The sequence below is a fragment of the Neoarius graeffei genome, chromosome 3 (genome assembly GCF_027579695.1).
Source record: "Neoarius graeffei isolate fNeoGra1 chromosome 3, fNeoGra1.pri, whole genome shotgun sequence".
In the NCBI taxonomy this organism is placed as follows: domain Eukaryota; kingdom Metazoa; phylum Chordata; class Actinopteri; order Siluriformes; family Ariidae; genus Neoarius; species Neoarius graeffei.
The window spans coordinates 115648496-115720584 of NC_083571.1; the positions used below are offsets into that span (position 1 = coordinate 115648496).

The 72089-nt window shown below is 42.5% G+C and overlaps 2 protein-coding genes and 4 non-coding genes across 6 annotated transcripts; all 6 read right to left on the minus strand.

Moving 5' to 3' along the window:
- Positions 1–16580: 16580 nt before the first annotated feature.
- On the minus strand, positions 16581–28497 carry allc (allantoicase). Its single transcript, XM_060916151.1, has 11 exons — positions 28393–28497; positions 28217–28267; positions 27998–28085; positions 27544–27663; positions 24349–24434; positions 24138–24270; positions 23796–23951; positions 19099–19172; positions 17241–17349; positions 17004–17131; positions 16581–16846 (listed from the first exon to the last, which is right to left on the minus strand). The coding sequence occupies exons 1-11, from the start codon at positions 28480–28482 to the stop codon at positions 16676–16678; spliced, it is 1206 nt and encodes a 401-aa protein (XP_060772134.1). The 5' UTR covers positions 28483–28497; the 3' UTR covers positions 16581–16675.
- A 10768-nt stretch (positions 28498–39265) lies between these two features.
- rps7 (ribosomal protein S7) lies at positions 39266–59903 on the minus strand. The gene is made up of 7 exons (XM_060917944.1): positions 59877–59903; positions 59212–59289; positions 58401–58472; positions 49108–49251; positions 44471–44535; positions 40011–40161; positions 39266–39381 (listed from the first exon to the last, which is right to left on the minus strand). Exons 2-7 carry the CDS (start codon positions 59284–59286, stop codon positions 39304–39306), a joined length of 585 nt encoding a protein of 194 aa, XP_060773927.1. The 5' UTR covers positions 59287–59289; positions 59877–59903; the 3' UTR covers positions 39266–39303.
- On the minus strand, positions 39631–39851 carry LOC132883915 (small nucleolar RNA SNORA73 family). The gene has a single exon (XR_009654415.1). It is a non-coding gene; the product is annotated as a small nucleolar RNA SNORA73 family (small nucleolar RNA).
- LOC132883916 (small nucleolar RNA SNORA73 family) lies at positions 44143–44363 on the minus strand. The gene has a single exon (XR_009654416.1). It is a non-coding gene; the product is annotated as a small nucleolar RNA SNORA73 family (small nucleolar RNA).
- Positions 44605–44825, minus strand: LOC132883914 (small nucleolar RNA SNORA73 family). Its single transcript, XR_009654414.1, has one exon. It is a non-coding gene; the product is annotated as a small nucleolar RNA SNORA73 family (small nucleolar RNA).
- LOC132883913 (small nucleolar RNA SNORA73 family) lies at positions 49367–49587 on the minus strand. Its single transcript, XR_009654413.1, has one exon. It is a non-coding gene; the product is annotated as a small nucleolar RNA SNORA73 family (small nucleolar RNA).
- Positions 59904–72089: the final 12186 nt, after the last annotated feature.

Below are 72089 nucleotides of genomic sequence, written 5' to 3' on the forward strand. Positions count from 1 at the left end.
CAAAACCCTGAGATGCTTTGAGCTTTGACTTTGATTCCTGCTGCAACAGGAAGCCAGTGGAGTGACCTCACTAAGGGGGGTTAATTTGTAAGGTTACAACCCACACTGGCAGCAGAATTCAGAAAACTCTTTCAAGGTGATACCTCATAGGAAGGGGGAGCAGCAAGAATTGAGTTGCAGTCAAAAAACAAACCGAGCTTGTCTAGGAAGTTGATCAGATACTCTGGTCAGAAAAGGTCAAACTCTTTTGATGTTGGAAAGAAGAAATCAGCAGGATTTGGCAGTGTGTTCAGAGAGGTTAAGCCCAACATCTTAAATCACACCAAGATTCTTGGCTGGATGTGCTGGAGTGGACTGCAATGGTGTCTATGGTCATCGCCAAGTCCAGCAAAGGGCAGTTGTTCATCAATATCAGTTCGTTTTTTTTTTTCAAGGTTGATAGGTTTTTATCCAGGAATAGATGTCAGAAGGCAGTCCAATACATTCTGGGCAACTTGGGTGGAAGGAGGAAATAAGTTGTAGCATAAGAGAAGCTATGAGACCTGATATCAAAGCCCTGTAATTTAGTATAAAGGGAAAACAAGAGTGGAGCAAGTACTGACCCCTGAGAGACTCCAGTAGTAAGACTATGAAATGATAAACCTGAAGCTCTCTGAGCTACATGGTAGGGTTGATCCTGAAGGTATGATGAGCACCAAGGGTATAAGAGTAGAAGTGAGGATCTAGACAGTTCAAGAAGGATGACACAGGAGGCAGAATTTTTTCTGGCTTTGTGTGAAACTTCAGTGACTGCCAGGAGGGCAGTCTGCATAGAATACACAGACTTGTGTGCATACTCTTTCGCATCCAAGGCATCATTTAGTTATACAGATATAAAGACAGTTGTGCTAGAACTGCATGCTGCAATAAAAACTGAATAGGAATGGAGGGAGAAAAATGGGTCAGCAGTTTCAGCAACATTAGTGGGGTCAAGCATGGGCTTCTTAAGCGGAGGTGTAAATCAAGCAGATTTGAAGATGGGGATTAAATAAAGACAGGAGAGAATAATTTATGAGATCCATGTACTGATTTACAACATTTAAAATCTTGATATGCCTTCCTTCCTCCACTCTGCTGAAACTGTCGCTGTCGTTTAACCCTTTAAAATATCACTTTATTATTCAGTTCATTATCTTAAAACATATTACTTGGTAACTATTGTGAATTATATCATCAAAACTAATAGGAAACAGTTCCAAGTGTGACGAATGTAATTCTAAACCCACTAATGAGTTCTGAGAGGTTAAGGGCATCTTTCATACAAAATTTTAAAGCTGTACTGCCTTTCAGATTTTTCAAGTGTAGATCATAAAAAGAATTTTCCCAACACCCAGTTATTTTTGTTTAGTGACAAAAAGCTACTGAATTCAAATCAGAGACTTCCAATTTTATTAGTTTTTTTTTTTTAATAGAACAGGTAATGAATTTATCTCTATGTGGCCCTAAATTCTCCGCTATTTTTTCCTGCTTCACCATGACGCAATTCAAGATACTACGTCATGCATCATGTGGTGGGCTTTCCCCGTTCATGCAAGGCATTGTGGGATACAAATTTGAAACGGGAGAGAAAAATGGAGGACGTGAGTGTGCAAATGAAACATGAAAGACCGACTACAGTAACAGAAAGTGAGAAGAAAAGACGTTATGTTATATATGAAGGAAAGGAAACGCAGGACCAAACTAATAAATATTGGCGCTCAGCGAGCACCTCGGTGTGATCAGCTGTTCGTTTAGCGACAGAATGATGGAACTGTCAGTGCACGCTCAAAGGGAAACCTGTAGATGGCAGTAATGCAACACTGTGGATGCCAGCTGCCGTAAAACCCAAAAGAAGAAGAAAAAGGTAAACCTGCGCATATGCACATGGACTTCTATGGAATCAATTTTGTGCCAAAATGTTCATACAATACTTTTGAAATATCAAACAAAAACGACAAATCAAAATACAAAAAAACAAAAAAAAAGTCAATTTTTTTAGCCTAGCAAACAAATTATTCATGTAATCGTGCAAAATATCAGTCTATTACTCTTCAGAAACCTTTTATTTTTGTTCCGCATCTTTCTCAGTTTTGTTTGCCGTAATTTATTTTGGTTGCGATTCCAGCTTTCTCGTTTGCGCTCCCTGACTTTTTGCTTGCAGTTTTGGCACAAACTTCACGTGTGGGTGGGCTGTCCAGGAATGCATTCCCATTGGCTAACTTGTGTTTGACTGACAGCTGCACTCAGCCATTCCCTACTCGGATTTTGGCGGACTGTTTGACGAGTGACCGATCCATTGACGATAAACAAGGATCGAGTGGATTTCAGTGGCGACTATGATACTGAATTTACACTTTGTTGAATTAATTCAATATCATAGTCGCCACTGAAGTCCACTCGATCCTTGTTTACCGTCAATGGATCGGTCACTCGGCAAACAGTCCGCCAGAATCCGAGTAGGGAATGGCTCTGTCTGCTTGACTGTGCGAAGTGAGCGATTTCATGCACATTATTTGCTTTAATCCCCTCAAATTAAATAACTTCCCAGCCACAGAATGGCTTGATATTTTGAGATATTACAGAAATAAACATATATCACAATGACCAAATTTCAGATGGAACTAAATTTCACCGATTTTATGAAATCAAAAGGCCGTCCAGCTTTAAACCAATCTAAATTTGAGAAACTAGCATGATCCTCTTTATGGCAGTATTGTAAATTGCAGTTTTTCAAAGTTATCTTTGAAATGGTAGGATTATAGTAGGTCTAGAAACACATAATATGATAATTAAATAACTAAAACATATTTTAAAAAATAAGTGTGCTATGGAAGAACTAGACCTTTGCACTTATGCGTAATGAGACTGTAAATTAGCACTTTACTAAAGGCAGGTGCAACTAGCGGGTAAACCAGTTAAGACTTTACTGCCTTTAGCTGGTACCAACTATAAGTTGTGAACTAAAAAGTCTTAATTAATGTGATCAAGATCTCGGGATTTTCCAATTACATCTCATCTCGTCTCATTATCTCTAGCCGCTTTATCCTGTTCTACAGGGTTGCAGGCGAGCTGGAGCCTATCCCAGCTGACTACGGGCGAAAGGCGGGGTACACCCTGGACAAGTCGCCAGGTCATCACAGGGCTGACACATAGACACAGACAACCATTCACACTCACATTCACACCTACGCTCAATTTAGAGTCACCAGTTAACCTAACCTGCATGTCTTTGGACTGTGGGGGAAACCGGAGCACCCGGAGGAAACCCACGCGGACACGGGGAGAACATGCAAACTCCGCACAGAAAGGCCCTCGCCGGCCACGGGGCTCGAACCCGGACCTTCTTGCTGTGAGGCGACAGCGCTAACCACTACACCAACGTGCCGCCCCAATTAGATCTACATGTGTATAATATGTCTGAACATTTCTCAATTCAAGTATACCTACATTATTCCTCAGAATTCCTGGGATTTTCTGCTCTTCGTTTATTTAAAATGAATCCATTTCTTAACCAGAAATGTTAAAATGCAGCATGCGGCACGTTCAAAAAAAAAGTGTGACTGGCATTGTGCATAAGAATGATGATGGGAATTGGGTCGAAGCAATGTATACACCTTGCTAGCTTGACGATCTGACAACAAATAATTATGAATGGCTTTCACGACAAGATGATAAGTGTGTATGGTGCTGCATGAATGCACATATATGTATATGTACATGTGTATATGAAATGTTTAATGAGCAGGGTGTTCAGTTTTCCATGACCTTCAACCCACATAGATTGTGTTCTCATTTTGTCTGCCACTGTCAGATATGGAGGATCAGTATCTTGTGAAAACGTTGATACACTTGCTGTATCACCACATGTGCGAGTCACTCAGTAGAGCAGTAGAGGAGTGAACATTAGTGCCTGAAGAACTCTTGCCCTGTTACAGCATACAGAGGCATTGGCATGATTTACACTATACATCAAAATTAGACAGACAGACAGAGAGAGAGAGATAAAGAGGTCATGCAGAGGGAACACACACATACAAGCCAGTCTCAAATATGATCACAGTTAACCTGAAGGAATGTAGCAGAGTTTGTTAGTTCTCTGTTGCCCCCTGCTGGACATCACAGGAGAGACAACTCACACATTTAGCACAATGCCAAGTGGAAGGGAAGGTACATATTCAAAGCATGCATAAGTGCTTACTGGGAAACTAATAGCTCACACACACACACACACACACACACACACCTCACTCAACTAATAAAGTTATACTGTGTAGCTCAGAAAACTAACCGAAACCAGTAATAATACTCAGTTTATTAAATCATGAACCTTAAAGGTAGACTGCCTTTCAGATTTTTCAAGTTTAGGTCAGAAAAAGAATTTTCCCAACACCCAGTTATTTTTGTTTAGTGGACCGAAAGCGACTGAACTTGAATCACAGACTTCCAATTTTATTATTTTTTTTATCAGAACAATTTATGAATTTAGGGCCATGTGGCCCTAAATTCTCCGCTGTTTTTTCCTGCTTCACCATGACCCAATTCAAAATACTACATCATGCATTACATGGTGGGCTTTCCCTGTTCACGCAAGGCATTGTGGGATACAAATTTGAAACCGGAGAGAAAAATGGAGAACATGAGTGTGCGAATGAAACGTGAAAATACGAAGGAAAGGAAACGCAGGACCAAACTAATAAATATCGGCGGTCAGCGAGCACCTCGGTGTGATCAGCTGTTCGTTTAGCGACAGAATGATGGAATTGTCAGTGCACGCTCAAAGGGAAGCCTGCGCATGCGCATACACACAGACTTCCTCGGTCTGCTTGACTGCACAAAGCGAGCGATTTCATCTACATTATTTGCTCAGGAATCCCTTCAAATTAAATATCTTCCCAGCCACAGAATGGCCTGTTTAGTCCTGACGGAACTAAATTTCACCGATTTTATGAAATCAAAAGGTCGTCTCGTTTTAAATCAAATACATAAGTATAATGAAACAGCAACAAACCTCACCTTCAATATATTCTTGACGTAACTCATCATTCTAGAGTGAAACATACAGAGCACCATGTGATCCTGAATTAACCAGCCCAATTACGATCTGACAAACAGCGCCTATATCGGCTCTCCATCACAAATAACACCCTGGAACGCGTGAACAAAGCATGATAATCAAAGCATTTAGATTATAGCAAACAGTAGTGGGGGAGGAGGAGTCTGTTTTCTAGTCTGAGTAATGTTCTTGATACCCAAGCTGTAATATTTCATGCTAATAATATATCAGATATTTTCCATTGACCTTTTCTCAAGCTAAACAAGCTGACTCTGCGATTCACTCCTCCTCAGTCATTTTAGCTCACCCCGAGGAACACTTATCATCCACTTTATGAAGCTCTGCACTTGTGAGAACACATGTGTGTGGTGCACGAGAGAGTATCATTCACTGTAATTAATCACAATACAGCTTATTTCACTCCAGAGAAATGCAGGATGTATGGCGCTGTCTCGAGCTCCACATGGTTGATCTGTTCAAGGTCATCTGAAGACACGCACGTGATTAAAAGAACGTAAATAAGATGTTCTCCTGCTGATATTTCTGTTATTTTTGTTTTAGCGTTAAGCACCCGAACAAATGACTAGAACAAATGTTCTCTGACTATCCAGAAAAAAAAAAAAGTCTATTTTATTGCACGTCAAGAATCATTTAAGGAGCACATTGGCATATTGTCCCTTGTTACTTCAATTGAACTACATTGTGACAGTTTCATAAAAATTTTACACTGTAGGGCTTCTCTGGCTTAATGAAGACGACTGTAAAGAGCCAGAACCTTAATCAGATTCACAGCTTATCCTCCCACCAGGCACTGAGTAAGAAATATGAATAAACCATAAAGCACACAATGAGAGTGTATGCAGCACCCTGCCAAGCTTGTCTGCCAGCTTGAGATCATTCTGATCCAGCGGCTGCCCATAAAAGCAACTATTATTACATCGGGAGGCATTCAACAACCCAGCTCATCACCTAGGAGGTTTTAAATTAATAAGCTAAATGGGTTGTGTTATAATAGGTGACATACTGTTCTCACTAACCACTAATAATCCTCCAAATTATACATCTATATATAATTATTACATCCTAAACCTAACATTTTTCCTCATTAACATGAATTGCACAGATCATGATGCGTTCAAGCCTTTTTCTATGCATATCTAACGTGCCCTTTCACCTGCTGTTTACAGAGCTATGACTCCACATACCGGGAATAATACGACCCAAAGTCATTCCTATTTGGGATGCAAATACTATTTTACAAATACACAGAGTATTTGTCAGGAAAGAGAGCTTGTCAGGGTGGTACGGTGGTGTAGTGGTTAGCACTGTCGCCTCACAGCAAGAAGGTTCTGGGTTTGAGCCCAGTGGCTGACTGGGGCCATTCTGTATGGAGTTTGCATGTTCTCCAGGTGCTCTGGTTTCCCCCAAAGACATGCAGGTTAGGCTAATTGATGGCTCTAAATTGTCTGTCGGTGTGAACGGTTGTTTGTTTTGCGATGATCTGGCGACTTGTCCAGGGTGTACCCCGCCTCTCGCCCATAGTCAGCCGGGATCGGCTCTAGCTTGCCCACGACCCTGCACAGGACAAGCAGTTATGGATAATGGATGGATGGATGGATGGATTGATCCCGGTCATGGTGGTTCCACAGGAACAAAATATGGAATAAAAGTATTTGATGTTAAGAATGTATCTCATCTCATCTCATTATCTCTAACCGCTTTATCCTGTTCTACAGGGTCGCAGGCAAGCTGGAGCCTATCCCAGCTGACTACAGGTGAAAGGTGGGGTACACCCTGGACAAGTCGCCAGGTCATCACAGGGCTGACACATAGACACAGACAACCATTCACACTCGCATTCACACCTACGGTCAATTTAGAGTCACCAGTTAACCTAACCTGCATGTCTTTGGACTGTGGGGGAAACCGGAGCACCCGGAGGAAACCCACGCGGACACGGGGAGAACATGCAAACTCCGCACAGAAAGGCCCTCGCCGGCCACGGGGCTCGAACCCGGACCTTCTTGCTGTGAGGCGACAGCACTAACCACTACACCACCGTGCCGCCCTGTTAAGAATGTATCTTTTTATTTTCTATTATTATTATTATCGCATTTTTCACAAATTGCTCCTGTCGTTTCGCCGGTTTGTTTACATTCTTCATCTTTAAGCATTAAAATTTGTTGAATTTTTTTAGACTGGTTCAAAAGCTCAATGAAGTTTGAAAATTACAGAACTGAAATGTCCAAGGAAGAATGAAATAAATGTCTAAAGCTATTCTATACCTCGGCACGACAGCAAGATGGCACTTTGTACAAAAAAACAACAACACTAAAGTCAATTCGTGCAGCCGTCAATAGGTTTTTAAGAAATCCGCCTAAGTGGAAATGATTTTGTTGGACCTTTTGTATAAAGATTTTATTGATCGAATTTGCAGAATATAAAATAAAAATGCTTTGTTTCTCAAAATCCAGTGAATGTGGATAGAATAAAACAGTTATTCCACTCAATCTCGTCATAAATGGATTATAGCCACTATCAGCTCATATACGACTCAATTTGGTGGAATACTTGTTTTATTTATTTATTTTCATGTGGGATTCTATCCTCTCACTGGACACACATTCACACACTCACTGAGCAGTAGGAGGAAATTTAAGAACCCAGAATAAGCCCAAATGGACACAGGGAGAACATGTGAAACTCTGCACAGTAACCCAAGCGTGGGTTCGTCCCTGGAGTTATGAGTCAGTGGTGCTTCCTGCTGTGCTGCCCAGTCCAAGTATAAAGCTAATAAACATAAAAAATAAAAATAAAAAAAACTAAGTTTCCACATGTTAACCAGAAACCATTGCTTGATAGTTGTAGGAAGAAAAACAGGCAGAGCAACAATTAAACACTCCACCACACTTTTGCCCCAACACACACAGCTCTATACCAGAAGCATAAATAAAATAGAAATACAAAACAAGTCAAGACGAATGACTTACAGTCAGGAGTTAACGGGGGAGTGCGATACTGTAATTGTATGGAAATGTAAATCATAACATGCCATAATGGCGAGAAAATCATGATGTAGTACACTGCTTTGTTGAGAAATTATGTAGTTTAGCCCCAGAGGAGGAAAAGACGTTTAAAAGGCACAAGTGGAGCAGTGAGGAAGAGAAATGATGTCGTTTCAAAATCGTCAAAGCAGCTGTTCAATAAATAAAGCAAAATATGGCAGGAAATAATCAGATGAGATGAATTAAAAACTGACAAACAAGGAATAATGACGACGTACTCATTTTGGACACCAAACACTTATTTGTGCTTTTTGAAAATCTCATCATTCCTGATTTAGTCCCTCTCTGCTGTTATAATAACCCCCCACTCGTCTGGGAATGCTTTCTACTAGATTCAGGAATGTGGTGGTCGGGATTTGCTCATTCAGCCGCAAGAACATTAATGAGGTCAGGCACTGATGTTGAACGAGGAGGCCTGTGTTCTAGTTCATCCCAAAAGATGGGGTTGAGGTCAGGGCTCTGTGCAGGACACTCACATTCTTCCAGTCCAGCTTTGGCAAAGCATGTCTTCATGGAGCTTGCTTTGTGCACGGGGACATTGTCATGCTGGAACGGGTTTGGAACAGGTGACTCCGTTTCCTGTCCACACGGCAACGGATTCAGGTGAATCTGATAAAATTGTTTATCGTTTCGGCCTGGCGTCCAGACGGCACTGGCGTTTCGGGTGCCCCAAAACGAAATCTTTTGAGAACGGGTTCCAGAGTGAAAAAATCTGGCAACGGCGCCGTTGCGAAGTCGTCTGGATGAGTAGAACGGATTTGTTTACGATGATGTCACAACCACATGACTGTCAGTGCTTCACGCCAGGTAGAAGTGTAATGAACTCGACGCGAGTTGTCAACAAATCCTATAACTAGTCCAAACACTGCGGAAGCAGTAACCAAACCGCTCACCACCCGTGCTCTTTCCAAAAACAAAACCAATCCTGCCAGCAAAAATAGGGAAAAAAAGGAGCGATCTCACCTCTTCAGATGTTGGTTTAAGTCCGACAATACATTCCTCAAAAAGGGCGTAGAAGAAAGTAATCCATCAACGTGTAGCATTCAATTTATTCCGGACCATTAAAGAATTCAGGAGGATATCAGAATGTTGGCGTACCGGCTTCCATCTACCCCCATTCATTCCTCTTTCCGCATCTTTTGTTTTACGCTACTGATTAATAATCAAAACTTTATGTGGCTAAAGCTACAGAAGAAGGGGTTTATGCGCATGCGTCTACTTGAAATGACCTGAAATGTAACTGATCCGTTGCCCATGTGGATGCGATATTTAAAAAAAAAATCTCGTTGCCGTTGTCGTGTGGATGTAGCCTTAGTTCCAGTGAAGGGACATTATAATGCTACAGCATACAAAGACATTCCCTGTGTCCAAAATCACTCACTACTCACTATATAGTGGACTATTATCAGAATCAGCTTTATTTTTTAAGAAGAAACCTTTATTTGTCACATGCACACTTCAAGCACAGTGAAATTCATCCTCTGCATTTAACCCATCTGAAGCAGTGAACACACGCACACACTCAGAGTGGGCAGCCACACTACAGCGCCCGGGGAGCAGTCAGGGGTTCGGTACCTCACTCAAGGGCACCTCAGTCCAAGGCCGCCCCACGTCAACCTAACTGCATGTCTTTGGACTGTGGGAGAAACCGGAGCACCCGGAGGAAACCCACGCAGACACGGGGAGAACATGCAAACTCCGCACAGAAAGGCCCTCGCCGGCTGCTGGGCTCGAACCCAGAACCTTCTTGCTGTGAGGCGACAGTGATAACCACTACACCACCGTGCCGCCATACTTTATTGCCAAGTAATTGTTGCAACTACAAGGAATTTGTCTTGGAGTTCAGGTGCTCAATAAATAAATGCTAAATAAAGACAGTCTATTCTAAGATGTTAAGAAATAAGAACTAAATAAACAAGATAAAAATGTGATGAAATAAATAAACAACTGTGCAGGTAAACAAATGTGCAAATTAGGTAAACATAATAAACAAAAATTATAGTGAGGTCGCCATTTTGTCGTGCTGTCCAAATGTATAGTGAGAATTATTACACCCTATATAGTGCACTCAAAGTATCCCACAGTGCATCATGAAAAGTAGTGTACAACCGATGGGCACTAACCAAGCAATATATAAAATATATATATATCATGATTTATCACAAAAACACATCTCATCTCATTATCTGTAGCCGCTTTATCCTTCTACAGGGTCGCAGGCAAGCTGGAGTCTATCCCAGCTGACTACGGGTGAAAGGCGGGGTACACCCTGGACAAGTCGCCAGGTCATCACAGGGCTGACACATAGACACAGACAACCATTCACACTCACATTCACACCTACGCTCAATTTAGAGTCACCAGTTAACCTAACCTGCATGTCTTTGGACTGTGGGGGAAACCGGAGCACCCGGAGGAAACCCACGCGGACACGGGGAGAACATGCAAACTCCGCACAGAAGGGCCCTCGCCGGCCACGGGGCTCGAACCCAGGACCTTCTTGCTGTGAGGCGATAGCGCTAACCACTACACCACCGTGCCGCCCACAAAAACACATGCATGTATTTATTATTTTTGAAAACCCACCAGCCGACTGATCTGGCACGTTTTAATTGTGCGACAGTAATGATGTAAATGGTGCAGCTGAGTAGAGTCCAAAAGTGTTTTTTTTTTTCATTTTACCAATGAGCTCACTATATCATCCTCTATATAGAATTCCCTAGATAGTGAGTAGGAAGTAGTGAACGAGTGAGTGATTTCAGACACAGGAATTGTATACAATTCAGAACCACGTGTGTGTGTGTGATGGTCAGGTGTGAGCAAACCTTTGACTATAATAGTGCAGTGGTTAGTGCAGCTGTCACCTCACGGCAAGAAGGTTCTGGGTTCGAGCCAAGCAGCTGACGGGGACTTTTCTATGTAGAGTTTGTATGTTCTTTCCATGTCTGTGTGGGTTTCCTGTGGGTTCTCCGGTTTCCCCCACAGTCCAAAGACATGCTGTTTGGTTAACTTTGGAATGCCATGGTCAAATGGTGAGGGAAGCTGCTTTGGGATCTGAAGTGCCCTTGAACAAGGCACCTAACTGCTCCCCAGGCTGCTCTGGGCATGCTGCACGTCACTCTGGATAAGAGCGTCTGCGTAATGCCAAGAATGTAATGTAATGTAATGTAATGTAATGTAACTGGCTATTTGAAATTGCCCATAGGTGGGAACAATTGAGAGGAGAAAACCTCTACAGTATAATCCAGTAAATCAAAGCAACAGGAAACCACCACTGTAATTCTTCTCAAAGAAACCCTGATGGCCAGAAGAAGCTGTCCGAATGGCCACGTCACTGTAGCAATATGCCAAACAGAGAGAGAGGTGGAGCCACTTTGACAATGACTTCACTGTTAAAAGTTCTATGCGTCACCACATGAAAGTTATACACTGCACCACATCTGCACTGTTAATGCTACTGTATAAAAGATTGATAAGAAGACAAAAGAGAAACATTTTACCTTGTAGGTAGCCGCTTTATCCTGTTCTACAGGGTCGCAGGCAAGCTGGAGCCTATCCCAGCTGACTACGGGCGAAAGGCAGGGTACACCCTGGACAAGTCGCCAGGTCATCACAGGGCTGACACATAGACACAGACAACCATTCACACTCACATTCACACCTACGCTCAATTTAGAGTCACCAGTTAACCTAACCTGCATGTCTTTGGACTGTGGGGGAAACCGGAGCACCCAGAGGAAACCCACGCAGACACGGGGAGAACATGCAAACTCCACACAGAAAGGCCCTCGCCGGCCACGGGGCTCGAACCCGGACCTTCTTGCTGTGAGGTGACAGTGCTAACCACTACACCACCGTGCCGCCATATATATGTGTGTGTGGTAAACAAGAAAGTGTTAATTTTTTTTTAGATTTTTGAAAGTATCCACCGTCTCCCTTGATGACGCTTTGCACACTATTGGCATTATCTTAACCAGCTTCATGAGGTCGTCACCTGGACTGCTTTTCAATTAACAGGCATGCCTTGTCAAAAATTAATTGGTGCAATTTCTTGCCTTTGTAATGCATTTGAGATCAAACAGTAAATCGTAAATAATAATAATAATAATAATAATAATAATAATACAGTAAAATAGCCCTATTCTACACCACAACTGTAGTAATCCGTACTGTATTATGTCATGAACCGAACACCTAAGTAAAGAGAAATGACATCCATCATTACTTTAAGACACGAAGTGACTTTTAATTAATAAAAATAAAGAAAAAAACAGAAGGTGTGTCCAAACTTTTGCTTGGTTTATATATATATTGTGTGTGTAGAGAGAGAGAGAGAGAGAGAGAACACCAAGCTTCTCCGTTCCTTTTACAACATAGTAATAGTCATTCTGTAGCTACATAATGAGTTACATAATGGAGTCCGACCTGTGAAGTCTACCTCTGCAGTAGTTCTTACACACAGCAAATTGTTTCAAATGCTATAAACCTAAACAAGTAGTCAAATCTGACCACTTTAGTCTTCTTAACATGTTATATCAAAGACGCACTTTGCATAGTGCATGATGAGAAATTATTATACATACAGGACACTTTCTCCATGGAATAAAAACATGTATTCTATTCCCTTCTAGCAGGTTTATTGATGGCATGCAATATTGTTATCATATCGTTTATCCTCCATGTATTACACCACTCTCCCCAATGGAGAATGGGGACAATAATATTGCACGTTGCCAAGACAACATGACGTCACACATCGGCGCTCATGCAAAGATCCAATGAAAAAACTTTTCTGCTAGGCATGCGCACGATCATTTCTTTGTCCGCTGGGAAAGAGAGAAGACGAGGTTAATCCAGTGCTAGGTTTAAGCACTAAATAAATAAACTGAAATGAAGATGCGCTGAACACCCGAAAGGCTACCAAAACTTCATTATATATGCTTTTACAAGAGAAAAACATACCAACGGACATCAAAAAACTGGAAAAGAGACACACTGGAGATGTAAAACTTCCAGGCTAGTGAGTGACTGTGACAATTTGTAAACAAACATGGCTGCCAGGTTTGTGTCATTAAAAGCGGAAGATTTTGAGAGAATTTTGGCTTCCAGGTCGCTCCATTGTGTGTAGCTGTCGATGTTGATTTTAAAAGTAACTAAGTAAATTCTCATCTCATCTCATTATCTCTAGCCGCTTTATCCTGTTCTACAGGGTCGCAGGCAAGCTGGAGCCTATCCCAGCTGACTACGGGCGAAAGGCGGGGTGCACCCTGGACAAGTCGCCAGGTCATCACAGGGCTGACACATAGACACAGACAACCATTCACACTCACATTCACACCTACGGTCAATTTAGAGTCACCAGTTAACCTAACCTGCATGTCTTTGGACTGTGGGGGAAACCGGAGCACCCGGAGGAAACCCACGCGGACACGGGGAGAACATGCAAACTCTGCACAGAAAGGCCCTCGCCGGCCACGGGGCTCGAACCCAGACGTTCTTGCTGTGAGGCGACAGTGCTAACCACTACACCACCGTGCCGCCCACACTAAGTAAATTACACAGGGAAAATAATAATAGTCTAATAATAATATTCGTCTTGACTGTACGAGCATTGGCCTGCACTAACACTACACCAGCTAGAAGGTAACTGAACTGCTGCACTAACAGCACTAAGTCGTAGGTAAGCTAGTGTTGGCCTTTGAGAATGCTGATATGAAGAGAGTGTGTATGTATGTATAATAATAATAATAATAATAATAATAATATGGGCTGGCTTTTTTTCATGGTCTATCAGATATATTCCATTCAGCTACTCGTCTTCGACTCATTCAATATCGTGCTAGCTGAATGGAATATATCTGATAGACCACTCAATGCCAGCTGATATTATTTAAATATAATGCCTTGTGAATACATTCTAGCATGGTTATGAATGTAATCATAGGCCATTATACATATCGCCTTCAGAGAAAGTGTTACTACAATCTCATATAAGCACCAGTGGAAAACTTTCTGTAAGTTTCAGAAATAGGGGTTACATGACCCTAACTTGTTCAAATATCAGTGTGCATTTCCCACAGTGAAATGAAACAGCTATATCTCATCTCATCTTTCTCTCTCTCTCTCTCTCTCTCTCTCTCTCAGCCAGCCCATATGGAAAGAATCAAATCTGAATTGTAAACTCCAGCAAAAGCAGGAAATCTGTATTGACTTGATAGTGCATGACTTGGGTAAAATCCTTCTCCATCGTGCTGATGCTATTATCCTGTTATGGGCCACTGGCTTAATCTGCACAAAGACAGGACCGAAATGAAAAAGAAACTCAAGGAAAAACTCCCAAAGTAAACTGTCAGTATATCAAGGGTCTGGAATCAAGAAGCATACTTTAAATTCTATTCACACTGCAGTGTTGGAATAAGGAGGAAGGGATAAGCTTTAAACAGACTTTAAAGTCTTAAACTGATGTCCGAGTTAGAAACTATCAAGAAACTGTATAAATGGGATTTATATTAATTTGATTTATTAATACGTGACAAGATTGATTTTTTTTCCTGAGAATGTATAAGCAACAGTGCTAACAAATCAGTCTTCACAACATAAAGCATGCTTTGTAAATGGCATATTGTAATTATCGTGCACTCAATCTGTGAAAAAAATTCTTTTCTCTGCTTAAAATATGTAATTATCGAGGACGTTTTTAAAAGTCTATTCGTAGTAAATCAAGACAACTGGACCAAAGGTGTAAGCTTGAAAACTAAAAAAGTTTGAAGCATCTGACCTGTCAGGGATTTCATGACACAACTCCAGCTGCCTCGACATAACAATAAAATAAAAATATCCCGAGGTTTCCACTGAGGTGACATTTTTAATGAACAATTATTCACCGAAGGTGGAGTATCAGTGAATGATAACCAAAATGAAGTCAAGATTATTATTCACCGATATTCACTGAGCCTGAGGCGGATAATTGTTTTATTATAAATACACAAGTGATTATTTTTTTTTAAATCGTACTAAAAAATAATTAATTTCAAACGTCAAAAGCAGCATGCAAATGTAATAAAGGCGCGGCGCAGACGTGTCACTTATCTATGCCGACTCACATAAAATACTTTGTTTTGAAATAGATAAAATAAATCAAAATTCCACCTTACCTTTGAATAGTTTTAGACCAAACTTCGTAGCATCTTTAGTGCTTTTAAGAACAGCATTTTCTTTCATAATTTCTAATTCTTCCTCACTTACAGTGACGAAGCGATTGGCCGCCATTTTGCCGAGTCACTTGAGGTGATTATCGAGAAATAGTCCGAATTTCTTGACCAATCAGCATGCACTATTTTCTGTCATCACCTCCATATTTATACTAATAAGGCATTAATAAATTAAACCTAGACGGCCTTTCGATTTCAGAAAATCGGTGAAATTTAGTTCTCTCTGAAAATTGTTCATTGTGATATGTTTATTTCTGTAATATCTCAAAAAAAAAAAACAGCCATTCTGTGGCTGGGAAGTTATTTAATTTTAGGGATTAAAGCAAATAATGTGCATGAAATCACTCGCTTCATGCAGTCAAGCAGACAGAGGAAGTCCGTGTGCACATGCGCAGGTTTACCTTCTTCTTCTTCTTTTGGGTTTTACGGCAGCTGGCATCCACAGTGTTGCATTACTGCCATCTACAGGTTTCCCTTTGAGCGTGCACTGACAGTTCCATCATTCTGTCGCTAAACGAACAGCTGATCACACCGAGGTGCTCGCTGAGCACCGATATTTATTAGTTTGGTCCTGTGTTTCCTTTCCTTCGTATATAACATAGCGTCTTTTCTTCTGGCTTTCCATGACCGTAGTCGGTCTTTCACGTTTCATTCGCACACTCACGCCCTCCATTTTTCTCTCCTGTTTCAAATTTGTATCCCACAATGCCTTGCGTGAACGGGGAAAGCCCACCACGTGATGCATGACGTAGTATCTTGAATTGGGTCATGGTGAAGCAGGAAAAAATAGCGGAGCCACGTGGCTCTAAATTCATTAATTGTTCAATTTTTTTTTTAAACTAAAAATTGGAAGTCTGTGATTCGAATTCAGTAGCTTTCAGTCCACTAAACAAAAATAATTGGGTGTCGGGGAAAATTCTTTTTATGACCTACATTTGAAAAATCTGAAAGGCAGTATAGCGTTAATATTTCAAAGCTACAACCTAAGTATTTCATGCCCATGAATTGTTGTGCCATAACCACAAACTGTGTACCTTGAACCTGTATCTTAATTTGCTGAGGGAAACAAACGCTCAATGACCTCTAGTTAATTATTAAGCAAGGAACAAATGTAATAATATGTCATCCCTATGGTCACAATGGTCTAATTCAGCTGATTTGTCTGTCTCTCACTAATTTTAATATCCAAGAATTGTTATGAGCCACAAAAGAGATCACAAGAAACTTGTGGATTTAATATACATTCATAAAAAGCCCTTATTAAAAATAACCACCATGTCACCGAAGTGTTTCTGTGCAATCAGAGCACTCTGCTGTAGTTTTAAGAGTCAGAGCTTTGACTTTTGATGATGATTAGTTGAGTTGTTGGTGATGATGTGACCCCAGAGTCTGAGCCGACTGACCCCTCCGTCAGGAGCAATTACGAGCCTCACGTGACTTACACACCCACTTTGCAGCACACACTCTCCAGAGTACAAGTGTCTGTAGTGAGGCTTCAGCTGAACAAAGGAATAAAAAAAGATCATACTCAGAAGGACGAATTGGATATTTAACACCATTTCCAATACTGAAGCTTCCCGACTGAATGTAAAAGGTCTCATGCAATTCAATAACGCAAGAAAGAAAATGTGCAAACTGTCAAGACAGATAGCATACTTTCTGAGGAAGAAGCAGCATTTTCCATGTGGGTCCTTTGTCACTATTCCACTTGTGCCTGATATAGATTTGTTCCTCCTCTGGGGTTAAACTACAGGCCTCAATTTTACACCAGTCAGGAAAATTACCTAAAGAATGTAAGAGAATATGAAAAAGAGAGGGGTAAATAGCAGTATCTGTTATGACGAGTTATGTAAAGCTGATGGAATACTAAAATCCATCTGCCACTTGGTGTACCTTTAAAATGATTGGTGTCTATCTCAATTTTGCTGATCACCCCAGGATGCCCAAGTCTGAAGACGGCCCATTCAAATCCAAGGACCTGCAAGATGCCATTCTCATCCATCTGAGTGAGGATGTAGCATAAGATCAGTGAAATTATACAGTCCTCTTCAAAAGGCTGCTTCTGGAACAGGATCGCTAATCTTTATCGTTGACGTAACTCATGATGGCAGCAGAATTAATTCACAAGTCCACAGAAACATCCTGTCTGCCAATTTACAAAGAAAGGTGTCCTATCAAATTGAAGACAATGACCCAAAACACACTGCTAACACAAAGAAAGGCCTTCATCAGGGAGGAAAAGCGGAAGGTTTTAGACTGGCCAAGTCAATCATCAGCCCTTAATTGAGCGTGCATTTCACCAACAAACCGGCGAAATGACAGGGGCCACTTGTGAAAAATGCTATAATAATAATTCTTGAAAAATTTTAAAAACATACGTTCTTTCCATCAAATACTTTTATTCCATATTTTGTTGCTTTTTTTTGTATTTCTGGGGTTTTGTTTTCGAGTCGAGTTTGTATTTCATCCTCGGTTGGTTCAGCAACACGCTCCGCCATTTTGTTTTTATCTACTCATGGTATATGAGCTGATATCCTAGACATAGAGTAGCCAATCAGAGTGTGCGATTCCTCATATCCAGTCCATGTGGATAGAATAATAAATGTAATTTACTTTACGACTATCTGTTCCTATACTTTTGCTCACCTAAAACGTGGGGTGGTCTGCCAACAAAGGTACCATGTTCTGAGTTGTTTAACACATCGAGATGTAAATATCAGGAAATGAAAGATGAAATTCTGGTCTATCATCTCATTCATCTTTTGATCTTCAACCCAAATGTCTTCAGTGTATAGCACAAACAATAAATGGTGGCCTTGCTGTTTCAATACTTTCAGAGGGGAATGTGCAACCCCAATTCTATAAATTTGGGACACTGTGTCAAACATCAATTTCATTCTCATCTCATTATCTGTAGCCGCTTTATCCTGTTCTACAGGGTCGCAGGCGAGCTGGAGCCTATCCCAGCTGACTACGGGCAAAAGGCGGGGTTCACCCTGGACAAGTCGCCAGGTCATCACAGGGCTGACACATAGACACAGACAACCATTCACACTCACATTCACACCTACGGTCAATTTAGAGTCACCAGTTAACCTAACCTGCATGTCTTTGGACTGTGGGGGAAACCGGAGCACCCGGAGGAAACCCACACGGACACGGGGAGAACATGCAAACTCCGCACAGAAAGGCCCTCACCAGCCACGGGGCTCGAACCCGGACCTTCTTGCTGTGAGGCGACAGCACTAACCACTACACCACCGTGCCGCCCCAAACGTCAATTTAAAAAAGAAAAAAAAACAGAATATGACGATTTGCAAATCTTAGAAACCTGACATCAATCTTGATGTTGCTGACATCAAATTCAAAATGAGCATAGATTTTTCAAAAAACAATATAATTTCTCAGTTTAAACATTTGATATGTTGTCTTTGTACTATTTTCAATTAAATATGGGGTTTCCAAGATTTGCAAATCGTCATGTTGTTTTTTATTTACTTTTTACACAATGTCCTAATTGTATGGAATTGGGGTTGTACTTGGCACCCTCTTTTATTCTCCTTCATTCATCATCAGTAACACTTTTTTCATGGTCAGGGTCACAGTGGATACTGGTCCATCAAAGGCACAATTCACACACACACACACACACACACACACAATTTGATTCACACCTAGGAACAATTATGAAAAAATAATAATAATTATAATTATTATTATTATTATTTTAAAAAGTGTGTTGCTCTAATACTTTCAACAATTTCGGGCGATCCAGGCGCCGTGCCGTCTCCCACCCATCAGCCATGTTGTCAGCCCTTCCCAGACCTGCAAAAGTGCAAAAACATGTCTTCTTGACAGCATTTGTATTTTGCTACACTATATTATCCATTAACAGGCTCTTAATGTATTCATACAGGTAAGTTAATGATAGAGATATTTGTCTGGCATGCTTGAACTGGAACAGGCTGGTCTGATTGTTAATTGTTTTGGTTAGTTAAATCCTTGAGCTTTATCTTTGCTCGTACATTCTGCTCTCTGATTAATCAAGGTGATGTTGATCAGTAACGTCTTTCTTCTTTTCATAAGACGATGATCCTGACAGATGATGTAATGGTACATAATGTCTCTCTTCTTTTATAAAGTAGTGTATTCTAAACCAGTGATGTAATGCTTCATCACCCACTTCATCACCCATGGGGCAGCACGGTGGTGTAGTGGTTAGCACTATCGCTTCACAGCAAGAAGGTTCTGGATTCGAGCCCAGCGGCCAATAGGAGCCTTTCTGTGTGGAGTTTACATGTTGTCTCAGTGTTGTAGTCGAGTCACTAAACCTCGAGTCCCCAGTGTCCAAGTCATTAAAGAAAATTTCGAACCTGAGAACAAGACTCCAACGGCACCATTTGACGGTGTCTGTTGCTGCCTTTATGTGAAAGCTTCTCTGCTACTGTGTTGGACAAACGTTCCTGCTCGACTGCCCTATTTTAGTTAACAGGCTGCAGATAAAAAGCTTGTTCATCGCTCATCAAGCCCCACCCACTATTAACAGGGCAAATATCATGAGAGAGGGTTAATATTAGGTGGGGTTTACATTAGACCGTATCAGCGGATCATCAGATTAACGTTTTTAAAAACGATTAGCGTGCACACAGCAACGCCAATACACGATTCGCGTGCACACAGCAACGCCAATACACGGATACGCTAATCACATGACTAATTCGGCACGTAAGTTGAAATGTGTCAGTGCGGCTCATCGCTTCCTCCTCAGCGGCTGCGCTCCAAATCACTCCGCCCTGAACAGCGAGTGCCCTCTGGAGGGTGCGCACTCCGGCCCTACGCAGCTCACAGAGCGCGCGAGTGAAGAGCACGAGCAGTGATTCGGGACTGAGCCGCTGTGCGCAAGTCACTTACCACTTGCAAGTGGAAGGATGGCAAGCCTAAAGACCATCATAACTACACAATGGGCAGTATTTGCATCAGTATTTGCAGTATTTTCATACTTTTATACTCTTTAATGAAAGGTGATACAAGGCGGAAGTCCGCGCCGTTTTTCAGCAGTCGCGTCACATGACCAACGCCAGCGAATCAGGAAGGTGGATGTCACAGTGACGTTGTCCAATGACGACGCCAGCTAGAGCTCAGCACAGCGTATCCGCGTATTCTCAATGTTTACACAGCACCGGACCAGATACGATCTGGATTGAATACGTGGACCCTGGCGGATTCCCGTTTCCCGGCGTTTTCAGGCGTTTTAATGTAAACGGACAGTGCATCCGCGAAGAAAACGAGACAGATACGGTCTAATGTAAACTTGGCCTTAGCTAGTTCATCACTCAGCAAGCAAGCCCCTCCCACTATCAACAGAGCAATGAACATAGCATGTCACTTCCTTCTCTGGGTGGAGTCTTGCAAAATGACAATTGAAGTTCGAGGTTGTCCCCGTCGTCTCCTCGATAGTTCTTCTACATATGGAACGAATAGCAGTGCATTTTTTCCCACTGTACGATTAGTCTGTATAAGCAAAGTGGACAATCCTAGGAGCGTCTCTTCAGGCATTTTAGTGCCGTTAACGTTAGTTTGTTCCTGAACATGATGTATGAACAGGTCAATGTGCATTCTCTTGCATGAAATTAGTACAAAAATTAACATAGATATAAATATCTCATTCATCTCATTATCTCTAACCGCTTTATCCTTCTACAGGGTCGCAGGCAAGCTGGAGCCTATCCCAGCTGACTACGGGCGAAAGGCGGGGTACACCCTGGACAAGTCGCCAGGTCATCACAGGGCTGACACATAGACAACCATTCACACTCACAACTACAGTCAATTTAGAGTCACCAGTTAACCTAACCTGCATGTCTTTGGACTGTGGGGGAAACCGGAGCACCCGGAGGAAACCCACGCAGACACGGGGAGAACATGCAAACTCCGCACAGAAAGGCCCTCGCTGGCCACGGGGCTCGAACCCGGACCTTCTTGCTGTGAGGCGACAGCGCTAACCACTACACCACAGTGCCGCCCTAGATATAAATATCTTATGGCAAATTATTATGGCATGTTACAAAAAAATAAAGAAAAAATCCAAGTCCTCGTCTCCAATTTACGAGTCCAGTCCGAGTCCAAGTCACCAGTGCTCAAGTCCAAGTCAAGTCACAAGGTTGCCTCAGGTTGGGTTGAAGTGCCCTTGAGCAAGGCACCTAACCCTCAACTGCTCCCTGGGCGCTGTAGCATAGCTGTCCACTGCTCACTTGTGTGTGTGTGTGTGTGTGTGTGTGTGTGTGTGTGTGTGCGTGCGTGTGTTCACTGCTTCAGATGGGTTAAATGCAGAGGACGAATTTCACTGTGCTTGAGTGTGCATGTGATAAATAAAGCATTCTTCTTCTTCTTCCGTTACCTTGTCAAACATAGGTAACTTAGCTTCATCAATCACATCATCATCATCATCATCCAATCCCATCACTACAGCACACTCTTGAATGTGAATATATATTCATGTTTGTCCAACAATAAACTGAGAAACAGCTCTGAGCAGCCGTGTCTGTGTCTGTGTCAGTGACTCTTTGCTCCCGGATCGATCCTTGAGGCAGAATCTCTTCAGCAGCAGAGCTCGACATTCTTAGATCATACTTAGGTCAATTCAACCTCCTTTGGTACAGACAGATCAAACCTAACAGCAAATTAGTGAGCAAAATTGTTTCCTGCTTTGTAAAGCTTCTTCTTGACTCTAGTTAACATGTGAACCAACATGAGAAGAAGAAGAAGAAGAAATGTGCAGTGCCTTGCAAAAGTACTGATCCCCCTTGATGTTTGTCCTGTTTTGGTGCATTACAAGCTGGAATTAAAATGGATTTTTGGAGGGTTAGCACCATTTGATTTACACAAAACACCTACCATTTTTTAAAGGTGCAAATTGTTTTTTTTTTTTTATTGTGACACAAACAATAATTAAGATGAGAAATCTGGAGTGTGCATAAGTATCCCCCCCCCCCCCCCCCCCCATCAATACTTTATAGAGCCACCTTTTGCTACAATTCCAGCTGCAAGTCTCTTGGGGTATGTCTCTATTAGCTTAGCACATCTAGCCACTGGAATTTTTGTCCATTCCTCAAGGCAAAACTGCTCCAACTCCTTCAGGTTAGATGAGTTGCGTTGGTGTACAGCAATCTTCAAGTTACGCCACAGATTCTCAATTGGATTGAGGTCTGGGCTTTGACTAGGCCATTCCAAAACACTTAAATGTTTACCTTTAAACCACTCCAGTGCAGCTTTAGCAGTATGTTTAGGGACATTGTCCTGCTAGACCATGAACCTTTGTCCAAGTCTCAAACCTCTGGCTGACTCAAACAGGTCTTCCTCCAGAATTGCCCTGTATTTAGTGCCATCCATTTTTCCTTCAGTTCTGACCAGCTTTCCTGTCCCTGCAGATGAAAAACATCCCCACAGCATGATGCTGCCACCACCATGCTTCACTGTAGGAATGGTGTTCTCAGGGTGTCGGGTTTGCACTTGGCATTTCCCATGATGGCCAAAAAGATACATTTTTGTCTCATTTGACCAGAGAATCTTCTTCCGTGTGTTTGGGGAGTCTGCCACATGCTGCTGGGCAAACTCCAAATGTGTTTTTTTAAGGAACGACTCTTTTCTGGCCGCTCTTCCATAGAGCCCCACTCTGTGGAGTGTACGGCTTAAAGTGGTCCTATGGACAGATACTCCCATCTCCACTGTGGATCTTTGCAGCTCCTTCAGCATTATCGTTGGTGTCTTTATTGCATCTCTGATTAATGCCCTCCTTACCTGGTCTGTGAGTTTTGGTGGGCGGGGCCTTCTCTTGTCATGTTTGTAGTGGTGCCATATTCTTTCCATTTCGCTATAATGGATTTAATGGCACTCCGTGGGATATTCAAAGTTTGGGATATTTTATATAACCCAACCCTGATCTATACTTCTCCACAACTTTGTCTCTGACCTGTTTGGAGGCTCCTTGGTTTTCATGTTTCTTGCTTCGTAGTGTTGCAGAGTCAGGGTCCTTCCAGAACAGGTTGATTTATACAGACATCATGTGACAGATCATGTGACACTTTGATTACACACAGGTGGATCTTAATCAGCTAATTATGTGACTTATGAAGTGAATTGGTTGGAGCAGCTCTTATTTAGGGGTTTCATACGAAACGGAGTGAATACTTATGTACACTCCAGATTTCTGTTTTTTTTTAATTTTAATTATTGTTTGTGTCACAATAAAAAAAAAACAATGTGCACCTTTAAAGTGGTCGGCATGTTGTGTAAATCAAATGGTGCTAACCCCCCCAAAAATCCATTTTAATTCCAGCTTGTAATGCAACAAAACAGGACAAACACCAAGGGGGATGAATACTTTTACAAGGCACTGTATATCAAGGTGTTCTCTTGTCAGACAGGCTAAATGAATGATCAGGCCAGTACCGATCATGTTGCGTGGGTGACCAAAATGTGCATCGCTGTAGCCCACACACACTCCGCCATTGACTAGTGAAACAAGATCCATTTCCTCCTGACTGAATGCACTGGACCAGTCTCTTTGTCCAACCCCATACACTCGCAATCTCGCAATACCTCCATCTGTCAACAGTTGGTAAATTACATGTCATGCAGTTATTTTTATCTAAATTGCTACCTTTTAATAGCATTTTAAAGTCTTAATATAATAAGCTATAATCAGGATACATTGTGTGCTAAGTACATAGCGTAATTAGTGCACTATTATTCTTAAACATGAAGCGCTTTGACATTGAGTGTGTACGTTACCAGGATACATGTTCAGGCGGATGTGGGTGACCCGATGTGGGAAGGTGACACTGAAGAAGTTGTGGCAGGAATCAGAGTATCCAGGCTTGAGCCTTGTCACAGGTACGATCTCCTTCCAGCTCTCTGAGTGAAGCTGTCAATCACACAGCTCTGATTTGACTCCATTTTCTAAGCATTGAGACACTTTAGATATGAGTAGACAATAAATTACCTGTGCCACCGCTTCAAACTGGCTCTCTGAAGCAGCCATACCTGTACGGTCTCCCTCAAGAACTAAAGATGGCACAGATAGTCCATCTGAATCACACACACCAGGCAGAAAAGAGCTTGATTAGTCTTCTGTTCTCATGCACACTTCCCTCGGCATACTAGAGACACTGTTAACTTGATCATTTTGTACTAGAAAAACAATAATCTGCACCTTTTTGCACTTATTTCAGGATTTATTTGTTGCTTCCTGCATCCTAATGGCTTACTATCTGTGACATATTTCTTTCAATTGGTCTTAGGTTTGTTTACGGACTTCTATTTGAGAAAATCAATGACAAAGCTGCATTCTTGTGACATTATACTGCTACAGCTGTTTCAGAAGAATCTGCCCAGTGAAATACAGAATGCAGCTGGAAGCAATGCACAGCTACTCTTTTATTCCTCAATTTTAGCTATATACCACCATCTAGTGCACAGTTCTCAAACTCAAGGACCACAGGTCATAAATGTACTAAATCCCTTTGTGCAACTGTATCTGGGGGAAGCCATGACCTAATGTTAGAGAAGCAGCTTTGGGACCAAAAGGTCACTGGTTTGATTCCCTGGACCAGCAGGAATGGCTGAAGTGCCCTTGAGCAAGGCACCGAACCCCCAACTGCTCCCCAGGCTGCTCTGGGTATGTTGTACATTGCTCTGGATAAGAGCGTCTGCTAAATGTAATCTTTACTCCTGAGAGACTCCGCCTCTCGGATGCTCTTTTTATACCCAATCATGTTACTGACCTGTTGCCAATTAAGCTAATTAGTCTTTACATTGGTGTACATCATTACACAAATTTTCCAGTGTTTTATCCCAATAATTTTGAAACATGTTGCTGGCAATAAATTCAAAATGAGCATATTTTTCCAAAAACAAATTTTCTGAGTTTCAAGGTTTGATATGTTGTCTTTGTATTATTTTCAATGACTATAGGGTTTCCATGATTTGCAAATGATCACTTTCTGTTTTTATTTACAGTTTACACCCCAATTTTTTTTTTTGAAAAAAGGTTGTAATTTGTGTTAAGATGTATTAATTTGTACAGTGTCTTGAGAAAGTATTCATCCCCCTTGGTATTTGTCCTGTTTTGTCGCATTACAAGCTGGAATTAAAATGGATTTTGGGGGGTGTTAGAACCATTTGATTTACACAACATGCCGACCACTTTAAAGGTGAAAATTGTTGTTTTATTGTGACAGAAACAATAATTAAGATGAAAAAAAAACCCAGAAATCTGGAGTGTGCATAGGTATTCACCCCCTTTTGTATGAAACCCCTAAATAAGAGCTGCTCCAACCAATTCACTTCATAAGTCACATAATTAGTTGATTAAGATCCACCTGTGTGCAATCAGGATGCTTCGCATTTCCGCAGGATGCTTCGCATTTCATACGTGGACCACGTTACAAACAAAGAGGTCCTCCGATGGGTTGGTATGGAGCGCGAGCTACTCCGTACGATTGATCAACGGCAGCTCAAGTTTCTTGGCCACTGTGTGAGAAAACAAGCACTTGACACTTTCCTCAAGAACTTTGATCTCACCCCTGCAGACATCTGGATCTTGGCAAGACAGAGGGAAACGTGGCATGATATGGTTCGCCAAGCGCCGATTCGGCGATGACACTCTCGACGACGACGACGACGTGTGCAATCAAAGTGTCACATGATCTGTCACATGAAGATCTCAGCCTCAGTGGAAGGATCGTGGGAAAGAAAGCCCGGGGAGGTCAGAGGAAAACATTCCTCAAGAACTTTGATCTCACCCCTGCAGACATCTGGATCTTGGCAAGACAGAGGGAAACGTGGCATGATATGGTTCGTCAAGCGCCGATTCGGCGATGACACTCTCGACGACGACGACGACGTGTGCAATCAAAGTGTCACATGATCTGTCACATGAAGCAACATGAAAACCAAGGAGCCTCCAAACAGGTCAGAGACAAAGTTGTGGAGAAGTATAGATCAGGGTTGGGTTATAGAAAATGTTCCAAACTTTGAATATCCCAGGGAGCGCCATTAAATCCATTATAGCAAAATGGAAAGAATATGGTACCACTCTAAACCTGACAAGAGAAGGCCGCCCACCAAAACTCACAGACCAGGCAAGGAGGGCATTAATCAGAGATTCAACAAAGACACCAAAGATAACACTGAAGGAGCTGCAAAGATCCACAGTGGAGATGGGAGTATCTGTCCATAGGACCACTTTAAGCTGTACACTCCACAGAGTGGGGCTTTATGAAAGAGTGGCCAGAAAAAAGTCACTGCTTAAGAAAACCCGTTTGGAGTTTGCCCAACAGCATGTGTGGCAGACTCCCCAAACACATGGAAGAAGATTCTCTGGTCAGTTGAGACAAAAATTTATCTTTTTGGCCATCATGGGAAATGCCATGTGTGGCGCAAACCCAACACCCTGAGAACACCATTCCTACAGTGAAGCATGGTGGTGGCAGCATCATGCTGTAGAGATATTTTTCATCTGCAGGGACAGGAAAGCTGGTCAGGACTGAAGGAAAGATGGATGGCAATAAATACAGGGCAATTCTGGAGGAAGACCTGTTTGAGTCAGCCAGAGGTTTGAGACTGGAACGAAGGTTAACGTTTCAGCAGGACAATGACCCTAAACATACTGCTGGTTTAAAAGGAAACATTTAAATGTCTTGGAATGGCCTAATCAAAGCCCAGACCTCAATCCAATTGAGAATCTGTGGCGTAACTTGAAGATTGCTGTACACCAACACAACCCATCTAACCTGAAGGAATTGGAGCAGTTTTGCCTTGAGGAATGGGCAAAAATCCCAGTGGCTAGATGTGCTAAGCTAATAGAGACATACCCCAAGAGACTTGCAGCTGGAATTGCAGCAAAAAGTGGCTCTATAAAGTATTGACTTTGGTGGGAGGGATACCTATGCACACTTCAGATTTCTGTTTTCTTTTTTCATCTTAATTATTGTTTGTGTCACAATAAAACAACAATGTGCACCTTTAAAGTGGTCGGCATGTTGTGTAAATCAAATGGTGCTAACCCTCCAAAAATCCATTTTAATTCCAGCTTGTAATGCGACAAAACAGGACAAACACCAAGGGGATGAATACTTTTGCAAGACAATGTACTTTAACAACTGTTTCTTTATGATTCTATTCACCCCTTACATACCGAGACAGGCAGCTTGAATAGAAATGAATGGCGCATAGTTTCCTATGAAGAACGATGTGTCCACATCAAAGCCCTGAATGACACCAGGAACTCCCAACTGCACAATACACCAGTCATGACCTTTAGCACAAGACAAAAGAAACTGTACTGTGCATCTTTCATGAGATCAATACGTGTCTTTTCACAGGCAGGAGTTTTGAGGATTATAAGACAATCCCTTGTAGCCAGGTCAGACAGCCTTGTCCAGTTGCAATACTTCGAAGAGCTCTTTTCTGTCCCGTGATTTTATTGATCAAGTGGAACAGACAGATGAGAGTTTTTAGTGAAGGTGGCTCATACTACACACACTCTTTCGAAGATATAAAGTAGATCAATGCCAAGATCATAAATAACAAGTTGCTGTTAGAGATTAAAGTTGACCAACTGAGATTTTCTGATAGAAGTGGAACGATACCTGGTATTCTTTTCCTTCTTGTTTCCCAACCGTCCATCCATTTCCCAAACTCGGTGAAAGCTGAGGCAAGAAACACCGCAGGCTCCTTCTTCAGGGCACAGTTTCGCAATATTTATTCATAAGAAATAATTAAAAGGAACATAAATTTGGAATTATGGTTTGAACAGAAGGAGCTGAAATATTTAAGAGTAAAAACTAACTGGTCCTTTGACGTTGTACCTTCAAGAGATTTTGTGCAGGAGCGAACCACTCATCTGTCGCAAAAATCACCTTGAATAACAAACAAATACAGGAGCAAATTAACCACAGGCTACCTCACAAAATTTAAGCAATCAAACGAGATTATTCAGTTATTGAGAGAAGCTCAGTGTGCTCTATTTGTGGTCAGTTTTCACCTTTCCTCCTGCTGTTTCACACGCAAGGCTGTTAAACTGCACAAAGTCTGGTTGACCGGAGTTCAATTTCACAGCTGATCGGTTTGCCATCCTCAATGTGAAAGGCTTCAAAAACTGTTATAAGCCCTCGAGGATTGCCTAAAAAAATGCTTCTTTCTCGTCCTGAGTTTTTCAGGTGGAAAAATTGTGTTTACTAAAAAGGTCGAACAGAGCAAAGTACACAGTCGGAGCAGTCGCACTGGTTTCACTGCGTTTTATGCAACAAGAAACATCAGGTGTCTCGACTGTGGGATGGGCAGGAGAGCAGTTTGCCTAAAATGTATATTTTAGTTCATTTAAAATAATGTTTGAGCTCAGCGAGGCACAATAACTCTTTATATGAAATAATATGTTCCTAAAAGATCTAGAGACCATTAATTAACAATTAATTGCCAGAACTTATTTTATTTTCTTTCTTTTTCTATTTTCATTTAATTTTTTTTCTGTGTGTTTGTGTAGTTTGATGTTTGTTTGAAGGTTTTGTCCGCTGGTTGTGGTGTAGCTCCGGACCTAGTTTTGGGCGTCGGTTCCCTCCAGGCCTTGGTTTGCTGTGGGTGATGCCTGTGCTCCCAGCGATGGACTGCAGTGAGCTCGTTGCTCATTTTACATCGTGGTTGTCCAGCGCTCTGCGCTTTAATGCTTGGCGTGATGTTCTGAGCGATGTTGCTCGGTGGTGTCGCGGCAGCTGTGCAGGCGGTTTGGACATACCAGCGCTTTGCATGGCGGTGCTTCTGTGCTCACTTTGTGGATCCATGGCATGGTGTTCGAGCGATGTTGCTGACGGCGTCACGGCGGCAGTGGTGGAGATGTGGGACTCGTTTTCATACGTCTTTTGGTGGGACTGTGGCTGCTACACCACTGGAATTACATCCTGACCCCTACTTGGTGGACTTTTTACTTTTTTTTTTTCCTTGTCTATAATTGTAAAGCGTCCTTGCGTTTCTTGAAAGGCGCTATATAAATTTAACTTATTATAATTAATACAAATTTAATAATAAATTATTAAATTTGTATTAATTAATTATAATTATTACAACAATTGTTAAGCAATTTATTGTTATATAAAAGTACTTTACACATCTTTCAATTAATTTATTTTATGGTCATAATTTATTTATTTTTAATAAACATGTATTTATAAAAAGTGAGGTGATGTTGGGTGCGGGAGGTTTTTGCATGACCCAATAAAAATAACTTCAAAAAAGTAATATATGAGTAAAAGTTCACCAAATGCAACATCAGGAAAGTAGAAATTTTGAAAACACTTTCTCAGTCCTAACCCTAGTGGATACCCACAAGTCACCCACAAGGCCTGTGTGATGGAGCTTTGCTGGATTCTTAGAAGAATTGTGCTCACACATTGGTAAACAGCAGATTAAGAAATGGGTCCGCGTGGGTTTCCTCCAGGTGCTCCGGTTTCCCCCACAGTCCAAAGACATGCAGGTTTGGTTAACTGGTGACTCTAAATTGACCGTAGGTGTGAATGTGAATGGTTGTCTGTGTCTATGTGTCAGCCCTGTGATGACCTGGCGACTTGTCCAGGGTGTACCCTGCCTTTCGCCCGTAGTCAGCTGGGATAGGCTCCAGCTTGCCTGTGACCCTGTACAGGATAAGCAGTTATGAATAATGGATGGATGGAATTTAGTGCCAGCAACACGTTTCAAAAATGTTGGGACAACAAACACTGGAAAATTGGTGTAATGCAAAAATAAAAATGAATCAAGTGGCAACAGGTCAGTAAAATGATTGCAGGGTTTCCCCAAAAGCGTCGTAGGGTAGCGGCCCCACTATGCTTAGTGACATGCTGCTACCCATCAAACCATCGCTTACAATTTAGACCTATCAGGGATCGCATTAATGCAGAAATTGTGCATTTTTTACATACAAAAACGCATGTTCAGAATTTTAATGCATCCCGGGACACAGGGTTCCAACTTTCATTTTTCCTGATTGCCTTGGCAAATCTGTCAACATTACATTGTTGAACAAACAAACCAAAAGTGAACAGAATGAAAAGGTCATAGCGTCATGGTCGCTTTTACATGATGCCATCGCAATTGCAGATACCTGGATGTGGGCTTTGGATGTGATATATTTTATTAGACCTGATGCTTAGTGAGACGAGCAGCATGTTTGTTATGTACTGATAACAAAACACGCTAGATCTAGGCCTTGGCTTGTTTATTACTATTAGAAGTCCATGTCTAAGCTTACCTTTGTCATAATAAGGTATTTTTCTTTATCAGGAATTTCCCATCACATTCCAGCACAAAACCTGCCTCAAACTGTTGGTAGGCATCTGTACCTACTTTTGTTTGCCTTTAGCACCGCCAGTTTATTTAGAAGTCCCGCATACTAAATAGTTCAGGATGTCACAGTGTCCCAAATTCGGTAGCTGGTTTGCCGAACACTTTACACTTTAAGTGGAATAAAAACTTAAACTAAATTAAGAACAAGAAGCTTTTTTTTTTAGTCTATGTAAACTCAAGCAAAGCAAAACAAAATTCTTCCTCTGCATTTAACCCATCTGAAGCAGTGAACGTGTACGCATGTTTCACACAGAGAGAGATGCAGAATAAATAAATACATTTGTGGGTAAATTACATGGATCTGTGATGCCTGCATGTTTCAGCTTTTGAATGTAACACAATCTGCTGGTATAAAATACATTTTTAATCATTTCAGAGAGATTGTACTGACTGCAGTCGTCTCAATTTCCGCACTATTGCCAACATTTAACGATCAGTGTTTTTAAACAAATTGTGCCATGTTGCATCACCATTCACTTTGTTTGGTGTGAAATAAACTGGAGTCTCCTTTGGAACAGAACACTGCCTGCGAGATGAGAGTGGGTATTGTATTGACTGCAAAAGAAGGTATACAGTAATGAAAAAAACAAAACATTTGCCCAAAATGTTAGTATTAAATTAAACCTAGCACCACTATTATAATACTCGAATACTCCTTACTGTAGGCCAACTTTTGCAGCCCCCTGTATCAAGGTTTTGGAGCAACGTGTTGCCATTCTACGTGCATTACAACTGCATGGCTTAATAATCAAAGAGTCTGGGTGCTAAACTGGCCTGCCTGTAGTCCAGTACAGACCCAACTCCCATTGAAAATATACACCATATTTTGAGGTTCAAAATATGACAAAGGAAACCCCAAACTGTCAAGCAACCAAAGTTGTACAAGTATATCAGGCAGGAATGGGACAATATTTCACTTTCAAAAGGGCAGCAATTGATCTCCTTAGTTTCCAAACATTTACACTGCTGTTAAAAGGACAGGTGAAGCACAGTGGTCAACATACCCCTGCCCCAATTTTTTTTTTTTGTTGTTGCATCAAATAATTTTTTTTTTAAATTCAGTTTCAACATTTGATACGTTGTCTTTGTACCATTTTCAGTGAATAGTGTCCATGATTTGAAAATCAGCTTTTATTTTACACAGCATTCCAACTTTTTTGGAATTGGGGTTGTACAACGTTGGAGGCGGAAGACATCAAACATTTACTTGATGCACCTGGTCAGTCTTGAGCTAGTCTCATCCTTCAAAAGGATTTCACTTATAGAAGCCTTTGCTTGAAATGTGAAGTGCCAGAACATTGGACAGTGCCAAGACGTTACCAACAGTCCATCTTACTGATTAAGACTCGGCAAGTAGGTTCTGCAGGAACTGCAAGCCAAACCAGGCTGTGAAGGACCTTCCTCATTATTGAAGCCCTAAAGATGACAAACTCCATTTTGCAAGTGTTTTGTTTGCTTCATATCAATAACTACAGTTATTATAAAAACCCCTCCAGCCAGAGTGTATATCGGTTTTAAAGTCATCTTCAGTAACCAAGCCGAGCTGATCTGTGCCAATACATCCAGAAAGGATGGCATTCAGCTTACCTGACGTTAACCATTTTTTCTGCTGCTCAGGAGCCAAAAGATGAGCAGCGTGAGATCATACACAAACTAGCAGTAATGGTTAGTGCTCAATAAATATGCACAGCAACACGTGAACAGTGAGAAGACAGCTTGCCATAGACCTGTGAGACCAATGAAGCAGATATCCCATACATCCATCTTGCGGAAATGTTCAAAATTTGACTTGCTGCAGTGCACAAGCACATTTAAATAAACATATGATTAATTTTATGCCCAGGTTTACATTATTTCTTGTAGTCCAAGCATATCCAAACTCAAAACCGAAGTACTCACCCACACTACTGCTTTATGGGCACATTAGAAACGCACACCAATGTGTGGCAAGTTTTGGCTTAAAACCACTGGAAATCTTGGATGCTTCAATCAGCTATTAAGCATGGCCCCTATTTTTGCTGAAATGAAAGTAAATCAATCAGTAGCAATGACCCAGTTCTGATCAGAAACCTGTTTACATGGTGGAACATCAGTCCAAACTGGATTCATACCCAAGACAGAGCTCCCACAGAGCTGGTTGCAATTCCAACACAAATCCACTGTCAAAACATTAGCATTATAATACACTACATGACTAAAGGTTGGTGGACAACCATCATACCCAGGTCCATTTTGAATATCCCATTTCAGATTTAGGCTCCCTTTTAGAGTTTTAACAACCCACTTTTTTGAGAAGGCCTTCCAGTAGCTCTTGGAGTGTGGCTATGGAGATTTTGTTCACGCCAAGCTTAGCAAACCAGGGTCTGGTTGTTCAAAACATGGTTATTTTAATCGCAGGTTAATCTGTAACCATCTGTTAAAATTTTAACCTACCCTTAGTTAACCAGCCATTAAAAAACTCGCTTCTTGAAGCCAATTTAACCATACCGTTAGCAAACCGATAATGTTTAGCCCTAACTAGTTGGTTAGGACATCACACCGTGTCAAAATCAAATCCCACAATGTCACGTCCACCAGAAAAAACTAGTACTTGTATAAAATCTAAGGGCAACGAGCACCTGCTCCTCAACGGACAACGCATGGCTTCTTCATGTCAGGCATTCCGAATCTTCTTGCAACAAACCAAATAGAAAACAGATTCTCTACCAAAATGGTACCAAAGTTATCATTGTATCAAAACTCGTTTGGTCCTCATCTGAATTGTTTTCGATGGCGTGTATTAACAAATCGGGAACATGCCAGCAGCGTTCACCTGCAAGATGAACGCCATTTTGATGTTTAAATAACTTGGTTAAAAGATAAGAGGCTTGGAGGTGTGTTAAAGGAGAACTGAAGGCAAATTTATCGAAATTCATTTTATTAAATATCGGAATGCATTTTTGATCGCTATTTTGTCGCTGCTATAGCAAGTTATGAGTGTTTGAAATATGCTCTGTAATATATCGGTCCATATGTCAAAGCAATGGCCATAAAACAAGATTTGTTGAGACCTGTGCGAGACATCGTAGGACGGAAGTAAAACGCGCAGCGGAAATCAAAGTGACCGACGTCTGCCAATGTTGTCAAAGGACGCACACGCCCTCTTTCGAACGCTGACATAAAGCCACAAGTTTTGTTTGTTTTGAGAGCAATCAGGAAAGTTTGAAAAAAGTCGGCAGTAATGGTCATTTAAACTCGTTTTTGTGCAATATTTTGTTTGGAAAAGTTTTCAGAATGGCGGCACTGACACCTGGCTGACACTTCATGTTTCGAAGTCTCGCGAAGATCACGTGGATAAGCGACGCCTGCCGTGGACCAAACGAACTAAATTCAACACGGCTAAAAGACGAATAGGCCGATAAGTAGAATATTTAATTGCAATTAGTTGCCAATACGAGTCACGATATAAGGTTACTCAAACCGAAAACGTAATTAACACAGAAGTTTAAAAATGACCTCAGTTCTCCTTTAACAGAGTTGTGAACAATTTAATGGTCGGTTATATTTAACAAATGTTAAATAGTAAATTAACCACTGGTTAAAATAACCATATTTTGAAAAACTAGACCCAGGCCTTTACAGACCTCACCTTGTGCATAGGGGCACCTTCAAGCTGCGTAACAGTTTGGAGAAGACCCACATAAGGTATAATGGTCAGGTGTCCACATATTTGGCCATACAATATATTAACATTTGAAATTTTTTTCCTCTTTTTTTTTTTTTGGGGGGGGGGGGGGGGGGAGGAATTTGCATCCCATACGTCAACCTATACGGATTGTCCAGAAATTATACGGATTTTAGCTCATTTCAAGGGCATACGGGCGTATAAACAGAGTCTTACGGATTTTCAGTATTTTCTGATCTAAATTTGTGTATCTTACTTGAACATCGTCAGCTAATCGTCGCAAAAACATACACAAGCTCGATTTATAGACAAAGAACAGCATGTATGCAGGGGCAGATAACCCAGACTATGTGAAACCGGATGTTTATTCCGCAAGCCTCGTGCAGTATCGCAACTGCGAGACTTCGCTCGTTCAGGTCACGCGCACAATCTGCATTTAAACGCGCCAAACGGTCATTGTTCGAACGAGCGACATTGTTTACACCTGAGAGATTTTGAATAGTGTCTGCTGAGTGAAAGAATGGGAACACCGCGAAAGAAAATGAGATACGGCAGGCGGTATCTTCCTGAATAGAAGGAGACATTTAATGGTGTCATTGTTCAGGTGAAAAATGAGGAGCACGCGCACTGCACAGTTTGTGTGCGAGATATAAAAGTTGCGGCGTCTGGAGTTTACGACGTGAGGGAACACGAGGTCCAAACTACACGAGCGAAATTTGCACCAGAAACAGAATCAGCCGCAAATGACGATGTTTGCAAAGCCCAAGACCGATGATCAACCAGCAAGTGTAATAAGAGCAGAGGTCAGGAAAATCCACACTGACTGCAGAAAAAACCTGGGCACAGACACCCTTACTGCACTGCAAACTGAACACAGATTTTTATTGAGACTTCACCCCCACAGAAAGGCAGTTACAGCTGGCAAAGGCGGCTGCCAGCGATTATAATCAAGATCATATGTAAACATAACCGACTGCGGACAAAAATGGTGAAGTTTGAGTGCTTTCTCTGGCTATATGGAAAGTTGACTGTGGACAAAAATGGTCTCTGAAAAGTATCCCATTGAAATGGGAGCAGCTGACACTTTGACAGTGCACAGACCGTGGAGTTTGAGTGTTTTCCCTGAGTCTGTAAAAAGCATTTTCCTTTGGAGTGGGAGCAGCCTACCCTATGAACAATAGGATAGCAGTAAATGTGTATTGTACAAATGTACATCAAAAAAGTTTGGTGCGATTCGAAGGCTATAAGGATTTTATGGATTTCTTCCTCTGATATTACAGGTGGACGCCCAAAGGGTTTGACATGTATGCCATCCTAAAGCTCAAATCACTTCAAAGCTCATGATTTACATCACTCTGCACATGCATCAGATAAGTACATGAGATTTGGCTGCATCAGTGACCGCATGCATACCCAAATATATTTTAGACGGCCTAACCTTCAGCTGAACACAGATAAAACAGAAGTAATTCTATTTGGGGGGAAAAAAAAAAAGATGAAAAGACTCAGGATTACCACTATTCTTGACACAAAGGGGATTAAAACAAAAGATATGGTTAAAAATCTTGATGTTTTCATTGACAGCGAGCTAAACTTTGACAGTCACATGAAAGCAATCACTAAATCGGCATTTTATCACCTAAAAAACATTTCCAAACTAAGCAGGGATCCCAGCAGTAATTGAAAAAAATAGAGGAATATAAGAAACTATCAGCAGGGGTCAAGGGGGCTGCAAGCCCCCTGAAGCTGTTGAGATTTTAACATTTAAAGATGCTATAGAACACATTTTTTACATAGATTTAACATAGAAAAGCAACAGAATTTAACAATAATGTGTATCTATTTGATGCCATATTTTGTAATCAATCAAGGACATAAGTGGCAACATTTTTTTTTATAAAAATTAAATGAAAATGTAGCTTTGAAGAATATACTTCTTCTAACCCGGACACTGTTCCGCTATCTCTTTTATGGACGATATCTTTTTTCCACGACATATTCAGGGCTGTGAAATTGTAAATAAGAAATCCAAGGAAAAGGGGGGGGGGGGGGGGGGGGTCTGGGGGGCACAGCCCCCCAGCATAAGCCAGGGGTCTGGGGCCCACAGGGCCTCAGACACCAAGCCATTTTAGGTGTTATATGGTGTATTCTGAGCATTTCCTGCAAGTAAAAAATTGATCTCAACAAGTAAATATTTGACTAGTCTTGGTCTTCATTTTGCCATATAAAATACCTATCAACAGTTTTCTCTTTTAAAATGAAAGATCCATGTAAAATACCTTGAAATATCTAATAAGTTCCTATGTATTTTATCTCTTAATCAAAATAAAAGTTAAAAAATGTGTAAATAATTTAAAGAAATGTTAATAAAAGAAAACTTTGATAGGCCTTTCAAAATGACTTTGTGAAAAATCATGCTCAATATTTAAGTGAGATACCTGTTGTCTTCCAAATTACACTTAATTCTTGTATTATGTCCTGGCTTTTTCCGAGAATCTGTCACAATGTCTCTTGTCTACAGAGCAAAAGTTGAAAAAAAACTAATGTTTCTTATCTAATATATTATTTACATCTTTTCTTTTACTTCTGGCTCCTTCTATTCCTCTTTGCATCACTCCCAGCTATTTCTTTCAATTCATCTTTCAGTAAGGCTATTAGTTATTAGTTCTATAGTATTTGCATTCCTCCATTAAAGCTATTTACAAAATGTTCATAGTCTGTCAAACAGCATCTAATGAAAGTCTTTTAACTTTCTTTTCTTTAACACCATCTCTTTCAGTTTTGCAAACTTGTTCTTTTTCACCTTTTCCTTCAGTCTGTCTGTGTGTTCTTTTCTAGCCCTCTTTGCATCTCTCTCAAACACCTCCTTAGCTTTCCTTTTTGATGGCATCTTAACTATGTCTGATCTTGCACCCTGTAAGTACAAAATTCACGTACGCGGTGCCAGGTCACGCAATAGCCATTTTTAGCTCTGTCATTCGCAGTCAAGACGTGTTCCACGCTCAGCTGGCATAAAACTCCGCGAGTCCGGCTGTATTGAGCCGCCGGTCTCGTGCAAGGCGATTAAAACCAACTAGACCCCCCCCCCAATGATTTTTAATGCAAAAATAGACATTTTGTGAAGATGATATTTTTTGCGACAGAATCCGCGGCGCGGAAATTTCACAGCCCTGCATATTGAATTAAGTTCAACGCATTAGAAACAAAAGCACGAACAGAGTTAAAACACATTTTCTAGCAAATGGGCGCAGCCATATTGTTTTCTCGTTCTATCGCGTACAGTCTCGCGGTATTTACATCAATTTAACTTCCGAGTGTTCCCGAACGTCAATGAGAACAAACGAAGCTGACAAAAACATCGCTAAACAAGCAAACCAAATCAGAACGTATTCTGCTGGTCATTTTACTTAAACAAACATTTTTAACGGATATACAAGAGATTAAAAAAAAAAAAACCACCACTTTGGCTAGAAAAATAGCGGAATTCCGCTAAATAGCGGACGTCTGGGATCCCTGACTAAGAGGACTTGTGTCAAAAAATGATCTGGAAAAACTTATACATGCCTTCATCTCTAGTAGGGTTGATTACTGCAATGGCCTTTTCACAGGCCTGCCAAAAAAGACCATCAAACGACTTCAGCTGGTTCAAAATGCAGCGGCGAGGGTTCTCACACGAACAAAAAGAACAGAGCACATTACTCCAATTCTAAGGTCCCTTCACTGGCTTCCAGTAAGCTACAGAATTGACTTTAAAGCATTGCTGCTGGTGTACAAATCTCTAAATGGTACAGGGCCCAATTACCTCTCTGATATGTTGCAGCGGCCAAACCCAATCAGATCTACCAGATCGCAGCAGCAAAATTTACTGGTAAAACCTGTTGTTAAAACAAAGTGTGGTGAAGCAGCTTTTAGCTCCTATGCAGTGCAGCTATGGAACCAACTGCCAGAGGACATCAAAAATGCTCCTGCTGTCGGCAGCTTCAAATCTAGACTAAAGACCAAACTGTTCTCAGATGCTTTCTGCTAACTGATATCGTCATCTTTACATGTTTTAAACTTTACTTAACTTTTACAGCCTCTGCATGTTTTAAACTTTACTTAACTTTTATTCCATTTTATTCTGCTGTTTTTTTTACTGAACTTTTACTTCATTTTATTATTTTATTTTTACTATTGTTTAATTCTTATTTTTTTCCTCTCTTCTTCCCCATTTATTTTATGTAATTTTATTTTCTATTGTCTACTGTTTTGCTTTTACCTCTGTAAAGCACATTGAACTGCCACTGTGGATGAAATGCGCTATATAAATAAACTTGCCTTGCCTAACCTGACATCTTTTGAGAGAAGTACGATTTAGACATGAAGTTGAATTCCAAGCTTCCATTATAAAACAGCAACATTATCCTGTAGCTTCAGTGCAAATGACCAAACATTCGATATACCATCAGGACATATAAAAAATGATAGTGTACAACTGATTTTTTTTTTTTAACTCAAGTGTCAAAGCCGATATGGAGTCAAAAGCATTTTCAAAAGTACAGCCACACCATAGTAGTGATGCGCAGGTCAGGGTTTATTCATACCCACTCCCACCCAACCCTTTACGAGAGCCGAGACACAAAAAACGTGCATTAGATCAGCCAGCCACCTGCACTCAACCCACCAACATTAGCCTGTATAGTGATTGTGTCCATATCAGAGAACAAAAACAAATCTCTTTCTAGGAAGTTGACCCAAATCTGCCTGAACGGTAGGTCAACCCACGGGTTATGGGTCAACCCACGCATCACGACTCCATAGGTGGTCCAGTGCAACAGCAGTATGCGTAAGGTGCAAGTACATTAAAGAAATAAACATGGTGCACATGATGGAAAACAAGTTTATTGTGCCATCTGCACTTTACAGTTGAAACTCTGGGAATTCAAATACAACATCTTTGCCTGTGAGCTTCTTGTAGACGCCAGCGAAGGTTTCGACCTAGGAAAAGGGAAAAAAATATATATACATTTTTACAGGGAATTAGATGGCCCAGAACAAAATGCAAGCTCTGTTTAACACCTGTACAACTTAATATACACAAATCAACTAAAACTGATGGCTTAAAATATTCGCCATCAAGCCTGTTCATTTTCTACACCAACAAGTTTCATAAGGCTGGTGTTGCACTCATGATCACATTCACTCCTAGTAAGCAGTTTTTGCAGAAGGTATCTCCAAGAAGAAAAATGCTGTACACTGCATGGTTAACCTCCCCAGTAACGGCCCGTGAGGCTCTGGGAAGACCTAGGAATATACAGGACACCGTCCTCACCAGCTAAACGCCGGGGACACGCATGCTATCCAACGTCGTGGAACGGGACTGTACGTCATGGCACTAGAGTGCTACGCTCCCATACGCCACACGGACAGAGCCACATGAGAGCCACCTCACAGGATATCCACGTTGGTTGGCACTATAAAGTACCACTTGTATCTTAACAAGGATGAATAAATGCATCAACATGAAATTTATTTGTATAGCACTTCAAGAGAGTCCAAACACGAGCAGGAACCCAGCCCCTTCTGTCAGACTTCTTGGTTGGGTTGAGAACAGAAGTAGCACTTACTTTGTGTTCAACGTTGTTCTGCTGTGCCTTATCGAGGTGGACCTTGATGAGCCGACTACTGTCCAGTTTCACGCGAATCCTCTTGCCAACAATCTCACTGGGGTAGACCAGGTCTTCAAGGATGGCATCGTGCACAGAAGTCAGAGTTCGACTGTAAAAAAGAAACTACAATTAAACCTAATGACTCTTTGATGTTCGAGTAAACTTCACAGTAACTCATCCTGAAGTATACAACCACCCTCTTCTAGGGACAAATCCTTGTACACCACTAACTTCACAACCTTTTCATTTGAAATGGACGTCTGAATGACCACAAACAATCCAGAACACATTTATGAGACCAATCGGAGGTCGTAAAATACACTGCCATAAAGACAATTGCGCAAATTATAGGTCATCGTATGCAGAAATGGTGCTAGTTTAAGTGATCAGTAAATAGTCATGATAGACAAAATTGGACTAGGGTCAGTGTAGGTAATTCATGGAAAATATCAGCCAGACCACAGGTCAGGCAACTCTGAAAAGTTGCCCGCCCCGCTCAAAAGTTGGCTGCCCCAATTTCAACTATAATCCGCCGTAATATCGCATAATTTCCAAAAAATTGTAAAAGAGGCAATGCATGTAATGTTGTATCATGCATGCAATTTCATATATTCAATTTAGTTTTATGATTTATTACTAGTGTTTATGTATATGTGACCTATGCTTGATTGAGTTCCTATCTAACAAAAAAATGTGGTGTTAGCGCCACTATCATTTTTGAGAGGTCTTTGGTTCAGGTGGTTTTATCCCAAGATAGTCATACAACGTTTTCAGATATTTGGAACAATTAACAATTTTATGTGATATTTTGACAAAATTCATGTGGTAGGACACTGGTTTTCAAAGTCACAGACATAGATGTGATTTGGGGTGGATTTCACTGAGCTGTGTGTATCGAGCTCTCTGATTGGCTGAACCTCCGAAGCAACAGCCAATCAGAGTGCTCGTTTCATTTCTAAGCAAAAACAATCTGGCCACACCCGCGTCGGTAAACAAACTAGGGGTCGACCGATAATCGGCCTGACCGATAATCGGCCTGACCGATATTCTGCATTTTTAGGGTTATCGGTATCGGCCATAATTTCCACCGATATGCCGATAACATGCCTTTTTGCAGCCATCTCGTTCCTAATGCGACCGTCACTGCACGTCCTTTCCTGCACTCGCCTCTGAGTTCAAGAACACTGTCCCGCCCACCACAACATCTGATTTGTTTGGCACAAGAGATATAGCCAATCGACACGTGTAGCTAAACGCTGTGAACTGTTTCAAGGCGGCCGTACGGGCACTCGGGCAGAAGCAGCACAAGGGATACAGCCAATCAACACGCGTAGCTAAACACTGAACTGTTTCAAGGCGGCCGTACGGGCACTCGGGCAGAAGCAGATCCCACTTCAAGGTAAGGACACGATGCTTTTGCCGCAATAAGTCACAAACACACAAGTTGCAAAAGCACAACATCATTATATGTTTACATTCTTCATCTACTACTCGTTAAAATTGTCCATTTGCATCTGTGTAGCCAGGCAAACTTAGCTTACAGAAGGAAGCACTTGAATTAGCCTACAACCAACTAGTCTCGCTGAAATTAGATGTAATGTCCATAGTAAGCAGTCCCCAGCATAACGTAGGCTGCAGTCATTTTTAAAATCCCCGTCTGGAAACGTTGTGAATGTGTCAGTAGTTCTACTCGAACAGTAGAATGACAGCCATACAGAGAGGTGGTCAAGGGAAGACGAAATAAAACGTAGTGTTTGTGCTCCGTAGGCTAGCGCAAGCCTACTGGTTATTTGTTATGGTGATGAGTAAACTTCATGACGTGACTCGTGCTCAAAAAGCACGTTGCACTTGTATATGTTGGGTAACTTTATAAAGCGCTATTTGAACATTTAAACAAGCCAGGTGTGATATGGTGCTAGTAGGCTGTGTAATACTGTAGGGAGTTTGTCAAGACGCTTGTTGTGGGCTCAGTAATTGTGTCGTGGATGCACACTTGCTTGGATAAACGGTAATGAACGAAATACATCAATTAAACTCAACTTAAATGTTCTTATGCTACTTCACATTGCGCTGTAATGTACTCCACTAGTATTTATAATTCTTGCGCAAGTGATTCTCCTCGCTAGCGCTTCTGATTCGGAAAGCAATATACTCTTAAAGGAGCAGAGCCGCGGCCGCCCCCTCACTCCGACTTCCGTTCTCTGAACAGACTCTTAAAGGAGCAGCCGCTCCTTTTAACCAGAGCTTTTAACACTCCATTCTCACTTTCTCTATCCTGGCCCTGCACAAAATTTCATGTTCAATTTTACAATTAAACATACATTTCATGGATATGTCAGTGGATGTGTCAGTGTGTGCTATGTTTAATTTCATGTGAATTATAATGTTTACATTTATCGGTTGCACATATCGGTTATCGGTTACATATAGGAGTCATTCAGGATTCAGCCATGTTTTTGCTCCGTGTCATGGCTGAATCCTGAATGACTCCTATTTGTATAAATAGGGCACTACATAGGCAGCAGTGGTAGTTTCTTTTTCCCTGACATGGAAGCGCACTTGTATACTGAGGAGGAAAGCAATTTGCATTACAGCCGTGAAGCAGCTCGGCTCAGCTTTCCCTTTCGGGCGCTCTCGTTTTCTGTTAGAATTTGGTAAAGAAAAAAAAATAATAATAAATATTATTTACCAGCTTACCGGGTCCATGAACATAAATCTGACAGCTAACAAGGTCGGGATATAAACGAATCGAATACAAACCACCGGCCGGGACTCCTACTTATGCGTCTCCAGCTTATCCTTGAAGCTGGAGCCGCAGCTGGATGAAGCCGGCAGCGCGCAGGAAAATAGTGCCAAGCGATTTCGAGGTCTGACTTTTTATTTGCCAACGGTTTTGTGATGCAAATATATCACTCTTTTGAACACATACTGTTCTGAGACGAAAAACGTTTTACTTTCGTGACCCCAACAAACTTGCCGGACTACTTTCGTCTGGACCAAAACTGGACTCACAGGATGCTGTCAGGGGTAAGTCAGTGTGTTTGCACGACACTATTGATGGGGATGCCATACAGATTCATGTCAAAAATCCCGAACTATCCCTTTAAATGACAAAATTAAGTTCACAGTTACAGTAAGTCACACATCACTGAAGTAGACGGGAGGACTTTGGCGCTGTCCAGTGTAGTTTGCTTCGGGTCGGGTTTCGGTGGCTCCGGCTGAGCTAATATGTCGGGGTGGTGTCGTGCTAAGCAAGTTCGCAAGCTTGTTGTGTTACCTGAATATCTAATTGGAGCGAAACAGGTTTTGCAAAGTGCGTACTCCTTGTCCAGCTCACTGTTTTTTTTTTTCTCCTTTCCTTTGGAATCCAAAGTGCCTCCAAACATCTGCCTTAAAGTTCGGCGGCGTCTCTAGGTTTACGTTAACAGCCATGCTTGCTTGGTTTTTTTCCCCTCACTGCAACCACCAGGAAAAAAAGAGAAGACGAAGAGTGCCTTGCAGTGAGGTAGCGGCACAGCGACACCTTGCGGAGCGGAGGTGCGGAAGTCGTACTGGATTTACAACCCGTCTGAAACATGATTTATTATTTGAAAAAAATACCGATATTCAAATTGAGTTTCGATATTGAATCGGAAGACAAAGTATCGCGATATATCGCCATATCGATATTTTTGCCCACCCCTACTACATACAGATGGTGCAGCAGTACGCCACTGATGGACTTCCACTACAGATCTGATTGGTTTCCACTATTTAAGCGTTAACAAGTTTGACTAACCCTGTATTTTTATAACTACATCATTAAACAATGTACTTGGAAAAAAAAAAAGCTCCTTTGGTGCATCCTTGTTTGGTTCAAAATATGCTTCTAAAGGTAACATGCTAATTATTTTCATAAATCATATGTTTGCCTCCAACCAAATAAAATAACTTGCACTTAATACTAAAGAGACATCGCATCATGCTGTATTTCTTGATAGCGTGATCAATCATCAATTGAAACCTTTTAATGACCAAGTTATTTTTTGAGCATGAAAAATATAAATAAAATCAATTTTACAAGGACTTAAATGTTTCATATAAAGAAATTGATTATGCACTGCATGGTTAACCTCCCCAGTAACGGCCCGTGAGGCTCTGGGAAGACCTAGGAATATACAGGACGCCGTCCTCACCAGCTAAACGCCGGGGACACGCATGCTATCCAACGTCGTGGAACGGGACTGTACGTCATGGCACTAGAGTGCTACGCTCCCATACGCCACACGGACAGAGCCACATGAGAGCCACCTCACAGGATATCCACGTTGTTTTTTTTTTTTTTTACTTTTGATTGCAAAATTAAACCGTGTCTGTCCACTATAAAGCATCCAATCCAATGATACGGACTAAAGTCAGTAACAAACGACCAGGCTTACCTCCTTGGACGCTTCTGCTTGTTCTTTGCGCGGCTTTTCCTTGTGGGCTTGGGCAGGATTCTCCTCTATAAAACAAAACAACCTCGTGTTATAAACTTGCAAGTTCTAAGCATTCAGCTGAGCAACTGTTTTGAGATTATGCACTGCATGGTTAACCTCCCCAGTAACGGCCCGTGAGGCTCTGGGAAGACCTAGGAATATACAGGACGCCGTCCTCACCAGCTAAACGCCGGGGACACGCTTGCTATCCAACGTCGTGGAACGGGACTGTACGTCATTGCACTAGAGTGCTACGCTCCCATACGCCACACGGACAGAGCCACATGAGAGCCACCTCACAGGATATCCACGTTGGTTGTGTAGAATTGTACCAAGCACAGCCAAACTTCTTTAAATGAAAATGTGCATTTGTTTGTAGCCATGTTTACAACACACCGCTTTATGATTCCGCTTTGCTTTTATTTTTGTAAATATCACACCTGCTAATAAACACTCTTCCTGCACTTAGAACTGTCTATCTTGTGTCCTGATCCCCAAATCTTTAACCCAGCTACATATATGCACAAGTTGTACTTCTCCATGCTCTTCCAGCTTTTCATCTGCGTATCCGTGTAGAACAATGTCTGCAGCACCAGGTAGTTTGAGATATCAGGGAATTCAACAGATGGATAATTCTCCAACTCGTAGGAAAAATCCTTTCGTTAGCATGTAAGGATCTAATCCCATTTAGTGGTTTTGATACCCACTACTTCTGAGTGAATGTCTTGGTTTTAATAACTTGCTTGTTTTCTGAACATAAACATGGCAATAAAGTTCTTGTGTTAATAAACCAGATTCCACTTTTGGATCATTAATCCGTTCTGACTGAGAATGCCCTGCATGCATGGTTTAACACCAAATACAAAAATCAGGATGTCGTAGGGTCCCAAATCCAGGAGCTGTTTTGCCCAACACTAAGTGGAATAAATACATTTGTGGGTAAATTAAGAACAAGCAGCTTTTATTTGTCACATTTCTCCTCTACATTTAACTTGGACGCATTCACATAAATTCACAATAAGTTAATTAATTAACAGCATGCATAACTATTGTCTTTGTATTTAGTTACAGCTACAGTGGGAATCACAATTTATTCTACTAATGTCAAACTTGGCGAGTAAATTCCTCTTTCGTAGGAAAAATCCTTTGTTAGCGTGTAAGGATCTAATCCCACTGAATGGCTTCTATATCCACTTCGTTTGAGTGTACTTCTTGGTTTTAATAGCTTGCTTGTTATTGAACACTAGGGGTGTGTTCAAAATATCGATACGGGGATACATCATCACGGGCCTCTTCATGATGCACACATCGATACGGAGGCGTCAGTATCGATATTTCACGTGCAACAAACAATTAGTTTATCAAGTTTCTGAAAACTGCATCTGACAACTGCTCCTTGTTATGCAATGCGCATTTCGACCACACAAGGCGGTAGCGCCGTAAGCAGCAGCGCTGCTAACAGTAGAAGTGAACACACACAACATGGACGAAGACGGTGAAGAGAAAATATTTTCGCCCCCAGCCAAATTCAAGACACGGATTTGGGAGCATTTGGTATTGTCAAAGCCAATCTTTTTTGCACTGCAGCCTTGTTCCTGTTAAGGCCATGTTTTAAGTTAAGTATTTTTAAAGGCAGCTTTATTTTCGCACTACAGCCTTGTTATTAAGGCCATGTTTTAAGTTTACTTTTTTCAAAGGCAGCTTTATTTCTGCACTACAGCCTTGTTAAGGTCATGTTTTACATGCACTACAGTGCAACTGTTGCTCTACAGCAAAATAAAAAATAACATTTGGGTATACACATGTCTGTTTACTTAACATACATTTTTAAGAAACGTGAAATATTGGGATACGTATCGCCTTGAAGACCATGTATCGGGATGCACATGTATCGCAATACATATCGTATCGTGACCCCTGTATCGTATCACATCGCGAGGTTGTTGGCAATAGAGATCTTGCATGTGACGTCACAGCCGATCCAGATTGTGACAGACGCAATCTTGTCGGTCAAACGCCATATTTCCGCCTTCTACTTCTGCCTTTTCTTCTGGAAAACCCTACTATATACAATTCTACTACAACGGCTGCAAGCTCTCCCTACCTGTGCACATTTATGTTTTTTGTGTGTATTTTTGCGTGTTGTTCGTCTGTACCGGACTTCAATATCCACTACAACCGTATGGACTTACTGGACATTGGTTTCCAGCAGAAAATGACGGTTTGTAGCGATTTCCATCGCATGCACAACATTCCGGACGAGACAGCGACACCAGCGGGGTCTCCGTGGATTGTTATCGGAAGCAAAGCGAAGGAGGCAGCGTCGGGAGCGGAAGCAAAAGCGAGGCTGCAGAGCCGGCCTGTTGACTAAGCTCAGAAAACAGCCACTCAAATCTCCACTGCTAAGCCTCTACCTCTCCAACACCAAATCCATGTAAACAAGACGGACGATTTGAAATTACAGCTGGAATTACCTTATTCTATTCTATAATCGGCTGGTCAGTGCAGTACTAGTAATACTTAAGTGACTTACCCGTCCAATGAGGATTGTTATTTTCTTGTTTACAAGATGCCACATCTGAGTCGCTGACAAATCCTGAATTTCTGTAAAGATAACTGTCCAGAGATTTATAAGCACACAGTGCTTCACCACTGAACAGCGAGGGAAAGTTAATGAGGTAATTATACACGTCTGGGTATTCCACCTCTGGAAGTTCAATATCCACTGACACGGTCGTGAAAACTACATCCGGTAAGCCATAAGGGTCACTAATCTGTAGATTGTTTATTTTAGACATATATCTATTATCTGTTCATTAGAAAAATGAGCCGTGTAGTCCGTCGGTTGAAATTGATCCATTCTGTACACGAGTGCAGCAGTATTCAGCTGTGTTTTTTACTGACAAGATGGCGGCTGTTAACTTTCCGGTCACGTGACTGCAAGATCTCTATACCCACCCTTATTGAACACAAACATGGCAACAAGTTCGTGTGTTAATAAACCAGACACCACTTTTGGATCATTAAACCCTTTTGAGTGAGAATGCCCTGCATGTATGGTTTGGCTTCTGGAACATCCATACAGTTTTAAAGACAAACAGTTTGTTTTTATTGTATTTATACAATAAATAACCTGAGCTCCCGTCTGTAACAAGGAGTGATGTCGCGTCCCGTTAATACACTTTACAATAGATTATTAAATTCTAATAGAATAGATGAGCCAAAATAATTGATCTTTTTAAATGGGCCCCGACTCGTTACAAGTATGAATAGGTGGGTCTTAAAGTAGAAAAGAAAAAAAAAAAAAAGTCGAGAACCCCCTGATCTAGGCTATGCACATCTTCCATCATTTGATAAATACTGGCACACCTACATATCTAGAAAGGGAGAAAAGGGGAAAAAAAAAAAGGCACCTTATGAAATTATGTTTTTACATGCATCTCACCACAAAACGCTGGGAACAGATCACAATTCCACAGCAGAAATTATCTGGAATCTGGCAATATCAGAACGACGGGATACTCCGACGACTTTGCACTTCACAAAAACGTGCATCAAGTGCCATTATTTTATTTGCTGCGATTTCAAACCCAAATTACTCAACAATACCTTGTCGCAGAGAAACTACTAACATAGGAAAGGGTAGGTTTTGCTGTTTATTTTGATATGCAGCATGTTGAAGCGATAAGGACTGATTTATTCCACTGAGAAGCAGGAATATCAAAATGGGTAAACAAAAGATATTACTTCCTGAAAACAGATCAAACCTTTACAGTGTGAGGTCTGATCTGTCTATACAAATAACCAGCATCATTACAAAGCTCCAGTTCTGCTCCACAATGGTGCGTTTTCATTTCTATATAGTGAAGAGGTCAGGAGTAATAAGAAGTTTGGAGATGGATGCACATCTGTGTGCAGATCATAACTGATGAGAATTTTTCTTGCAAAGACTTCACACTGAGAAGCAACGAGAAATTTTAGGAAAAAAAAAGTCAAGTCATGCCTTTTCATGCAACACTTTGAGCAATTCATCCATCGAGAAGGAATGTGAATTTAGATACAGAATTCGTCAGGATCTCAAGGTTAAGCAGTGCCGGCCAGACAAATGACTCAGGAGACATGGCAGACAAGAGCCAATTTTTACTTTTTCCACGAGGGAGACACAAGTTCCTGCTTGTGATTAGTTTTTGCTGATACTCTAAACAGCCGATACGTACTTGAGTGAACTGCTTTCCAGGCAGTTCATATTTTTTGGTGGTGCAACACCATGACCAACTGCAGCTAGCTATTTATTTCTGATGACTCCTGCAGTCGAGATTAATCAGACACTCAGGCAACAAATGACTATTTTGATGAGTAGGATAAATGGATGAGTCTCCATTGTGCATAGAGCTAACTGACTAACATAGGTTTTTGTTTTTACTTGGGGGGGGGGGGAATCACCGTAGCTACCATTTCTAACCTAGCTTATATCACGTTTCCAGAACATGTGACCAGGTAAGCACAATGAAGCACTTACTTGCACAATGTGCTACCTAATAAATCGGAGCAGCTACATTACATACAAAATGAGAAAAGGCAGTACGCATCTTCCTTACCTGTGCAATGAAGACCACATGCTTGCCACTGAATTTCTTCTCCAGCTCACGCACAAGCCGCACCTGAATCTTCTGGAAGGCCTTCAGCTGGGGCACGGGCACGAAGATAATGATGGCTTTTCTGCTACCACCAACCTCGATTTCCTGGGAGAGGAGAAAAAAAAAAAAAATCAGAAACCAACTAGTGTTTCTCAACCTCCGTGCTCTGAAAACCACAAAAATATTACTGTACTACAGAAGATCAATCCTTAGAGATTGGGATTATGCACTGCATGGTTAACCTCCCCAGTAACGGCCTGTGAGGCTCTGGGAAGACCTAGGAATATACAGGACGCCGTCCTCACCAGCTTAACGCTGGGGACACGCTTGCTATCCAACGTCGTGGAACGGGACTGTACGTCATGGCACTAGAGTGCTACGCTCCCATACGCCACAAGGACAGAGCCACATGAGAGCCACCTCACAGGATGTCCACGTTGGTTGATACATCAAGGTACCACTTGTATCTTGAGAAGGATTTACATGGGCGCTATCATTTGATTTTATTTGTATAGCACTTGCAACTGCAGTGGAAAAGAGAAACGGAGATAACCCAAGTCGGGAACTTTAAGGGTCCAAATGCAAATAGGTCCAAATCTATCCCCTTCTGACTAAGAATTATATCCAAGCTAAAAATAAATCAGACATCATACATGTACCATATAGCCAGTTTTTCCTATTTCTAAGTGCAACACAGAGAACACGCAACCTGCTGCACATTAGTGCTTTCTTACAATTTTCTCAGTGTGGTCACTAATTGGATAGGAATATTTTTGCCTCGATTGTTAATTACTGCCTTGTTAAAGTATACATTTTCTTACCTCCTAATAGTATTTATGCCGCTTTTAGATACTCTCTTATTCTTTTAATAAGTAGGGATGAGGTCGCAATTGGGACGAAAGTGCTGTTCCTTTCCCTTATCAAGCCTTTATTTAAATTTGTGTTAGCTGGACAACCATTTTTGGTATCTTAGTTTCTCAGTATTTTATTGCAAGTTTGTGACAAATCCACGAAACTAAACTATTAAAAAAAGTGTGTGAAATGATATCCTCCCATCTTTGTTAAGTGCAGGTGGACATAAAACCAGGAGTTTGGAATCTCAGTATCTACAGCTTAACTGACTACCAAACAAGACACGTGGTGATAACATCCAAGCTTCTGATCACGCGTTAAGATTAAAACATTCTAAGATTCTAGAATATTATATTCAAGTGCAACTATAATCAGGAACTCGTTCACAATTGGCACAAATAAAGCTAATCCATTTATGATAATTAAGACCAGTAGAGATTTAGTAATTTTAAGGCACTTTTCCTCAATGTACAGCACAAGGCTTTGGAATAAACAGGAGTTAAAAAGCAGGGATGAGAATGGAAAATATTTAAAAAGTCTGAAAAAACCAGGGCGGGCGGGGCCCATGGCTTCCAGGCGCTAATGATTTTTGGCTATTTTTTAAATATATATATATTTTTTTTTTACCCCAAAACCATTAATTTTATCAGCAAAAAGTTGCAATGTATTTGGAAATAAATTCCCCTTCTTGGTGGACTACCAGGTGAAAATGATTAATATGGTACAAGAGACTTGTTTTTAATCAATTCACATTTGATGATTTCAAAAAACCAATGCACCTTTTAATATAAACGAGCTCTACAGTATTATATTTCTGCATTTTTGCTATTCATGTCTTTGAATACTCTAATCCTTTAAAATGAAGTGCAAACCAGAAAAAAGTTCTGTCATATAATTCTCTTAAGCTTTCTTCTGATGTTATCATGGTAGCAGGAGGTCTTGCATATGGTCAATTTGAAGATCGAGATGGTGATTTTGAATTAAAGAACAGGCATGTACAATGGCCATTACAAATTGGGAAAAAAATTTTAAATCAAAAACTGAGTTCATCTCAGCCTAAAAAAATGTGGGCAGACGCTCCTGCGCGGCACATGCCAGCAATTCCCCCCCATGAAACGAGCAATAAGTAGGAGAGTTATACACGGTATCATACCTAAAATTTTATCAGAAATATAGATATGATACTATGATTCTCCCCAACATGCTACATTAGACAAGCTAACCTCATTTAAAAGTCGGAAATAAAAGTTGGAAATCTGCCGATCGGCGGAAAACTCTCATCCCTGAAAAAGGCACGAGTTAAATATTAACTAGTGACAAAACTTCTTGCAGTAACAGCTAATTAACGAACAAGCTTGCAGGGGACATTTGCCACAAAGCATCCTTGACTTGCAAGTAACGTCAAAGCAAAATAGAAACCCGGATGTAGGCGGATATACAAATGCAGGACTGTTTTGCATGGAAAGTCAGGCGTGCGCGACTGTTTTTCAAATGCCTTGAGACCTCAAAAATGGCCCAGGAATAGTTAAGCGTTAACAATAAATCTAATATAGTAATTTTTATGATTAAAGTGATTCATATAGGTAGCAGTCCGAGTGAATGACCTCAACAGCCGTGACATCAGACTTCCTGCTATCGGTCTCGTCATTTCCGCTATACTATAAAACAGAGCTGACTGCAACTCCGATCCTCCATTTTGAGCCGAGTTATCGCCGTGCCATGTAGATGTGTTGCTGGACGGTGCGGCAACACGAAAGGTGGATTTACATTGCATTCATGGCCCAAGAATGCTCAAACTGCAAAGATTTGGACCCATTTTGCGAAAAGTTCACGGATTGGGCGCCTACGAAGTGGTCTCTCCTCTGCTCTGCACATTTTACTGCGGACTCGTACGAAGCCTCTGATCTGTTGAGGAGCGTTGGCTGTAAGCTCGTACTGAAAGAGGGTGCAGTTCCAACAATTAAAGGAAAAGAAAACTACAAGAAAAGGACAGTGCAGCTGCACCAGTTCTCCCGGAGTGTGAGCCGAGCAGTAAGGGCGGAGTACTCCGTATGGAGAATGAGTGGACCAGTTGTCAGACTTCACTGGATATGCTCTTTTTTCCCCCTTTTCTTTCTTCCCCCACTGGATATGCTCGCCTCAGCAGCAATATCACACCCTTACGTGGAAGAAACGAACGAAGAACCGAAAGTCAGATTGTTTTAAAACAAATCGGCCACAAGCTCAGCCTTCAAAAGCGAGAACACCGACAGGTAAGATCCGACTATTTGGCTAGACAACAAAAACACCACTCGTCGTTTGCCTGCATTTAGATCAACATATCTAACTTGTATTGTGTGTTTAAACTACTGGTACAAGATTATTTAATTTGCTTCAGAATGTGATTGTCCAGGGCTTGTGAGTGCGACTGCTTTAGTCGCACTTGCGACTAGTATTTTGAGGGTGCGACTATATTTGAAGTCACGGTCACACAGTGCGCCAATAAAAAAAAAAAAAAAAAAAGAGCAAAAATCAAGGCCTGCGCCCCGGCAGAAACACACGATCAAATTAATTTTTATAACTCCCCAACCGGCTGACACGTGCCATTCGCCCGCTACGCGAAACCCGGAAGTAGCACTAGTGCCGCGCCGGCCGTTCCAAGAAATTTTCCATGATGTAATGCATCCTGCAAGTCAGCTGATCATGACTGGCGAATCAACTTGCTAAATGATCAGCTGACCGTAATCAGCGAATCAAGGAGCAGATTGATAAGGATAAACAACAAACACGGTTAGTAAGCGTGTGTATGACTGGTCAGAAGTTTCTGCGGCCCTGTGGTCTCTGTTCAGACAAGATGAAGCGCTCCATTGCAGAGTTCCACATGACTCTGCCTGCTATTATCATTTTTTGTTTATCTATTTTTTTCAACAGTTGACGTGTACCACGCTATAGGATGTTCCGTCGGGTCAGTATGCCTGTGTACCACGCTATAGGATGTTCCGTCGGGTCAGTATGCCTGTGTACCACGCTATAGGATGTTCCGTCGGGTCAGTATGCCTGTGTACCACTCTATAGGATGTTCCGTCAGGTCAGTATGCCTGTGTACCACGCTATAGGATGTTCCGTCGGGTCAGTATGCCTGTGTACCACGCTATAGGATGTTCCGTCGGGTCAGTATGCCTGTGTACCACGCTATAGGATGTTCCGTCGGGTCAGTATGCCTGTGTACCACGCTATAGGATGTTCCGTCGGGTCAGTATGCCTGTGTACCACGCTATAGGATGTTCCGTCGGGTCAGTATGCCTGTGTACCACTCTATAGGATGTTCCGTCGGGTCAGTATGCCTGTGTACCACGCTATAGGATGTTCCGTCGGGTCAGTATGCCTGTGTACCACGCTATAGGATGTTCCGTCAGGTCAGTATGCCTGTGTACCACTCTATAGGATGTTCCGTCAGGTCAGTATGCCTGTGTACCACGCTACAGGATGTTCCGTCAGGTCAGTATGCCTGGCTGTGTATTTGACTTGACATCAGCGTTATCAGGGTATCTGCACATTTTTCAAGTACAAATTTAAAGACTTAAGACCTTTTCAAGACCTCTAAATGGAAAAATTAAGACTGTACCATGGCAAAGAAAATGATAAATACGACAACTTAAAACTGTTTTCTGCAATAGTTTTTTTTACTAACTTTAAGAAGAATGCACACAATTGGTGAACAACAGGGTGCATCATTGGCAACTGTTAGACGCAAACAGCTGAAGCAAAGTCGTGTGTTTTGGGCCTGCAGAACTACTGTAGCAGCAAGGAGAAGACTGGTGTTTACTGGAGAAAACACCATGAATCATTTCAAAAACGAAAACAAACGGCAAGTAGAACCAGCTGAACAACCTTAGCCGGCATTATTTCAACCCCCAAAGATTATCTTTGATGATGTGTGATTTTGTGTCCGACAGCAAAATCAGTCTGAGTGTGGTACAGTATACAGCTGGCTGAGGAAGTTCGAGTATTTTCTGCATTATAGCAGGTAACAGCATAAACCTGTTTATGCAGTCATACAATCATCAGAGCGTTACATTAAACACAGAAAAACAACCGTCACCTTTCATAACCATTATCAATATTAATCAGTTATTACAACACAATCAGTGCAATTGTTATATCAATGTTCATTATTCAAAAATAATCATTATCTATAATCCATGAATAATTGTATCACTACTACTAATAATAATTACTTTTTTTAATAATTTTAACTAATCTTATAACTCAATTTTATACCATTTTAATAATCACTACTTATTAGCTATATTAATTAAAGTAGCAATTATAATTCAGTATTAATTACTACTTAATAAGCAGTGATTATCAAAATGTAATTTAATTAGTAATCATCAACTACTAAATTATACTAATAGTATAATTTAGTAGTTGATGATTACTACTTATTAAATTACATTTTGATAATCACTGTTTATTAAGTAGTAATTAATACTGAATTATAATTGCTACTCTAGTTAATTCAGTATTAATTACTACTTAATAAGCAGTGATTATCAAAATATAATTTAATAATAAGTAGTAATCAACTACCAAATTATACTATTAGTATAATTTAGTAGTTGATAATTACTACTTATTAAATTACATTTTGATAATCACTGCTTATTAAGTAGTAATTAATACTGAATTATAGTTGCTACTCTTAATTATTAATTAATATAGCTAACAAGTAGTGATTATTAAAATGCTGTAAAATTGAGCTACAAGATTAGTTAAAATTATTAAAAAAGTAGTAATTATTAGTAGTGATGCAAACAATTATTCATGGATTACAGATAATGTTTTTAATAGTGAACATTGACATAACAATTGAACTGATAATAAGTAACAACAAGTATTACTAGTAGTATTGTTTATTAGTAGTAGTTATATCAATGTTCACTATTTAAAAAAAATTATCTACAATCCATGAGTATTTGTTTGTATTCTACCAATTACTACTTTAATTTGTAATATTATTTAATAACTTAATTTTATAACATTTAATCATCCCTAGTACTTATTAATCACTAATTCATAAGTAGCAATGATTAATAATCAATAATAATTACTATTACTACTAATTATTATTAGTGGTTAATATTCTTATTATATTAAAAACACTGTTGTAGACGATAAGTAATAAAACTAAAAAAAATTTGTACTATATTTAGAATTATTGTATTTTCTGGAGTTCTTTTTAATTGAGTTTTGAAATAAAGGTTGTTTATACATTTATATTAAACTTAGTACAATAAACAATGTTAATTATGTAAAAAAAAAAAAGCTAATTATTATTATTCCCTATAAGCCCCATTTTCCACCTGACTCTTGTGCGCATGCGCGAACCCCCCTGCGTTTCACTCCGGAGCGCTTGACCTCTTACACACGCGCGCCCCGTGTCCGTGAAAAGCCAGTTTCCCAGTCCGCCGTGTCCCCAGCGCTGCGTTATCGTCTTTAAACACATTTGTGCGATCCAGCGCTTTTTATCGCAAATGATTCTTCTCCTTATTTTGGGGGTATTTGTCATCCTCCAACCACTTGTCGTTAAACAGACATCTTCCCCATAATTATCAACGCTTTCTAGCACCCACATAAGCTACCTGCGTATCTCTCACTCTTCACAACCACCACACCACACCACACCACACCACACTTCCTCCAGTAGCCTCCTAACGTTAGTTCTTGATCTACAGAATGCACAGAAGACGCACGGAACCAATGCTGCCCCCAAAAGGTACGCTGGTCACTTTTAAAGTTACGGTTAGAAAAAAAAAAAAACCCAAACCGGATGGAGACATTTCACTCGTTCGGTCCAATATTAAATTTAACACCTCCCTTTTGAAAATTCCAGTCATTCCAAACAATTTAAGATGTTTTAGGCCTCGAAAACCGAAAGTTGTATTTAAGACTTTTTAAGGACCCGCGGGAACCCTGGTTATGTCTGGACATGACTGCAGGTTCAAGTCTGGAATAAAGCAGTTGGTTGTAACAAATGGTGCGATTTGTCGTCCTTCCCCAAGAACCACCTAAAATACCACACACTGCCAATTCTTTTGCACCCATCAATGTGGGCTTTTTCTTTTATAATCTATACAAATACTTAATGGAAGGTTGTTAACGTTGATTAATAGGAGTAATACTTGGTATGGCAAAGACGTTTACTTGTGCTCCCAACCTTTTATAATGGTGAGCCAAGATTTTTGCTGGTGCTGGTTCTAACTCCGCCTCTCTCAACCAGGGTGCCGTCTGGCTTCTAGGGGTGCCGTCAAAAAATTATATATTCTAACATGGAAATAAATAAAATGAATTAAAATTCCAAAAAACGAGTTACATTAATGCAGATCATCGCCGCTTCATGCATCATCAAAATTTGTCTCACGGACCCCTTTCCCATGTGACAACATCACTGCCGGGGTCAGCATGACTGCGTATATTTTATATGGGGGTGCCTTGAGAATTTGCATACTTCTGAAGGGTGCCGTGACTGAAAAAAGGTTGAGAAACCCTGCTGTAACTGATACGGTTCTACATGTGTAGCAGAAGCATATACACACTTCAATTTCAGGACTATCACAGTGCGGGGGAGGAGGGGTAACAGGAGGACAGGAAGGAACAGTAGCCTAGCCTGACAAAACGCAATACTGGACAATGTGCAATACCTCTCCTGCTGGACGTTTTTTCAGATGTAAATAATTTATCTACAAGTTTTCTCTAAAGTAAGAAGGTTCCGGGTTCAAACCCAGCGGCCGGCGAGGGCCTTTCTGTGCGGAGTTTGCATGTTCTCCTCGTGTCCGCGTGGGTTTCCTCCGGATGCTCCGGTTTCCCCCACAGTCCAAAGACATGCAGTTAGGTTAACATGGGGCATGCCCTTGACTAAGGTACCGAACCCCGGACTGCTCCCCGGGCGCTCTAGTGTGGCATGCACACACACACCCAGAGCAATGGGCAATGTGTTCACTGCTTCAGATGGGTTAAACGCAGAGGATGAATTTCACTGTGCTTGAAGTGTGCATGTGATAAAGATTTCTTCTACATAAATAAATAATTTATCTAGAAGTTCTCCATTTGCTATTCTCTACTTATCCTGTAATGATGCTGCTGGAATTTTTTAATTTCCCTGAGGGAACCCGCCCAAAGGGATCAATAAAGTTCTATCTAATCGCACCGGTTACCGCAGTGACGTCACGCACTCAGGGCTGGCTCGCTCAGCAGGGCAGCTCAAATGCAGACTTTACAGTCGATTTTAACTCTTAAAAGTATATACATTTTTTTAAGTCCCAATTATGCAGCATACAAGAGTCAAGGATGGAGATACTATCCACTAAGAAAAACGGCTCGAAATTCGCGGTGGTCCGGTCGCCCGAGATGACTTAATTTGTCATTTGGCGGGTAATTCCTGTCACTAGCCAGCCTGGCTGGCTAGCTGAAAATAAAAAAATATATGAAGCGAAGATTCAGACACACCGTCAACTAAAGCCGCCACATATTAAGCGCGTGCCGTGTCTGTGTTAAGTGATGTGTTTATCAGCAGGACGGAAAATACTGAAGAATTCCCAATCATATCGTGTACGAGTCAGACTGTCAGTTTTTTCACTACTGCGCATGCATAGAACGCATCTCGTTGAATATCGCGGTAATCACGTTATCAAATTCAATAGATGTGGCCACATTATCGCCCATTTAAACACGTGTTGTTTACATCTACATCTGCCAAAATCGCGATGTGGAATTTTCTGAAAGGTGTACAGAAACCGCCAGAGACGGGGACAAAGCGACCTCGGTCTGAAGAGGAGAAAAAGGCCACTGATAAAGCGTACGAGAAGGAGAAACGACAAAGGACTTATAAGCAAATGTGGGAGCAGGGTAGGCCTTGGCTGCAATACGATTATGGAATAATTTTTTTTTTTCCAAGTTGATTCCTAGTCAATATGAAGCTCCGAATGCTTTCTCTCTCATAAATGGTTAAATACAGAAAGCATGTTGGACATATTTTGGGTGCTCTAGTCATGATAGTCAGTATATTTGTTTTCAATATTCATACACCAAGTTTTCCAATATATTATTATTTGTTGATATTATGGTGCTCTGTGTTGTTCTCATTTATGTATTTAACAACCGTATCAAAATACTCGGGTCTTGAAATAAATGCACATTAGTCGTGAACAATGGTAACTACTCTCTTTTGTGTTATTTTTGACAGAAGTAAAATTCATACATGAACAAATTTTGGTTAGTTGATTTTCTGTTTGGCGAGTTATTTTGGAAGGGAACTAGTCCGGCTGGCTGGTGAAAAAAAATATATGAATTTCTAGGCCTGAGAAATGTCTTTAAAAATAAAAGGTTCTACAGATCTCTTTTAAACAAACCTAATATCTGACCTTAGCAGCAGTGATGTTGAGCTCCCGCAGCTGAGCCTTCAGGTCGGAGTTCATCTCCAGCTCCAGAAGAGCCTGTCACAGAGACGTGAGGAGGAACATTCAGAACACAAAATGAGCTCAGTGAGCACTGTGTTCACATATATACCGGTACAGTTTAGTGCATCTGTCCACACTAGCGAGAAATGTTTGCGGTTTTCTTTCATGGTAGCTGAAATGCACGTGCGCGAAATGTTTCCATGGTTACCGAGTAACTTCCTTCTGAGAATATGACGGATGAAACAGCGTGTGCGCTTTGTCATCAATTTACAGTCTATTTCTGGTGGTCATTTACTCAGTCGAATCGTATAAAACGTGCGAGGCAGCTGAGAAAGAAACAAAGAAAACAAATCTCCCTTTCTCCCTCTTTCCTTCTCTTCCCCTCACTTCCTCTCCCTTTTCCCCTCTTCCTCCGCTCCATGTAGCTCCACGGTCGTTTTGAGCCATTTTGACGTTTTATTTACAGCTGGAAAGCACGTGCATATTGCCGGAAGAAGTAGGAATGGTTCATTGCGCATGCGCATTATATTTGTATCGATACATAACCGCTTCATCTGTCCACACTACAGCGAAGCGCTACAGTACCGATACTGTACCGGTACGAAACCCATACATTTGTGGATTTCGTACCGATACAGTTATACCGCTACAGTACCGGTATAGTTGCTAGTGTGGACAGGTGTTGCGGTACGAAAGTAGTATCGTATCGGTACAAAATCCCTAGTGTGGACAGGGTCAGAAATAAAAGGAAGGAGGACGCATTTTATGGTCTTACCTGGGAAATGCCAGATTCGAACTCATCTGGCTTTTCCCCATTCGGCTTCACGATTTTTGCGCTGCTACTGAACATGGCCTGAAACACAAACCACAGGGCAGGTCAGACCTCAGCCAGGAGCTCCTTCTTCAGGTGGAGTTAACCGAGGCAGGTTTCTGAAGTAACTAGGCAACACACCTATTCCAAGGAATCACATGTAGTGAACCAGGCTTTAATAAACTAACCACTCTAGGTCTAAAGCAGCAGTTTTACCACACAGGGAAGAACCCATCTCAGCGTGGTACCATTAGCAACACGAGCTAGCATCAGTCCTTCACTAGAAAGGAGGCAAAAGTAGTCAACTAACTAACGAGCACATTTTTGCACCCAAATTGAAGACAAACTACAAATTAACTAAATTACTTAAAATATACTCCCAGTACAGCAGAACCCCAGGCAGGCCCAAGCCCTTTGTCCCGCCCGTCTCCATGAACACTGAGTCACCTCAGCTAACCAGAAAATTCTCAAAATTACTTCCTTCAAAATGCCATCCGACTCAACAAACACCATTATCTAACACATCCCGCTGTCCTGACACGATATAAAAAAACAAAATCCTAACAAATTATCATATTTTGATATTTTACCACCCGACCCGCTCAAGACACTACACTGAACTAACCTACCTCAGTCAACGGCGGCCTGGAAAGAGGCCGTAATCTCGCGAGATGCCGATAAAAAATCGCGGAATTGCACCGGAAATGTATTTGAGCTTCCGGTTTAGAGAGGGCGCGTGGTGTTTTTGGACATTCAGAGTAAAAATATATATATATAAAAAATTATTAAAATAAAATAAACGTTCATAATCAATCTTTGTATTTTTTCTCAATCTAGTATTTTTTTGTATTGGAATAATAATATAATAATAATTATTAATAATAATAATATTATCGCGTGCAACATCGCATGGCGGTCAGGGACAGTGCCTCTGGAGTGGCAGACTGGGGTGGTGGTCCCTCTTTTTAAGAAAGGGGACCGGAGAGTGTGCCCCAATTATAGGGGAATCACACTTCTCAGCCTCCCAGGGAAGGTTTACTCCAGGGTACTGGAGAGGAGAATTCGGCCAATAGTCGAACCTCGGATCCAGGAGGAACAATGCGGTTTTCGTCCTGGTCGCGGAACACTGGACCAGCTCTATACCCTTCATAGGGTGCTCGAGGGTTCATGGGAGTTTGCCCAACCAGTCCACATGTGCTTTGTGGATCTGGAGAAGGCATTCGACCGTGTCCCCCGTAGTATTCTGTGGGGGGTGCTTCGGGAGTATGGGGTTCGGGGCTCTTTGCTAAGGGCTGTCCGGTCCCTGTACGAACGGAGCAGGAGTCTGGTTCGCATTGCCGGCAGTAAGTCAGACCTGTTCCCAGTGCATGTTGGACTCCGGCAGGGCTGCCCTTTGTCACCGGTTCTGTTCATAATTTTTATGGACAGAATTTCTAGGCGCAGCCAGGGGCCAGAAGGAATCCTGTTTGGGAACCACAGGATTTCATCTCTGCTTTTTGCGGATGATGTTGTCCTGTTGGCTTCTTCAAACCAGGACCTTCAGCATGCACTGGGGTGGTTTGCAGTCGAGTGTGAAGCGGCTGGGATGAGAATCAGCACCTCCAAGTCCGAGGCCATGGTTCTCGACCGGAAAAGGGTGGCTTGCCCTCTCCAGGTTGGTGAAGTTCTGCCTCAAGTGGAGGAGTTTAAGTATCTCGGGATCTTGTTCACGAGTGAGGGAAGGATGGAGCGTGAGATCGACAGGCGGATCGGTGCAGCCTCCGCAGTGATGCGGTCGCTTTACCGGTCCGTTGTGGTGAACGCCAAAAGGCGAAGCTCTCAATTTACCGGTCGATCTACGTTCCGACTCTCACCTATGGTCATGAGCTTTGGGTAATGACCGAAAGGACAAGATCGCGGATACAAGCGGCCGAAATGAGTTTCCTTCGCAGGGTGGCTGGGCGCTCCCTTAGAGATAGGGTGAGAAGCACAGTCACTCGGGAGGAGCTCGGAGTAGAGCCGCTGCTGCTCCACATCGAGAGGAATCAGCTGAGGTGGCTCGGGCATCTTTTTCGGATGCCTCCTGGACGCCTCCCTGGGGAGGTGTTCCAGGCATGTCCCCCCGGGAGGAGGCCCCGGGGAAGACCCAGGACACGCTGGAGGGACTATGTCTCTCGGCTGGCCTGGGAACGCCTCGGTGTTCTTCCCGAGGAGCTGGCCGAGGTGTCTGGGGAAAGGGAAGTTTGGGCTTCCCTGCTTAGACTGCTGCCTCCGCGACCCGGTCCCGGATAAAGCGGAAGAAGACGAGACGAGACGAGAATAATAATAATAATAATAATAATAATAATAATAATAATATATATGGCTAAATTCATACTTTGGAAGCCATTCAAGTTCACAACATTTGTCATGCACGTTTTCTGAACCAATCAGGGCGCAAGACTATCTTGCACGTTTGAATCAGTTTCTAATGCCGCTTTTCCACTACAAACGCGGCTGAGCCGTGCCGTGCTGAGTTGGGCTGAGTCGAGCTGAGCGGGGCTGTTGGAGTTGCATTTCGACTACAACCGCGCTGAACCGTGCTGGCTGGAAGTGGGTGGACACATTGGGTGGAGTTAGCGAAAGTGGGTGGATGTCACGTGATGTCGTTAAGCAGCGCAAACAGTGACATCAGTGAGCTTTTAAGCGGTAGTCTCACGACCAGAATACTAAACAATAAACATGGAGGACATGGAGTTGTTAGTGTTGCTGGTCTTGGTGCTGTGGCTTGTTGTCACCGACAACAGCAACAGATACTGGCAAGAGCGTATAGATGAGGCGAGGTGCATAAGGCTTCAGAAATTCTCATAATTCGTAATTCTCCTTCTTCCGGGTTTGCGGTGTTTACAGATCCCAGCGTGCTCGCGGGGCGTGTGTGGGCATGTGAGGACACTCCTCCTCACCAATCAGTGCACAGGGGAGTGTCTGCTCACGCCCCCAGCCTCACTCGGCTCGGTTTGGCTCGCTTCAGCCCCACTCCAAAACGGTGCGAGTTTTAGGGGCTAAGCAGGGCTGAAGCGAGCCGAGTCGTGCTGTTTTTTGGTAGTCGAAACGCGAGCCGTGTCGGGCTGAAGTAAGCTGAAGCGAGCTGAAGTGAGCTGAAAAAGGGTAGTGGAAAAGGGCCATAAAGCGTCTTTCATCATGATACGGCGACACAACACGAGGATTTTGAAAGTGGTTTACAAAATTTTATTGGAACTTCTTTACAAAAGCCATTTTGTTGACAAAATTTGCTAATTTTTGTAACTGTAACCAAGCAATGAACTAGCCAATTGTTGCCTCCTTCGATCTCGAAAGATCATGGTGATCTGCGCCAGGGGTCATCCATCAGTTGTCGAGTTGCAGCGCCTTGTATGACTGTATAGGCCGATGTGTGAGCCGCACGGTCTGCTACAGTTGCTGCAGGTGAAGTTGCTTCGCCGGGTGTCTGCTGATGCCGTCTGCAGTCTCCACTGTCTTCGGAGCCTCCTCTCCCCCCACCGGGTCTCTCTCCTTTCCTCGGCTTCCCCAACGACGGCCTTGGTGGTGGACCGCCAGCTGGCGCGGTCTGAGGCTGCCGTCTCCAGGTCTGTGGGGTTGAAGCCGCCTGCCCTCAGGTTGCGCCTGCACACGTCCTTGTAGCATAGTGCGGGTCGTCCTGTGGGTCTGGAGCCTGTGGCCAGCTCACCATACAGCACGTCCTTTGGGATGCGGCCGTCATTCATGCGGCTGACGTGGCCTAGCCAGCATAAGTGTCTCTGGGTCAGCATGGCAAACATGCTGGGCAAACATGCTGTATCGGTGTTGGTGACACGGTCCTGCCAGGTGATGCACAAAAGTCTTCTGAGACAGCGCATGTGGAAGGCGTTCAGTCTGCATTCTTGACAGGAGTAGAGGGTCCATGCTTCCCTAACCCTAACCATTGCTAATTTTTGTAACCATAACCAAGCAACAAACTAGCCAATAGCATTTCAGAAATACGGCCCCATGTTAAGGAAAAAATCCCTCCTTGATTGACCAATCAGAATTGAGTAATTTGGCCCTATGTATTATAAGAATACTTATTTCACTTTCTAGGCGCTCTCAAGACAGACTTCAGAAAAGTTTAATGGAAAATGTTTTCTTTGTTGTTTAAGAAAGAAATTACCCTATAGATGACTTGCAAACACGTGATCAAAATGTGCTATGTCATGAGCGTCTGCCATGATGGTGGATATACAAAGCGACTAGGATGGCAGCCGCTGAAAGCTTGTGTGTAAACTGTGATGTATTAAACTTTTGAGCTTTGCATTTTGGTAACTTGGTTGTGCCATAGTCATCTCAGCCTAAACAGGGAATGCTGGGATATCTGTAGTCTGTTCCTGCTTGAGCTGAGTAAAGAGCAAACATGCAGCAAGAGTGGCTGACTGTCTACTGTGTGTTATTTAGTGAAATACACTACAGAAAAATTGGAGACAAGGATAAAACATCTTAAAGTCCAAAAGTATGGCTTTGCTAATAGGGACCATAGGGGAATTTGTTCCAAAGATGGAGTCGTGGTCGGCGTATGTGGAACGTGTGGAGCAGTTCTTCTCAGCTAATGACATTGGCGAGGACAAGCAAGTAGCCGCATTGCTAAGTGTAATGGGACCAACAACTTATGAACTATTGAGGAATTTAATTCAACAGGCTAAGCCAAAGGATGAATCTTACAAAGACATTGTGGGCATACTGACAAATCATTTTGGACCTAAGCCGTTGCTAATAGCAGAAAGATTCCGTTTTAACCGCTGCAATCAAAAGGCTGATGAGACTGTGACTAGCTATGCAGCTGAGCTAAACCAGCGTGCAGTACATTGTCAGTTTGGGGCTACGTTGGACGAGGCACTGTGGGATCGTTTCGTGAGTGGAATCCGCAATGAGGCATGCCAGTGACGATTGCTGTCGGAGGTGTACCTAACTTTTTGCACGGGTGTTCGAGATCACGTTGAACATGGAGACTGCAGAGAGGAACGCGCTGCAGTGCTGGAAGCAGGATTCGCACACGGAGGCCGTGCACAAAGTTGAGCCGAGGTCCTCCAACTCAATGGGGAGAAAGTGCTACCAGTGCAACGATAAAAACCACAGCCCAGAGGTATACCATTTCAAGGATTTAAAATGTCACAGTTGTGGGAAAACAGGACACATTAAAAGAGCTTGCAAAAGAAAAGTAACCGCTGCTCAAACAAACAAAAGATGTCATGAACATTTGGAAAGAAACACAAAATATGTGGAGGCAGAAGAGACTGAATTGCCAATGTTTACACTCGCAAGTGACCAAGACTGCAAACAAGCATTTAAAACAAACTTTATGGTGGATGACAAAGAAATTGAAATGGAAATCGACACTGGGGCTGCCATAACTATCATTTCAGAAAAACTATTTCAGGCAAAGTTCCCAGAATAGCCACTAGATGCCACTGGCGTCAAGCTAAAGACTTACACAAGTGAAGTAAGGCCTGTGCTCAGGCAGTTTGAAGCCACAGTTAGCTCCAGACAGCAAAGAGAACAGCTACCTGTGATTGTAGTGAGAGGTGCTGGCCCAGCATTGTGCAGTAGGAACTGGTTACAAAAGCTGATTTTGGAATGGAAAGAAATAAAACATGTTCGTGAGATACAACAACTGAAATCAATAGAAGAAGTGCTGGAATTACACTGGGAAAGGTTTAAGAATGAACTGGGCACTCTACGTGGCATCACAGCCCAAACTGTCGTAAACCCAGACATCAACCCAAAGTTTTGCAATAGCCGCCTGCTATCATTTGCCACCGAATTAGACCGCCTGGAGAAAGCAGGGATAATCTCACCCATTAAACACAGCGAGTGGGCTACTCCGGTGGTACCGGTTGTAAAGAGAGACAATACAATTCGCTTGTGTGGAGATTACAAAATAACTGTCAATCTGGCTGCCACTACAGAGACCTACCCCCTGCCTCGGATTGAGGAGCTGTTGGCAATGCTGAGTGGCGGAACAGTGTTCTCAAAGACTGACCTTGCCTCAGCGTACCAGCAGGTCCCCCTAGATGATGAGTCGAAGAAGCTACTGACCATCAATACACATCGAGGTTTATTCATGTACAATAGACTAGCCTTTGGGGTGAGCTCTGCCCCCTCCATATGCCAACGGATGATGGAAAACCTCATGAAAGATCTAGATGGAGTTGTTTATTTAGATGACTTGTTGATCACAGGAAAAACTGAACAAGAGCATTTGTAGAAGCTGAAGAAGGTGTTACAGAGACTCCAGGAGAGCGGCCTGAGAGTCAAGAAATCCAAATGCAAGTTTGGGAAAAAGCAAATTGAATATTTGGGGCATGTGTTGAACAACCATGGTATTCATCCATCTCCAGACAAGGTAAAGGCAATCAAAGATGCACCAGCGCCCTCATGTGTGAAAGAGCTGAGAGCGTTTTTGGGGCTAGTGAATTACTATGGGTGATTCATGCCAAACCAAAGCACTGTACTAGCTCCACTCTATAGGCTGTTAAAATACCAGGTAGAATGGGAGTGGAAGAAATCAGAGCAGAAGGCCTTTGACAAGTGCAAGGAGATGCTAATGAGTGACAAGATTCTTGTGCACTATGATCCGGATCTACCCCTCCCTCTAGCTTGCGATTCGTCAGCCTATGGCATAGGTGCTGTCATTCAACACGAAATGCCATCAGGAGAAAAGTGCCCCATTGCTTATGCGTCATGGACGCTGGCCCCTGCTGAAAAAAAGTATTCTCAGATTGAGAAGGAAGGACTGTCATTGATTTTTTTGAGTAAAAGAATTCACCAGTATTTATGGGGAAGGAAAGTCAAACTAGTGACTGATCATAAACCCTTGCTGACTCTTTTTGGAGAGCACAAAAGCCTACTCACCATGGTTGCAGCTCAAATTCAAAGGTGGGCAATTATACTATCTGCTTATGATAATGCTATTGAGTACTGTGCTTCAGAAAAACACGGTAATGCAGATGGACTGTCGAGAGTTCCCTTGCCAGACACGAGCGATGCCAGGACAACAGCCATATCAGAGAGCATTCATGCACTGCTAACGGAACACCTTGAGCAAGCGCTACTAAATGCTGACCAAGTAGCATATGCTACATGCACAGAAAGTGTGCAAGCCAAGGTTCTGAAGTTCATCATAAATGGATGGCCAAAGGATGTGGACAAAAGCCTGAAAGTCTTCCACACACACAGATGTGAACTGTCTGTTGAGCGTGGATGTGTCCTTTGAGGCATCAGGGTAGTGTTACCTGAGAAACATAGTGTTACATAGTGAAACATAGTGTTACAATGTTACGTAGTGTAACATTGTGTTACAGGAGTTGCATTCTGGTCATCAGGGTATTGTAAAAATGAAGGCCCTTGCATGCAAGTATGTGTGGTGGCCTAAGATTGATGTGGACATAGAACAGGTCTGCAAAACCTGTGAGTCTTGCCAGATGGAACAGCGGATGCTTCGACAGGTACCATTACACCCATGGGAGTTTCCGGGCCAGAGCTGGAAAAGGCTACATATGGACTTTGCCGGTCCATTCTTAGGTCACACCTTTATGATAGTCGTGGATGCATACCCCAAGTGGCTGGAGGTGTTCAGAATGCCTAACATCACCTCACAAGCCACCATTACAAGACTAAGGAGACTTTTTGCAGTATACGGTCTTCCTGAGCACATTGTCACTGACAACAAAGCACAGTTCATCTCATCTCATCTCATTATCTCTTGCCGCTTTATCCTTCTACAGGGTCGCAGGCAAGCTGACTACGGGCGAAAGGCGGGGTACACCCTGGACAAGTCGCCAGGTCATCACAGGGCTGACACATAGACAACCATTCACACTCACATTCACACCTATGGTCAATTTAGAGTCACCAGTTAACCTAACCTGCATCTCTTTGGACTGTGGGGGAAACCGGAGCACCCGGAGGAAACCCACGCGGACACGGGGAGAACATGCAAACTCCACACAGAAAGGCCCTCGCCGGCCCCGGGGCTCGAACCCAGGACCTTCTTGCTGTGAGGCGACAGCGCTAACCACTACACCACCATGCCGCCCCAGCACAGTTCATGTCTGATGAATTTAAAAACTGCATACGTCAGAATAGAATTCTGCACTCCACCAGCGCCCTGGGTCACCCTGCCAGTAATGGTCTCGCCGAAAGGTATGTGCAGACGTTTGAAAGTGGAATTAAAAAGCTTGGACAGACCGCCCTGGATATAGAGGACAAGATCTCTGTATTCCTGATGCAGTACCACTGTACTCCAAATTGCACTACAGGCCAGTCGCCTGCAGACTTGTTTTTGAACAGACACATGCACACTCGCTTGGGCCTGATCCATCCTGACACAACAGCCACTGTTCGCAAGAAACAATACAAGCAAAAGTTCTATCATGACCAGCAAGCCGTGAACAGGTCTTTTTCTCAGGATGACCCTGTGTATTTGCAAAATACAGCGGGGGGAAGAGAGAAATGGATTCCTGGAGTGATAGTGGAGCAAACAGGACCAGTGTCCTACAGAGTTCAAGGGACAGACACAGAGATCACATACAGGAGACATGGTGATCAGTTGAGATCCCATGTCACAGCTGATGGACTGGATCTGAATACTGACTGTGCAACCACTGACACATCAGCCCAGCCCGGTGTGATCCAGGACAACATGTCAGCAGGTGCTGATCCTGTGCACATGAACAGTGCAGAGGTGCCAGCAGCATCTCAGAGTCTACGCCGCTCAGCCAGAGAGAGGAGGCCGCCTGAGCGCTATGACCCTTAACATACGGATTGTTTTTGCAAAGCAGGTTCAGCATTGGACTAAGGGTCAAATGGACTGTTTTTGTGTAACACTGTCGAGCACAATATCTCTGTCCTAAAGAAATGATCACACTGGTTTAAAAAAAGAGTACATTTGTTTATTAGCCCATGGACATCTGTTACATATGTTGGCCTTCGTAGTACAAGGCACTGATTTTTGTGAGTTATGATTTAGTGTAGCAGAAGAGTACCTTCATTTAAAAAGGGGGGTGATGTGATGTATTAAACTTTTGAGTTTTGCATTTTGGTAACTTGGTTGTGCCGTAGTCATCTCAGCCTAAATAGGGAATGCTGGGAAATCTGTCGTCAGTTCCTGCTTGAGCATAGTAAAGAGCGAACGTGCAGCAAGAGTGGCTGATTGTCTACTGTGTGTTATTTAGTGAAATACACTACATAAACAATGCTGAATTTTCTCAGTATTACCATGATTTGAACAATCAAGTGAAGATTCATACAAAGAGAAGATAGATATGTGTGGTTTTGACCCATATTATTTTAAAAAGTCAGACTTTTCTGAAGATAAGACGCTTCTACTGACCATTGAGTACCCAGATATCGCGTTCTATTTGGTTTGGCTGCCGAAGAATCAAGTCCGACTTTGGACAAAACATAGCCCATTTTCTGAGTGGGTGCCCAGTCTGGATTAGAATTAGAATTAGAATATCTTTATTGTCATTGTAAATAAGTAAAACAAAATTAAATGCAATCCTTGGTGCAAAAAAAAAGTGCATTGAAAAAAACTATGAAAATAATGCAACAAGATAAACTAATAAATATATAAATAAATATTTTTAAAAGTTATTTAAAACAGCGTGTTGGAGTTTACCCCAGTGAACGAGAGGGTCGCCTCTCTGCGCCTTCGGGTCGGGGAGAGGGCTCTTGCTGTCGTTTGTGCCTACGGGCTGAATAGCAGTATAGAGTATCCGGCCTTCTTGGAGTCCCTGGGAGAGGTACTGAGAGGTGCTCAGACTGGGGACTCCATTGTTCTACTGGGGGACTTCAACGCTCATGTGGGCGATGACAGTGACACCTGGAGGGGCGTGATTGGGAGGAACGGCCTCCCCAATCTGAACCCGAGTGGTGTTTTGTTATTGGACTTCTGTGCTAGTCACGGTTTGTCCATAACGAACACCATGTTTGAGCATAGGGGTGTCCATAAGTGCACGTGGCACCAGGACACCTTAGGTCGGAGGTTGATGATTGACTTTGTTGTCGTTTCATCTGATCTCCGGCCCTATGTCTTGGACACTCGGGTGAAGAGAGGGGCTGAGCTGTCAACTGATCACCACCTGGTGGTGAGTTGGATCCGCTGGCGGAGGAGGAAGCCGGACAGACCTGGCAGGCCCAAACGTATGGTGAGGGTCTGCTGGGAACGTCTGGCCGAGCACTCTGTCGGGGAGGTCTTTAACTCCCACCTCCGGGAGAGCTTCTCCCAGCTTCCGAGGGAGGCGGGGGACATTGAGTCTGAGTGGACCATGTTCTCTACCTCCATTGTAGGCGCAGCTGTTCGGAGCTGTGGCTGCAAGGTCTCTGGTGCCTGTCGTGGTGGGAATCCCCGAACCCGGTGGTGGACACCGGAAGTAAGGGACGCCGTCAAGCTGAAGAAGGAGTCCTGTTGGGCCATGTTGGCCTCTGGGACTCTGGAGGCAGCTGATGGGTATCGGCAGGCCAGGCGTGCCGCAGCTCGGGCAGTTGCGGAGGAAAAATCTCGGAACTGGGAGGAGTTCGATGAGGCCATGGAGGAGGACTATCGGTCGGCCTCGAAGAAATTCTGGCAAACCGTCCGGCGCCTCAGGAGGGGGAAGCAGTACTCTGCCAACACTGTTTACCGTGCGGGTGGGGAGCTGTTGACCTCGACTGGGGACATTGTCGGGCGGTGGAAGGAATACTTCGAGGATCTCCTCAATCCCACCGTCACGTCTTCCATTGAGGAAGTGGAGGTTGATGACTCAGAGGTGGACTCGTCCATTACCCAAGCCAAAGTCACTGAGGTGGTTTTCAAGCTCCTCAGTTGCAAGGCACCGGGGGTGGATGAGATCCACCCCGAGTATCTCAAGTCTCTGGATGTTGTGGGGCTGTCTTGGCTGACACGCCTCTGCAACATCGCATGGCGGTCGGGGACAGTGCCTCTGGAGTGGCAGACTGGGGTGGTGGGCCCTCTTTTTAAGAAAGGGGACCGGAGAGTGTGCTCCAATTATAGGGGAATCACACTTCTCAGCCTTCCCGGGAAGGTTTACTCCAGGGTACTGGAGAGGAGAATTCGGCCAATAGTCGAACCTCGGATCCAGGAGGAACAATGCGGTTTTCGTCCTGGTCGTGGAACACTGGACCAGCTCTATACCCTTCATAGGGTGCTCGAGGGTTCATGGGAGTTTCCCCAACCAGTCCACATGTGCTTTGTGGATCTGGAGAAGGCATTCGACCGTGTCCCTCATGGTATTCTGTGGGGGGTGCTTCAGGAGTATGGGGTTCGGGGCTCTTTGCTAAGGGCTGTCTGGTCCCTGTACGAACGGAGCAGGAGTCTGGTTCGCATTGCCGGCAGTAGGTCAGACATGTTCCCAGTGCATGTTGGACTCCGGCAGGGCTGCCCTTTGTCACCGGTTCTGTTCATAATTTTTATGGACAGAATTTCTAGGCGCAGCCAGGGGCCAGAAGGAATCCTGTTTGGGAACCACAGGATTTCATCTCTGCTTTTTGCAGATGATGTTGTCCTGTTGGTTTCTTCAAACCAGGACCTTCAGCATGCACTGGGGCGGTTTGCAGTTGAGTGTGAAGTGGCTGGGATGAGAATCAGCACCTCCAAGTCCGAGGCCATGGTTCTCGACCGGAAAAGGGTGGCTTGCCCTCTCCAGGTTGGTGGAGAAGTCCTGCCTCAAGTGGAGGAGTTTAAGTATCTCGGGATCTTGTTCACGAGTGAGGGAAGGATAGAGCGTGAGATTGACAGGCAGATCGGTGCAGCCTCCGCAGTGATGCGGTCGCTTTACCGGTCCATTGTGGTGAAGAGTTTCCTTCGCAGGGTGGCTGGCGCTCCCTTAGAGATAGGGTGAGAAGCACAGTCACTCGGGAGGAGCTCAGAGTCGAGCCGCTGCTCCTCCACATCGAGAGGAATCAGCTGAGGTGGCTCGGGCATCTCTTTCGGATGCCTCCTGGACGCCTCCTTGGGGAGGTGTTCCAGGCATGTCCCCCCGGGAGGAGGCCCTGGGGAAGACCCAGAACACGCTGGAGGGACTATGTCTCTCGGCTGGCCTGGGAACACCTCGGTGTTCTTCCCGAGGAGCTGGCCGAGGTGTCTGGGGAAAGGGAAGTTTGGGCTTCCATGCTCAGACTGCTGCCTCCATGACCCGGCCCCGGATAAAGCGGATGAAGACGAGACGAGACAAGATTTAAAACAGCAGTCATCACTCGCAAACATTCACATCCTGTGGTGTGGAGGGCATTGCACAATCCCATATTGTATCATATTGTATTATTGAATGTACAGGTTTGCTTTATTTAATGCCCTTATGGCACTGGCATAGAAACTGTTCCTAATCCTGTTTGTCCTGGCTGTTAATGATCTGTAACATCTGCCTGAAGGCAGCAGGTCAAACACAGTGTGTCCGGGGTGAGATGGGTCCCTGAGAATGTTTTGCACTTTTTATATACTGCGAGAACTGTACAAATCCTCCAGAGAAGGGAGAGGGCAGCCGATGATCTTCTGGGCCGAAGTGACAACCCTCTGGAGCGCTTTCCTGTCTCCTACTGTGCAACTAGAAAACCACTCACAGAAACAGTAAGTCAATATGCTCTCAATGGAGCAACAGTAGAAGGACACCAGTAGTTTTTGTGAAAGATGGTAGTTTCTGAGCACTCTCAGGAAATACAGTCTTTGCTGTGCCTTCTTGATAACAGTTGTAGCATTGACACTCCAGGTTAGGTCGTCCTGAATGTGGACCCCCAGAAACTGAAATTCTGAGACCTTCCCCACACAGTTCCCACTAATAAACAGGGGCAGAATGTCCATTTTCTTCCTTCTAAAGTCT

What these genes read in the sequence shown, in the direction of transcription:
- rps7 (XM_060917944.1), bottom strand. Translation starts at nt 59,286, where the DNA reads ATGTTCAGTAGCAGCGCAAAAATCGTGAAGCCGAATGGGGAAAAGCCA. An exon ending in ATGTGGTCTTCATTGCACAG is followed by an intron (nt 44,536 to 49,107) that starts GTAAGGAAGATG and finishes TTTGTTTTATAG; the next exon opens with AGGAGAATCCTGCCCAAGCC. An exon ending in AAGCAGAAGCGTCCAAGGAG is followed by an intron (nt 40,162 to 44,470) that starts GTAAGCCTGGTC and finishes TCTTTTTTACAG; the next exon opens with TCGAACTCTGACTTCTGTGC.
- allc (XM_060916151.1), bottom strand. Translation starts at nt 28,482, where the DNA reads ATGGCAAACCGATCAGCTGTGAAATTGAACTCCGGTCAACCAGACTTT. An exon ending in GTGAAACAGCAGGAGGAAAG is followed by an intron (nt 28,268 to 28,392) that starts GTGAAAACTGAC and finishes TTGTTATTCAAG; the next exon opens with GTGATTTTTGCGACAGATGA. An exon ending in AGACACCAATCATTTTAAAG is followed by an intron (nt 17,132 to 17,240) that starts GTACACCAAGTG and finishes TACATTCTTTAG; the next exon opens with GTAATTTTCCTGACTGGTGT.